This window comes from Arachis ipaensis, chromosome B3 (assembly GCF_059453495.1).
Source record: "Arachis ipaensis isolate K30076 ecotype BB chromosome B3, ASM5945349v1, whole genome shotgun sequence".
NCBI classification, from domain to species: domain Eukaryota; kingdom Viridiplantae; phylum Streptophyta; class Magnoliopsida; order Fabales; family Fabaceae; genus Arachis; species Arachis ipaensis.
Window position 1 is genome coordinate 91104587 of NC_142438.1, and position 60948 is coordinate 91165534.

The 60948-nt window shown below is 33.2% G+C and overlaps 3 protein-coding genes and 2 long non-coding RNA genes across 8 annotated transcripts; 4 read left to right on the plus strand and 1 right to left on the minus strand.

Annotated features, from left to right (window-relative positions):
* Window positions 1-26462: 26462 nt before the first annotated feature.
* Window positions 26463-27932, minus strand: LOC148571549 (uncharacterized). Its single transcript, XR_015907145.1, has 2 exons — window positions 27526-27932; window positions 26463-27110 (listed from the first exon to the last, which is right to left on the minus strand). It is a non-coding gene; the product is annotated as an uncharacterized LOC148571549 (long non-coding RNA).
* Window positions 27933-28320: 388 nt separating this feature from the next.
* On the plus strand, window positions 28321-29025 carry LOC148571550 (uncharacterized). Its single transcript, XM_088507280.1, has one exon. The coding sequence runs from the start codon at window positions 28321-28323 to the stop codon at window positions 29023-29025; it is 705 nt and encodes a 234-aa protein (XP_088363406.1).
* A 1375-nt stretch (window positions 29026-30400) lies between these two features.
* Window positions 30401-31258, plus strand: LOC107633330 (uncharacterized). The gene has a single exon (XM_016336971.1). The coding sequence runs from the start codon at window positions 30401-30403 to the stop codon at window positions 31256-31258; it is 858 nt and encodes a 285-aa protein (XP_016192457.1).
* Window positions 31259-32353: 1095 nt separating this feature from the next.
* LOC148571551 (uncharacterized) lies at window positions 32354-54155 on the plus strand. Of its 4 annotated transcripts, XR_015907070.1 has the most exons (6): window positions 32354-32927; window positions 52727-52921; window positions 53218-53440; window positions 53545-53637; window positions 53729-53830; window positions 53922-54155. It is a non-coding gene; the product is annotated as an uncharacterized LOC148571551 (long non-coding RNA). The 4 variants fall into 4 exon arrangements; XR_015907069.1 differs by having other exon boundaries at window positions 53218-53637; XR_015907068.1 differs by having other exon boundaries at window positions 53218-53830.
* Window positions 54156-55793: 1638 nt separating this feature from the next.
* Window positions 55794-59768, plus strand: LOC107630635 (acetyl-CoA acetyltransferase 1-like). The gene is made up of 11 exons (XM_088507281.1): window positions 55794-55847; window positions 55965-56120; window positions 57830-57853; window positions 58071-58156; window positions 58345-58444; window positions 58525-58635; window positions 58711-58752; window positions 58905-58991; window positions 59086-59171; window positions 59301-59378; window positions 59579-59768. The coding sequence occupies exons 1-10, from the start codon at window positions 55794-55796 to the stop codon at window positions 59335-59337; spliced, it is 783 nt and encodes a 260-aa protein (XP_088363407.1). The 3' UTR covers window positions 59338-59378; window positions 59579-59768.
* Window positions 59769-60948: the final 1180 nt, after the last annotated feature.

Here is a 60948-nt window from a genome sequence, read left to right on the forward strand (position 1 = left end):
TATATATCAAGTGAAATTTTTATGAGAAATAAAGGGAGGGTTTCATTTTTTTGGGTAAAGAGAACAACCAAGATCTTTTATTTTTTTGTTTTAGAATGAAAAATGTAATTTTATAAAAAGATCAAGTTAAATTTATAATTATATAAGCTTTCGGGTATTTTTGGTAATAAGTAAAGTTCAAGGGTAAAATGGGTATTTTTATAAAAATCTTTCGCAAAAGATACATTTTCCAACTCAGAAAAATTCATTGAATTCGAATTTCACTTTGTTTTTTAAAAGAATATTTTTATATTTTGAACCTATTCCGGGCAGTTAAAGTTATTATTTTATTAAAGCAGTTTTACGTGAAAAACTCCGGTTCTTACATCCTCCCCTCCTAATTAGGAATTTTGTCCCCAAAATTCGAATTGCGTGATATACTCTTCACGAAGCGATTTACTACCAACATTGTCAACCCATCGTCACTGCCTACCGAACCTCCTCAATGCCAGCAGAAAACACAAGTAATGCAGACAAGTAAAGCACAAGTAAAGTACATATACAACAATTAGAACAGTTAGCAAGTAAACATGTGTTTTATTTAGGCATATCTGAAATTAAGCAAAGCAAACAAACAAGTAGAAGATGCATATAATGAATGCCTATTCTAATGGCTCGTTGAAGAGAGAATTTTTGCGTGGTCTAGAAATTCGCAGATAAATCCTCGTTACAGGTATAGCTTCTAAACCAACAAAAGTCCTTTCTTACAAACGTTTTGGTTGTCACAAGTAACAAACCCCTTTAAAATTGATAACCGAGTATTTAAACTTCGGGTCGTCTTCTCAAGGAACTGCAGGGAAGTATGTTCTTATTATTGGTTATGAGTTTTGTAAATTGGGGGTTTTAAAAGTAAGGAATAAGTAAATTAAATGACAAGTAAAATAAATAAATAACTATAAAATAAACTCTTGGCAAGGTATGAGAAATTGGAAGTCCTATCCTAGTTATCCTTATCAATGGTAATGAGAATTGAGTTTAATCCCACTTAGTTAAGCTTTACTAAACAAAGGAAAGTCAAGTGGACTAATCAGTTTGATCCTCAGATCCTAGTCAATTCCTAAGGAAGGACTAGAGTTATTGGAATTCGATTTGATTAGCAAAAATAACAATTATCAATCACGATGAGTTTGATAACTCAAGAGTTACCAATTACTTAACCAAAGCCAAAAGGAGAAAAATAAACTTACTCGAATAAAAATGTCTTCAGATTGGAAGCAATAGTAACATAAATAAAAGAAAGCAATCATAAACTGAAATACCTCAAATAACATTAATTAAGAGAATCATATGTAACATGGAAGAGTTCATAAATTAAATTAAGAAAATAATAAAAAGGAATATTGAACCTGATAAAGAGTTGGAATACTAACTTGAAATAATAAGAAATCCTAATCCTAAAACCTAAGAGAGAGGAGAGAACCTCTCTCTCTAAAAACTACATCTAAACTATGAAAAGTGAATAATTCAATACATTCCTCATGAATGGATGAATTCCCCCACTTTAAACGTCTAATCTGTGCTTTCTGGACTTGGATCTGGGCCAAAAAGGCTTCAGAAATCGCTGGGAGCATTTTCTGTTTTCTGGTGCGTGGCGTCTGTCACGCGTTCGCGTGGGTCACACGGTCGCGTCATCTGGAGTTTCCTTGTCACGCCTTTGCTTCGGTCATGCATTCGCGTCATCTGTGTTCTGCTTAAGGTGCGCGTCTGCGTCAGTCATGCGTTCGCGTCGCTGCCTTTTCGTGTGGGCAGGCGGCCGCATCGTCCATGCGTTCGTGTCGCTGCCATTTTCTTCAAAAACTTCATTTTGTGCTTTCCTTCCATTTTTGTATGTTTCCTTTCCATCCTTTAACTCATTCCTGCCTTAAAGGATCTGAAACTTCTCAACACACAAATCACGGCATCGAATGATAATAAAGGGTAATTAAAATAAATAATTTCAAAGCATAGGAAACATGTATTTTACATATATCACATAATAAGGAAGGGAAAGTAAAACCATGCAATTTACATGAATAAGTGGGTGAAAGATTGAATAAATCTTTTGAATTGGGCACAATATATGTCATAAAATATGGGTTTATCAACATCCCCACACTTAAACAATAGTATGTCCTCATGCTAAGTCCAACATAAAAAGTAAGGTAAGGTTAAAGTGGTGGAATTTCATGCAATGCAATCTATCCTAAATGTAACTACCTAAATGGATCATGCAATTCTAATTGTCATTTACTTGTATATAAAACTTACATGTAGTTAAATTAATTCACATTCTCAAGGAATCATATATGCATAGCCAACCTTAGATAATGTTAAAGCGCTTTTACAATTGAGATGGGTAAAATATTTTACAAACTTACAAGACAATTAACAATTTAAGCAGAGATATATGGTGATGAGCTATTGAACCCTCACTGGATTATGTGTTTACTCTCTGGTCACTCAGTGTTTATTGGGTTAATCACTCTATTCTTCTTTTTATCCTTACTTTCTATAACTTTGTTCTTCATCTAACCAATCAACAATTATAGAATATAGGCATACAAAAATCATGAGGTCTTTTCCAAGGTTGTAATGGGGCCAAGGTGAAGGTAATGGTATATGTATAAGGCTAAGTGAGCTAATAAGTGAATCCTTGATTAGTCTAAGATCTCACCTAATATACACATTTTGCAATTCAAAGTTTCTTAACCTTTTTGCCCAACTTTTCTCACTTTGTGTTGCAAGCTCATGCATTAACTTTAATTTTATCCCATGTGCATTTATTTTGCAATTGGGAAATTTTTTTTATCCCCTAAAAAAATAAAAACTTTTTTCTTTTATTTTGCACATGGTAATTCAATTGATTTCACATGAGCATGCTTCCCAAAATTTTTATTTTATTCTTTTTAACTTTCTACCTTGTTTCTATCATCCATGTTCCCATAAAATTCCCCACACTTAAATTATACACAATACCTTATCTTAAGCTAACCAAGGATTCAACTTGAGATTTATTTATTTTTCTGCTTAAGGCTAGTAATGTGGTTTACAGAAAAAGAGGGGATTAAAAAGCTCAAGGAGGCTAACAAGGGTGATGTAAAAGGTAGGCTAATTTGGGATAAGTGAGCAAATAATTCAAGTAATAGCCCCAATCACTTTCTTGGTATGTATCTATATTCTACAATCGGACATATAGATTAAAACAAAGTAAAGAACATCAGAATAAAAAGAAGGGCGAAACACACATGAATAAAAATTATGGTTTAAATATAACCATACAATTAAGCTCAAAACTCACATGCTGTGTGTTCTCTAGCTCAAAACTTATATATCAGTTACACATGTTATGTAAGTAAAAATCAAGAGTTCCCATTATTCTCAATGTAAAATTTTTTTGGGTGGCTTTAAAGTTTTAGTGTTCCTCCTTGATGAAATGTTGTTAACTAACTAACATGTAATGCTATATATACAAGGTGTGTGGATTGTTTTGGTTATGTTAAAGTCTCTAGTTTACTTCCTTTTTATTTTCAATTTAAACCAAACTATCATATGCTAAAAGGGTAAACTATACTAATTAATCCACATATTCTATAACTACTAAGTTAGAATTGCAACTAAACTAAATGGCTAAAATATGAACTAAAGTGCAAAATGTAGAAAATAGAGTAAAAACACATGAAAAGAACAATGTATAAGTACTGAAAAAATAAAAATAAAAATAAAGATAAAAATACAGAAAAATAAGCAAAATAAGAAAAAAGAGTCTGTAGTGGTTCACCAAAAAATACGCCAGTGATGGCAACCTTCCCACACTTAAAATAAAGCATCGTCCTTGATGCTCACTCAAGTCGGGTGTGAAGGAGTGTCATCACTGGAGGGATGGGCTGCTGGAGTCCCGATGGTGGTCTGAGGATCTGCAGACTGGATGAGGGTAGGAGGATCTGTCTGCTGTAGAGGAGGCTCTGACTGGATAGGAATCTCTGTATCGGGGGCCTGAAGCTGCTGTGGCTCCTCCTGCTGTGGCGCAGCCTGTTGTGGTCCTGCCTGCTCCGCCTGGGCCTGTGTCTCCTCCTCATGAGCGCTCGCCTCTGCCTTAGATGTATCAGAAGGGGTGTCAGGCTCGGAGGGGATGTCGCCGCCGGATCGGATCATCAACTTGAGGTGCTCATAGCGTCGCTTGTTGCGACGCTCCATACGGTCCAATCGGGCGAAGAGGCGATGCACCAAATGGTAAATAGGCTCAGGAGCAGGTGGGGGTGCAGTGGGTGGGGCAGGTGCAGCAGTGGAAGAAGAGAGGCCAACTGAAGGTGTGGCTGTCTCATCAGAAGCAGTAAGGAATGAAGGTCTGTGGCCTAAAACCAGAAAGTTCCTGCTGTGAGGAATGATCTTCTTGCAGTCCGCAGCAGGTGGCTTCTCATCAGCATCCTCCCAAGGCACGTCAGCTCGACGGCCTAGCTGGGTGACCAGATAAGGGAAGGGGAGGGTGCCTCTGACATGTACCCTGGCCATATAGTGCCGGATGAATCGTGGCAGGTACAGGTCCTTACCCTCCATCACACACCAGAGGAGGGTGATCATAGCAGCAGGCAGCTCCGTCTCATGAGTGCTTGGCATAATAAAGTTACTCAGGATCTGGTGCCAGAGCCGAGCCTCATCATTCAAGTATATCCGCTTGATTCCTTTAGGCATGGTGGTGTTCTTACCCATGACCCATGGGACAGTAGAGTCAAGGGCTATCCTCTCCTTGACAGCATCCCAGTCAAATCTCAAAAAACACATGTCCTCTTCAGCCTTTTGGTAACCGTCAGGCTGATCTGACTTAGGCTGAAGGCGCAGAATATCCTCAATGGCCTCTTCATTGACCAGTATCTGTTTCCCTCTGAGGTGCACTGCATCCAGGGAAGTCTTAAAATAATTGTAGTAGAATTCTCTTACCCAGGAAGCATTGACCTCAGTTAAATTCCTTTCCAAGAAGAACCAGCCTCTTTGTTTGATCTGATCGGAGGTGTACTGCTGTAGTTCTTCTGGAATTTTCAGAGTCCTCTCCAGGTATAGATTTCTGGAGGTAGCAAACACCGGATACTTGAGCTCACAGTATCGGTTTGCAAACTTAATTGGATCATTGGCAGGGAGGAGCTGGTCAGCCTTCTCCTGCGGGGTGAAGTGCTTCTCCCGCCAGGATTCATCATGCATAAGCTCCAGGAGAGACATAGAGGATTCACCTCTTTTCCGTTTGCCAGTTGTTGCCTTTCCTTTTCCTTTTCTTTGAGGGTCAGACATCCTGAAAAAAAAATAGAAATCCAGGATATAATAAAAACAGGAAAACAAGTAGGAAAATAACAAGATAAGCATAAAGTGGCAAATGAGCAGTAGAATAATGAAATGAGGTGAATAATTGTGCATTTTGGATTATATAGGAGTTAGAAATCCGAGAAGAAAAAATTTACAATCCAAAATGTAATAGAAATAGAATTCATGTTAATTAGGAAAAACTATAATCATGCCTTGGTTAGAAGGTTAAAGAGAATAGTGAAAAACCAAGAAGAGATGTTTGGAAAATTAGGTTGGTTAGGATTGAAAAAGAGGTTAGAAAGTTGAAAGCAAGGAGTTAGTAAAAAGAAAGTCAGAGTAAGTGGCATGATGATCAATTCTAAGTAACAAGAATTCACAATTATAAGCAACAGTCAACTCATATTCAAACAAGGAAATAAGGTTGATGATGATTCATATAGATATGGAAATAGCAAAAATTAGAATTGAATCATCAAAAATGCAATTTATTAACCAGGAAATCGAAAAGAATAAGAAAGCTTGTCCTTGGATTCATGAATTGGTTTGGTAAAAGCTGAGTAAAGTAGAATCCAAATTGCCAAAACCAAAACATGAAGGAAAATCAGAACAGTTTACAGAAATTTGGGCAGCATTCCGGCTAAAATTAGATGTTCCCGGGTAATAAACAGCAAGCAGAACAGTTCATATGAATTAAAATACAGCTGCAAATACAAATACGGAATATGAACACGAAAAAATAGTGTAAAAAGCAGCATGCAACAGTAAAGAACAGCATATGAACAGCAACAACATAAGAATTGCGAAATTGATAAAACAAGAAGCACGAACAGCGCAATTATCAGGCCTAAATCCACTAACCACATCCTAGCTACCTAACAACCTAGAATCCACTACAACATACATCTCTAACTAGCCTAGTGTTGAACGTAAACGGAAAAATGTGCAATTAACTACGAATTGAAAGAAGAGTGGCGGTTTGCGGAACCTGGTAGGCGTATGAATGAAAGTAGGGCAGAGAGATGGCTGGGGGATGGTGGTGGCGCGGCGGTGCGGCGGTTGGCGCGGCGGTGGGCAGCTGTCCGGTGGTAGGGGTTTCAGGTAGGGGTAATGGGAGGGGTAGGGGTTAAGGGGGAAGGATGGGAGGGGTGAGGATGGTGGTGGGAGGCGCGGCTGTGATGTGGGTGGCGGTGGCTGGCCGCAGTGGTGGAAGGCAGAAGAGAAGAGAGAGAGAGAGAAGAAGGAGAGGGAAGGAAGAAGGAGTGGGGGTGGTCGGCGCGGTGGGTCTGGGTGGGCGGCGTTGGGCGGCGGTCCGGTGTGGGTGGTGGTGAAGGGTGCAGAGGGAGGAGGGAGGGAGAGCAGAGGGGGTTGGGGGAGAAGAATGGGGACGCGGGGGGGGGTAGGGTTTCGTGTCATTGGGGTTAGTGAATTTGAATCCACGCGATCGCGTGGCTAGGGTGGATGGGGGGTTGACGCGATCGCGTGAGTGACGCGATCGCATGGAATAGGAAAAAGGATGAATGACGCGGTCGCGTGAGGCATGCGACCGCGTCACTGGAAATTGTGCAAAACGCACGATTCCAGCGTCGTTTCAGCGCAACTCTTTGTCTCCTTTGGGGTGTTGTGCAATTCACGCGACGCGAACGCGTCGCTCACGCTTTCGCGTGGGATGGGTGTTTTGCTAGGGACGCGTTCGCGTGATGGACACGAACGCATGAGCCGTTTTGTGCTAAACGCACGACAGCCGCACGATTCCAGCCCAAATTTCTGGGCGTTGAATTTTTAGGCTGATATCCAGATCACGCGGCCGCGTGAATGACGCGGACACGTGGGAGGTGGTTTTCGCAACCGACGCGATCGCTTTAGCGATGCGGTCGCATCGCACGCCTTTCTTCTCCTTCTTTTTTTTTATTTATGCAGGTATGCAATTATTCAGTATGCAATGCTAAATGCAAATTTTATGAATAGCATCCAGGTTCAGTAAAAATAAAACAATATAAAAATAAACAAAATGAAATAAAATGGAAACAGGAACGATCATACCATGGTGGGTTGTCTCCCACCTAGCCCTTTTAGTTAAAGTCCTTAAGTTGGACATTGGATGAGCTTCCTGTTATGGTGCCTTATGCTTAAATTCATCCAGAAATCTCCACCAATGTTTGGAATGCCAACAGCCTCCGGGGTCCCAAACTAGGCATGTAAAGCTTCTGAGCAGCTTCAAACAGATTTTTAGGCTCCCGGGGTTACGAATATCAGAATATTTTCCAGGATCCCATACCTTGCTTTTAAATCCGCCTTCGTTTTGATCTATATTTTTTCGTCCGGGCGGTTCAGAAATTAGATTCTCACCAAGATGACCAAACATTTTCCGAGATCCATTCGATTGAACATGATACCAATCCGTGCACTTCGAGTTGAAGCGTGGAACCTTATTGAACCTTGTGCACCAGCTCTGAGTACGAGCCATTCCCCTCTTACTCTTAAAGCCGCAGAGAGCTCTAAGCTGGCCATCTGTTTCAAGCAAACCATATTTAAGTGAAAAAATAGAGTTAAAGGTTAAGGATTGTACCCACTTGAAGCTTGTATTGGGTGGTAATGGCCTTGGGATAGGTGTTTCCAGTGGTTCTGTAAGTTCTACTCCCTTGTAGTCTTCTGCGAATTCCTCCATTTCCTTGCAAAATTCTTCAAATGCATCTGTGTCTTGATCAAAGTCTTCAATGTCTTCCTCTTCACTTAAGTCATAAGCTGGAGGTTGAGAGAAATCTACCTCCGCATCATCTTCGTATTCACTTGGGGAAGATTCTTTGATCTCAGAGAATTCACTTGCGGATGCAAGTTCATTACTAGGAGAACCTGACTTGAGGCTACTATCATCAAGGAAACTTGCATCTTGGGTCATTCTGTCTAGTTCTTCATAAAATACCTGCCTTGGGGTTTGTGCACTATCCTCCTTAGCATCAATTATAATGTCCTTGACGGTATTTTTCACAACTCTGGATTCCCATGAAGGTTTAGCATCTCCTAAATCTTCAATCAGTACTTCTTCTTCTTGGATAATCTGAGCTTCCTCCAATTGTTCCAGAACAAAGTTGTGCTCATTACTGCCCTCTGGGGTTTCTAGTGTCTCCTTCATGCTACGTTCGTCATTAGATTGTTCACATAAAGCTATTGGAGTTCCTTGAGGGTTTGAACGTCTGGAAGCTAATTGATGTATTGCTTGCTCTAGCTGATGAAGGGTTGTATGAAGTTGATTTACTGTTTCCTTGAGACGAGACTGTGATTCTCGAGGTGATGGATTTGGGCATGGTACATAGGGAAGTGGTGGTGTTTGGTAGTAATCGGATTGGAACTGGGGTAGATAAGGATCATATGGTGGTGGATGGTGAAAAGGAGATTGTGAGTGTGGTGGTTCAAAGTTATGTTGAGAGGATGGTCTATAGGCACAGGGTGGGGCTTGTTGGTAGTTACAAGGTTGTCCATCATATCTATTAGCTTGGTATGCATTGTAGAATGGTCTTTGTCCATGATATCTTGGAGGGTGTTGTTGCCTAAAGGGTTGATCAAATCCCCTTGGCTTCATCCATCTTTGAGTTCTCTGACCTTGATGCATGTTCCTGTTATAACTTCCATTCCCTTCAACGATATTAGAACCAAACTCAAAGCGAGAGGGGTGAGAATTCATAGTAGCTAATAAAAATAAAAAGGGAAAAACAAAAACAATTAAACAAATAAAAGAAAAATATTTACAATAACCAATAATAAGGCACACGATTGCAGTTCTCCGGCAACGGTGCCATTTTGAAGAGAGAACTTTTGCGTGGTCTAGAAATTCGCAGATAAATCCTCGTTGCAGGTATAGCTTCTAAACCAACAAAAGTCCTTTCTTACAAACGTTTTGGTTGTCACAAGTAACAAACCCCTTTAAAATTGATAACCGAGTATTTAAACCTCGGGTCGTTTTCTCAAGGAACTGCAGGGAAGTATGTTCTTATTATTGGTTATGAGTTTTGTAAATTGGGGGTTTTAAAAGTAAGGAATAAGTAAATTAAATGACAAGTAAAATAAATAAATAACTATAAAATAAACTCTTGGTAAGGTATGAGAAATTGGAAGTCCTATCCTAGTTATCCTTATCAATGGTGATGAGAATTGAGTTTAATCCCACTTAGTTAACCTTTACTAAACAAAGGAAAGTCAAGTGGACTAATCAGTTTGATCCTCAGATCCTAGTCAATTCCTAAGGAAGGACTAGAGTTATTGGAATTCGATTTGATTAGCAAAAATAACAATTATCAATCACGATGAGTTTGATAACTCAAGAGTTACCAATTACTTAACCAAAGCCAAAAGGGGAAAAATAAACTTACTCGAATAAAAATGTCTTCAGATTGGAAGCAATAGTAATATAAATAAAAGAAAGCAATCATAAACTGGAATACCTCAAATAACATTAATTAAGAGAATCATATGTAACATGGAAGAGTTCATAAATTAAATTAAGAAAATAATAAAAAGGAATATTGAACCTGATAAAGAGTTGGAATACTAACTTGAGATAATAAGAAATCCTAATCCTAAAACCTAAGAGAGAGGAGAGAACCTCTCTCTCTAAAAACTACATCTAAACTATGAAAAGTGAATAATTCAATACATTCCTCATGAATGGATGCATTCCCCCACTTTATAACCTCTAATCTGTGCTTTCTGGACTTGGATCTGGGCCAAAAAGGCTTCAAAAATTGCTGGGAGCATTTTCTGTAATTTATGGTGCGTAGCGTCTGTCACGCGTCCGCGTGGGTCACGCGGTCGCGTCATCTGGAGTTTTCCTTGTCACGCGTTCGCTTCGGTCATGCGTCTGCATCATCTGTGTTCTGCTTAAGGCGCGCGTCTGCGTCAGTCACGCGTTCGCGTTGCTGCCTTTTCGCGCTGGGCAGGTGGCCGCATCATCCATGCGTTCGCGTCGCTGCCATTTTCTTCAAAAACTCCATTTTGTGCTTTCCTTCCATTTTCGTATGTTTCCTTTCCATCCTTTAACTTATTCCTGCCTTAAAGGATCTGAAACTTCTCAACACACAAATCATGGCATCGAATGATAATATAGGGTAATTAAAATAAATAATTTCAAAGCATAGGAAACATGTATTTTACATATATCACATAATAAGGAAGGGAAAGTAAAACCATACAATTTACATGAATAAGTGGGTGAAGGATTGAATAAATCTCTTGAATTGAGAACAATATATGTCATAAAATATGGGTTTATCATTCGTGATATCACTTGTCGGTCTATAATTGCCAACCCGACACATCTCCCTACCATGCCCGGAGATATAGACTCTACACATTCATGCAGTAGAGAAATCTGCAAGGAGTTTGCTATGCTAGAGATATAGGCTCTGCACACTCATGCAGCAGAAAGGTTATGTGAGCGGGAGACTGCCTCAGTCCTCACATCTCAACGTAAGCGGGAGACTGCCTTGGCCCCTACACCGGCACCGCTATCTCGATAAGCGGGAGACTGCCACAACCCTTGTCTGAGGCGCATAGCAACTTACCAATCATAACAATTCAGAAATACAACACAACTCATAGCATAAATCTATTTATACTCATTTCAATTCATCATCCATCATCAATATTTCAATTCATCATCAATCCGGCTCCCCATTAGTTCACAAGACAACTCTACCCAACTGGCATACCACGTCTAAGTCACCTTTTCTCTCATTCGACTAATCCATCCTCAGTACTCCAGAAACCTAAGTATTCGTCTTCTAACTTTATACAAAAAATATCTAGTTAAACTCACTTATAGTATTCTCTATGTTTCAAAGCCTAAAACCAAGTTAAGAAACCCTAGATAAGCTTCACGGAAGTTCACAAGCTTGCTGGGAAGGTAAAACAGTTAAAAACAAGGTTTTCTTAAAAAAAACAGGGCATTGTGCGTACGCATAGAGGTGTGCGTACACACAGAAGGTAGAAGTTTTCATTTGAGTGCACGCATAGATATGTGCAAATGCCCCCAATAGAAGGCACTTCCCAGCGTGTGTGAGCGCACCAGAGTGTGCAAACGCTATCAATAGAAGGCATCACCCTGTGTGTGTACGTGCGCACCAGTGTGTGCGTACGCACGTTTTCAAAATTTTACATGGTATGCATGCGCACAAGGCTGTGCGTGACAAGTCAAAATGTAGCCACTATTTAGAGCACGCGCACAGCAGTGTGCGTGCGCACACATACCAGAACTCATAATTTCTGCAACATCACAGAAATAAGATTTTTGACACCGACTTCCAACGATCATATCTTTTTCTACAAAGTTCCAATTTCTACGATATCTTTACCATTTTAAAGATCTTTGAATTATCTTTAATTTGATACAAAATTTAATCAATTTCAAAAACTGTAGCTCAAGATATGATCCGCCAAAGTTGGCCTAAAACCCATTTTTACCAAAAACACTAAAAACTCAACTTCACCAAAACTCTCAATTTAAAACCAAATCAAAGCCTACTCAAACATCATAAAACACCACCACACACAACAACTTACCATTTCATATCACTTCCATCAATTCACACCTAATTCACTCAACCCTTACACCATAAATCACCATAAATCCATGATTTCTAATTCAAAATCATTAATCAACACTCAATCATTATTCACAATTCTCACCAATCCATTTCTAACATCACAAATACTATCTTTACAACATTGCATATTTATACTCATCGATATCCATCATCACACATAATAATCATCAACACTCATCATCATCATAATCATATATTGCACATTCCAACATTCCATATACTCCTCTTCATTATACAACATAATCTCATATATAATTAAGCATAAACCAACATCACTCAATCCTATCTTATGGTCCACTAGTTTAAGTATTTAGACACATTATATATTACATAAAAAAACTGTAACCATATCTTGGCCGATTCCCAAAATGCACCAAACACCAAAACAAAGCCACCAAGCTCGATCCAAAGTCTCAATCCAACTTCAACAAACACCAAAACTCAATCTAACATCATATAACATACCAACATTAAATCTAGGATTCACAAAAATAACTAAACACAAGGGTTTAGTGAGACCTTACCTTATCCAAAGAGATTAGGGGCAAAATCCAATAATATTTCAATGCTAGATCACCCCTAAATAAACAAAATCACAAAACTTACTCAAAAACCAAACCCAAAAATGTAGAATTATTGGGGCTGGATACTGGAGTTTGAGTTTTAATTTCTTACCAATAAATCTTAGCTAAAAATGAAGAGCTCGACGAGAGTTTTGCGTGGCCGCAAACGGCTCGTCAATCAGAGCACTGTAGCTCAAGTTATGGCTCCTGAAGGTAACAATGAATAGTGACAATTGGTTTCAGTTTCACCCATCTCTCTCATCTATCCGAGCTCTCTCTCTCTCTTCCCATCAAAATTAATAGAGTATATATATGTTGGACCTTGGGTCGGGTCCAATCCGTTAGCGTTTTTAACCCGTTTGTCCCACTTTGGGCCAAAACCTTTAAGATTAGTGCCCGATTTTAAATTCTAAATTATTTTTTTCTGTCCTTTCAAAATAGTAAATCAATTTTCAAAATCTTATTTTCTAAAATACGCGGTACCGGACAGACTAGAGCCGGTACTGCCGGCTTAAGCACCGGCACACATTTTTACAAAAATCTTTCGCAAAATATACATTTTTCAACCCAAAAAAATTCATTGAATTCAAATTTCACCTTATTTTTTAAAAGAACATTTTTATATTTTTAAACCTATTTTGGGCAGTTAAAATTATTATTTTATTAAAGCAGTTTTACGTCAAAAACTCCGGTTCTTACAATTGCAACAAATTTGTTAGCATATATCAACTTAAAATATATATTATTCAAATATAGTTTAACACAAGTTTTTAAGGGTATGCCTAAATAACAAACCTGTATAGTAGATTTGTTCACTGTTTTCAAGTATTGATTAGAACAACATCGTCCTGATATAGCCTCCAACCAACACCTAACCGTCACTTTACGAAATCATACATCTCTAGCAACAGAAATTGCATGTTCCAATGAAGAGAATGGAGAGGCCATAGCTATTTCTTTAGCGAGTATTGTGCTTGCACAGTATGATAAAAATTCCGCTGTTTTTATTTGTCCTATTACACCATAATTTTATGTTCACTAATATTTATTAGTGATAACAATATTAGTGAACTTGATAATGATTATTAGGTATCATGATTATCATCAGCGCGACATTAAGAACAACAACAACAATAACGACATTAATACTTTATTGTAAACTAACTTTCGCTACAGAAAATGTTGAAAGAAATGGGAAACTGCTTTTATTCATTAAAACCAACAATTCAGTAGGGTTGCACATGGATCGGATAATATCCACAAAACTATCTGCATCCAATCCGAATTGTGTGGATATTATCCAATCTGCACCATGGTAGGATCGGATTACGGATTTGGTAGTGATATCTGCAGATCCGATCCGCAGATCCGCACGTCTCATATAAATAGCATAGTTTAAGAAAGTAAACCCTAATGTGATAAGAATTTTAATGTGTTGTTTTATAAATTTTATGATATTTTATTTTTAATTTTTTATGTTGTACTTCAACTTAGAATAATTAAACGTATATCTTGTGTTATTATTTTTTTTTTGTTATTCAAGAGAACTTTTTTTGATAATATTTTAGGAGTTAATAGGATTAAACAGGTGAAAAAATAGATTTTTTGGATATTTTTTGTAAAAACAGCCAAGCAGGTCCTTAAAACACTTTTTTTGAATTATGCAGATATACCCAATATCCGATCCGACTTGAAAAAATACGGATATCATAATCGATCCGATTCGATGAGTGCAGTGCGGATCGGATAAAATTATAAGCTATATCCAATCCGATCCGATCTGTGTGTAGCCCTAGAATTCAGTAAAGACTTAATTGAAATACAAAAATTCAGATCGTAATGTAACCAACAAACTACATACATCATTAAGATTATTAAACTTATTAATCACACAAAGATCCTCTTTTAATGACGTACACTTTTTTCATATTTCAATTATGCAACATCATCGAAATTCTCAAAAGCATTGTTTGTGGGGTCTTCTGTATCATCATCCCTTTTCAACTGTAAATCTCTAATTCCACCTGTCGTTGACATGTTCAACTTTAGCTGTGGAGAAAAACCAACTTCAACTTCTTCATTCTCTTCCCCTATGTCATACAAGTCTCGTGGTTTCACATGAACCACTATACTCCATTCTTTATCTAGTTCATCATCCACAAAGTATACAAGATGAGCTTTTGATGCCAATATGTACAGTTCATTGTCTTCTCGATCACTGGTGTGGATCAGACAAGAGCAATTAAGGCCCAAATGGTCTTGTTTGATGCTTCTACTGGTAGTTGTATCAGCCCAAATACATTTGAACAATAACACTATGAAATAGCAGCTATAATTCAATTCAATTATGTCCATAATTTTTTCATAATATGGAACACTACTAATAGCCACTCTATTGTCACGCATGCTTGCATAACTTCTTGTATTAGAAGAGACATAAACTCCACTATTTTGAGTTTTCAGCCCATTTTTTTTAGTGATAATTCTAAACTTGTACCCATTGACGTTGTATACCCTAAAATATCTTGTCTAAACACATGGGACTGCATGCAAACATCTTCATTTCTTTCAAATGCTGTGTACTTTCTATTGGAACCTGACATCATATAACATTCATTCTTAATATAAAAATTGAATTCCATAACTTAACTGTCTATTATTGTTGACACCTTATGTATGTATATATTGTATTTTTGTTGAGTTTTTCAATGTGAAAATTGAAGCCTTAAAATATCTAATAAAAATATAGAAAATTCTGTGTGAAAAATCAAAACAATTCGGTTGAAAAAATGGTTTAAGAAACATGAAAAAAGAAGAAAAGCACGAAAAAATATAAAAATTATAGATCCAATTTAACTATTAAGAATTCCTTGAGAGAAGGACAAAAAGAAGGAGAACCAAATGAATGTGTAATACTTGTGAAAGTATTTCTAATGACAATGTGTAATCGTATTTCTACTATTTAACATCGAATTTTATTAAATTGATCTGACGTATTTATATATATAACCTTTGCAAGAACAAAATTTTGTAACTGATTAGTTCAAAATAAAATTTAAATTAAAAATATATTATCCAATATTATAGATAACAGTTCATTCTCATGAATTTAAAATTTTGTTTAGATTAATATTTTAAAGAAGAGATAAATAATGTTATTAAATTAATTTATTAAAATAGAGTAATTATAGCGTACAGATTTGTCTATACAGATTAATGAATTATGTGACAAATGGCACTATAATGTTTGAAAAGAAATAGGCTTCGGAAAGATTGTGACATTTGTCGGACTTGCAAGGAGAGCCACGGCTTAGAGGAGAATAACCAGCTGCTTGCAAAGGAGGTGACCTATTGTTTTAATATTTGGTCATGAACCGTTCTTTTTTGTTATAGAATTTCTTCTTTTTTTTGGGTCGTGGGTATTTAATTAGATAGGCTTTTTTCTTTATTTTTTTTATTTGGTTAGATTGAACTTTATTTTGAAAAAAAATATTATATTAAATGTATATTTAATTTTTTGTTATTTTTTATGAAATTCTAAGAATGCATGTAAATATTTAAAATGAAATGACAAAAAATTATTTTATTTTAAATTAAGAATGTTAAGCTTAAGAAATTAAAGAGGTTTTAACGAATTCTCTTTTAAATATATATATATTTCATATTAGATATTCAATACAAAATAAGTATTTTTATAAAAAATAAACCAATAACAATTAATTTTATGTTGAATAAATAATTTTTATTGAAGTAAAATATCTTAAAATATTGACTAATTGACTAGTTCTTCATGTATATTTTATTTTGATTTAATAATGATAATAATAATATAAATAATAATAACAATAAAAAACAGATAGTAATAGTGTTAAGAAACAAAAAATAATAAGATAGTAAAATTATATTTTTGGAAGAGCATAAATGAAAGAGTAATAAATTATTTTAGAGAAAATAATACAATTAAATTCTTATGTTGTCTCATTCAAAGGAACAAATGTAATCGAATAACTGTATGAAAATATTTTATATTGTTAGTACATCGAAATTAAACTATAATTTGTATCTTAAAATATAAGATAAAAATACATATTAAACCAAATTTAATAAAAAAAAAATTTTTGAAACATTATTATAAAATAATGAACTTATTTAGTTGAAGTTTATATAAATGAGTTTTTTTCACAAATTTATTATTATTATTATTATTATTATTATTATTATTATTATGCTTTCTCTAATTATAATTTGAGGTATAAATTATCATCGTCGTCTTCCTCCGTATCGGAAGAAGTGTAATTATAGATCTTTCCTATACTCTTTGAATTAGACTCCTCCTTTCCACCGCTAATTAAAACTAAAGTCCATCTTTAATAATACAGCAACTCAGTCACCTGTCACAGTACAAAGAAAGCAAATCAATATGATACACCACTAAATGAACCCAACTGCAGGCACGATTCCAAAATTCAGATCACAGCATCAACGATGACACACCAGATTACAGTATATCACACCACAAGCGACCACACCTACTCAACAATTATATCATATACTATCCCTTTTTCTTATCATTCTTTATACATGTATAACTATTATTATCTCACAATTAGTTCGTCATTATTATGTTGCCTTATTTTATTCTATTTCCTTGTTTTTTTTTTATCTATTCACCTTAACCGCAATTAATTATCACCATACTATTATTATTCTTTTAGACTTTTTAATTTTTATTTTTATTATTCTTTTTTCTTACTATTCTCTATATACATATCTATCATTGTGTCACGACCACTGTTATATTGATTTGTTCTTTCTTCCTTTCTCCTTTTCTTATTCTTTTTCCACCTTCTCTTTTTCGATCCCAACTAATTACCACCATGTATTAGTTTATAATTATTACACTCAAAAATGAATACTACTTTAAAAATAAATTAAAAATATCATAACTCTTATGTGAATCATCTACGCTCCTATAAATATAATGAAAGAGTAAATTTAATTTCTTTTACTATGAATATTTTTTTACATTTATCTTTATAGTAATACAAATGGGGAGCTCTTATACTGACGTGGTGCTCATACATTGAGTTTGGCACTTTATTTGCTTAGGTGTTGTCATTAGAAATTTTTAGAATTTTATTTATAAATTATAAATTATTATTTACTTAGGTGGTTATTTTTTAAATTTTAAATTATATTTTTTTAGGTTGTTAAGTATTTAGTTTTTAATATTGTTGAACTAATTATTTGCTTAGGTGTCATCACTATAGAAATTTTTAAAAATTATAAATTTTATTTGCTTAAGTTGCTATTTTTAAAATTTTGAAGATATTTGCTTAGGTTGTTACTTTTTAATTTTAATTTATTTTTATATTACTCTTTTGAATTTTTAAAATTTTATTTATAAATTATAAATTATTATTTGCTTAGATTGTTACTTTTTAAATTTAAGTTATTTGCTTAGGTTGTTATTTTTTAAATTTTAAGTTGTTTTGCTTAGGTGGTTATTATTTCAATCATTATCACATGTAGGGCTTTATTTGTCAAAATCAGTGTTCACCCATGGACAAATTTACGTTGTTTTGTCAAGAGTTAAGAGTTGGTCTCGTAGTGGTCTCAAGGTTCTAATTCTGGACGAAGACGACAAATTAAAATATAAGTTTGTGCATCGCACGGGTTTAACACTAGTAGTAATACAAATAAAAAGTTCTTTTGGTGACATAGCGATCATATGTTGAGTTTGGGGATTATTTTTTTAGGTGTCGTTGTTAGAAATTTTTGAAACTTTATTTACAAATTAATAAACAATAAATTATTTGGTTAGGTTGTTAGATATTAACAATGATTTAGTTTTTGAATTTATTAACAAAGTTGTTAAAAATTTAATTTTTATTTTTAATATTATTAAATTAATTTAAAATGCTGATATGACGCTCATATATTGAGTTTGGAAATTATTTACTTAGGTGTCATTATTATAATTTTTTAAACTTTATTTATAAATTAATAAATTATTTGGTTAGATTAATAAATATTAACAAGAATTTAGTTTTTGAATTTACTCGCAAGGTAGTTTGATATTTGATTTTTAATATTATTAAACTAATTAAAAAAAATATTTATAAATTTTAATAAATTAGTACCATTAGTGAACCTTAAAGTATTGATTAATAAAAAAATTTTTAATACGTTTAATTTAATAAATCATTGTGTGCATTTCTTTTATAACAATATAAACTAAAATCTTTTATGTTTTAGCAAAAGCATAAAATTAATTGAACTAATTTAAAAAAAATTATTTAATTGAACTGGAATGCCCTTCTATAAAGATGGATTTCATTTTTTTTTTTTTTTTTTATTATCAAAATCAAAATCACTTCAAGTTCATTTTTGTTTTTTTGGATATCCAATTTGGTGATTCATTGCTGCTAAAGTCCATTTTACAAGTTTAGTAGCTACCATTTCTATTCATCAGGCTTGGCTTAGCTACAGCCATTATCCAAGCCCTGCCAAAACCTATATCTACTAATGCCATGTGATATGTTATTGAAGCAGATAGAATATCTTCAAATATGTACCAAATAGCATCTGTACCATAGTACAACCCATTAAAATATTAAGATAATTTGAACAGAAACAAACGAACGCATGTATTGAATTATATAAATTTTAATTGAGTAATTATCCAAATCAATCCCCAAGAATTTTAAAATCGGACATTTTAGTCTCTAAGAAAATTTAATACACATATCAATCTCTAAGATTTTACTCCAGCAGATAAATCAGTTTTTAGTTCATTTTTCGGCAAAGTAATTATCCAAATCAATCCGATCCCCAAAGATTTTAAAAATGGACATTTTAGTCTCCAAATAAATTAATGTACAAATCAATCCCAACGTTTCTCTCTGTTAGACATAACATTTCTCCGTCCAAAAATAAAATAAAATTATTATTATTATTATTATTATTATTATTATTAATTGTACAATAATACCGTACTATATTTTTTTGCATTTTTTGAACAAATAATAATAAATTTATTCATTAGATTCTTATATATATTTACTCAATAATAATAATAATAATAACAATAACAATAATAATAATAAAATTATTAGAAATTATTCTACAAGAAATTTAAAGTTAAAACTATTTGATATTTTTGTATTTAATATAATTAAAAGATCAGATATGCTGTGTAAAAAAAATATGTTTGTATTAAAAAATATGTATTAAAAGAAAATATTTTAATTTGGATTTATATTAAATACTTATTTTTTTAATACAAACATATTTTTTAAAATAGTACATCTTTTGATTATATTAAATACAAAAATATCAAATGATTTTAACCTTGAATTTCTTGTAAAATAATCTCTAATAATTTTATTGATTATTATTATTATTATTATTATTATTATTATTATTATTATTATTATTATTATTATTATTATTATTATTATTATTATTGAGTGAATATATATATATATATATATATATATATAAAAGAATCTAATGAATAAATTTATCATTATTTTTATCTAAAAAATATAAAAATTATGGCATAATAATAATAATAATAATAATAATAATCAATAAAATTATTAGAGATTATTTTATAAAAAATTTAAAGTTAAAACTATTTGATATTTTTGTATTTAATATAATTAAAAGATGTACTATTTTAAAAAATATATTTGTATTAAAAAAATATGTATTTAATATAAAATTAAATTAAAATATTTTCTTTTAATACATATTTTTTTAATACAAATGTATATTTTTTTTACATAGGATATCTTTTGATTATATTAAATATAAAAATATCAAATGGTTTTAACCTTGAATTTCTTGTAAAATAATCTCTAATAATTTTATTATTATTATTATTATTATTATTATTATTATTATTATTATTATTATTATTATTATTATTATTATTGAATGACTATATCTATATATAAGAATTTAATGAATAAATTTATCATTATTTTTGTCCAAAAAATATAAAAAATACAGTACAATATTATTATGGAATTAACAATAATAATTATTTTATTTTATTTTATTTTTGGACAGAGGACTATTATGTCTAACAGAGAGAAACATTGGGGATTGATTTATACATTAGTTTTTCTTGGGAACTAAAATATCCATTTTTTAAAATCTTTGGGGACTGATCTGAGCAATTACTCTACCGAAAAATGAATTGAGGACTGATTTGTCTGCCAAACTAAAGCCTTTTTTCTTGGGATTAGAATGTCCAATTCTAAAATCCTTGGACTGATTTGGTAATTACTCATTTAAATTTATATCTACTTAATATACTAAAACTGGGTTTTCTCCCAACTAATAAAGGTGACGTGTCGATCCCTCGTGAGTCCGTTTTTCCTCCAAAATGTTATAAATTTTCCATCTATTCTAAATTATTTTATAAAAAATATCTTTATTATAATGATATTATAATTAATATTTAATGAATAATATATAATTATACCAATTTAGGAACATATCTTCATTATTATTATTATATCAAATCAATATTTAATGCACTATTAAACTATTTTTCAATTATCAATTAAAAATACTTTTAATAATAATAATAATAATAATAATAATAATAATGGCACCGGTTGTGGTAATCATGATAAGAATATTTGATTCTAATCATAAAATGATCAAATCTTATAATATTAATAATGCACATTGATTTTAAATATTTTTAGTTATTTTAATTATATTAATTATAAAAATATTGATATAATTTTAATTCTTATTCATTATTCAATAATAATAATAATAATAATAATAATAATAATAATAATAAAAAATTGTAATAATAAAATTGAAATTATCACGTGGGTAAAGTAACATCTTAAAATTATAATAATTTATCACTGGTAATCGTAAAAATTATAATAGAGTTACGTAAAACTATTTTTAGCATTAACATATAATAATTCTACAAGTTATTTTTTATTACTTTAACCCGTTATAATTCTATCTTCTTATGGTATTTATTTCAAACATTTTTAGTTATTATATCGTCCATGATAATATATCTTTACCCCCTTTCTATTTCAATCTGTGTATATTAGGTATAATATTCTTATTTATTGTCCAAGATTTCTCTAATCACGATAGAAGATAATGATTCTAATTATGATATGATAAAATTATATAATTTTAACAAAATTAATATATGATGCAAAATTACTGTATATAATAAAAAATTACCTTAATAATAAATAATTTACATATTTATTTTTGTTTTACTAAAGTCTATATATAGTGTTTTTCTGTAGTACATGAATCTAAATTTGAGAGTCAATTCATAATTTTATATTTTTTTAACTACTTCATAGAGTAAGAATGTATTTTTCGTTTTTTATTGAAGTTGATCCTTTTAAGGTACAATTTATAATTTTTTTTATAATATTTTTCATATACTCATTCTATTATATTATTCTTTTGATAATTTATTAATTGTTGTTGCTCTAAGTTATTCTTATCGCCTAATGTTCCAGTTCAATTGTCTTTTGTCACAATCGTTTACAATGCATCACATCCATGAAATACCTCATCGAGTTGTCTTCACTGATTCGGGTTCCAACTACATGGATGTAAGCGTTCAAAGAAGGGGGAATAATCTCCGAAGGATGGTTGGATCTACTCACCTATTATGACCAACCTAATAGAATGTGGTTAAATTTAGCTTTCTTGGGAGGAGCTCGATTTTTGATTGAGAAATTGTTTCCACGGAACTTTATGGGGCAAGTTCAATATTGTTTAAATAATTTGGTTTTAATATTAGTATTTGATTAAATTAGTATTAGAAAATTTTAAATTATTGTCTCAAATTATATATTATGAGTATTTTTCGTGAATGTGCTATTTTTAAATATTTTAATAAAATGAAGTACTGTAAGATATATTTAAGTTTATTTTATCCTTTATTTCTTTAGTTGTATTTTCATTAAATTCGAAAAAAATCTCTACCGAAACATATAGTAAATCGTTGACCTAAACACAATTTCTTTGTCCAAAAAAAAAAACAGATTTTATCTAGAAAAAATAATGAAACATACATCTTTTGATGATATACAAAGTGTAATAGAAATAAAATAAATATTATGTCATAATAATATCTTTAATTGCATTGTAATTAGCTCATAAATAATGTATGATTATATTATTTTGGAAAAATATCTTATTATAGTTATATCAAATTAATATTTAATATATTATTAAACTAATTATCAATTAATGATATTTTTATTTAATGTATTATTAAACTAATTATCAATTAATGTATTATCATTTAACTGAATTAATCTAAATATTTAATGAAGATAAAGGATAAATTTGTGTTTTGAATATATATTCTTTATGTATTAATATACGTGTGCATGTCACTTTCATATTTATTTTTTAGATCACTCAATTTTTATTAAGCGTAATAAAAACCAAAAAAACTAATAAATAATTACTTGAGTTTTTCGTTATTCCTATATATAGGCTTTATTTTTTTTATAATACAGTTTATGTCCATTTATTTTTATTTTTTATATAAAAATTATATTATATATATTTATATATTACTTTTTTTAACTCATTCTTATAAATATTGACATATAATTAATATAAATAACATATATATCGAATAAATATCTTTATTGAATTAATTATAACAACTGATACAAGATAATAATATAAGAATAACCTAATTATAGCAACAATTTTTATTAAAATAATTGACTAATAATTTGAATATAATTAATATAGTTAAATTGATATAATCAATGTGATTGAGAGTATATGACAATTATAGCAATTATATCAATTTCAAGCATAATTAACGTGACTTCATAATAATAATTCATGTGACTAATAACCTATTATGCAATAATAATAATAATAATAATAATAATAATAATAATAATAATAATAATAATTTCGACTTCATATAATTGATATAATTGATATAATTCTAATAAATATATAATAATAATAATATTATATGGACATAAAATTAATTAGTTAACTAATTAAATTTAGATTATGGAGTTTTATTTCTAAATCAAATTTTTAATCATTAGTGATTTTATATTTTACATTTATAGTAAATTTTGACTATAAAAAGAAAAAAAAATAGTTTTGATTGTTTCCTATTTTATTTATTTACAGTCATAATTAAAATTGATATAATTATAGTAAGTCTCTATAATTAATATTTGGTTTTAATATTAGTATTTGATTAAATTATTATTAAAAAATTTTAAATTATTGTCTCAAATTATATATTATGGATATTTTTCGTGAACGTGCTATTTTTAAATATTTTAATAAAATAAAGTACTGTAAGATATATTTAAGTTTATTTTTATCTTATATTTCTTTAGTTGTTTTTTCGTTAAATTCGAAAAAAAATTCTACCTAAACATATAGTAAATCGTTGACCTAAACACAATTTTTTTGTTGAAAAAACAGATTTTATCTAAAAAAAATAATGAAACATGTATCTTTTGATGATATATACAAAGTGTAATAGAAATAAAGTAAATATTATGTCATAATAATATCTTTAATTGCATTATAATTAGTTCATAAATAATGTATGATTATATTATTTTGAGAAAATATTCTCATTATAGTTATATCAAATTAATATTTAATATATTATTAAACTAATTATCAGTTAATGATATTTTTTATTTAGTATATTATTAAACTAATTATCAATTAATGTATTATCATTTAACTGAATTAATCTAAATATTTAATGAAGATAAAGGATAAATTTGTGATTTGAATATATATTCTTTCTGTATTAATATACGTGTGTATGTCACCTCCATATTTATTATTTTGAATTTAATGAAAATACAACTAAAGAAATAAAGGATAAAAATAAACTTAAATATATCTTACAGTACTTCATTTTATTAAAATATTTAAAAATAGCACATTCAGGAAAAATACTCATAATATATAATTTGAGACAATAATTTAAAATTTTCTAATACTAATTTAATCAAATACTAATATTAAAACCAAATTACTTAAACAATATTGATTATTATTATTATTATTGTTATTATTATTTGTCTTTAATTTCATGCTTTTAATTCATTTTTTTTAATTAGATGTTATTGAACTCTTAACAAAAAAAGGAGAACTTATATCATGGTCAAAAGCAGGAAAAAGTGGCCATTACATTTAGGTAATTGTTCGACTCACGCGTGTAAATCTTTTATTTCCTAACTTTATCTAAGACGCTAATTATAGTAATATATTATGAGGAGTTAAATTCTCATGCGATCTTCTCGATGGTTAACAAATGAATTGAAGTTCTCATATATTGTTTATATATTAACAGGTCAAACATCAGTGCATAATTGATGGAAACTGAAATTGTTTCGTCCTTGAAAGTCATGATGGATGAAAATAATGTCTTAGTAAAGGCATTTCGTTCAGCACGGGATATATACCAAGTTGATGGCTTTGCTGATGTTAAGTTACGGTTAATAACCAGAAGAAATACTGATACAAGGACATATAATTTGCCAACAGCATCTGAAGTTGCTGCACTGATAGTTGGAGATATTGATGAGAGCGGAGTTAATGGGGATATAATAATTGAGACAAAATCAAGAATCTTACAGAGGATAGAAGTAGTACATCCAATGTACCTTGCTCTTCAATATCCTTTGTTGTTTCCATACGGTGAGGATGGTTACAGATTACATATAGCTACTGTTTCTCGACCAAATGTCAGAAAAACTAAGAAAAGACTAACAATAAGCATGAGAGACTTCTTCACATACAGACTTTAAAGAAGGACTAATGAGTCTCAGATCCTTTTGTGGTCAAGAAGATTACTGCAACAATTTATAGTAGATACCTACACTATGGTTGAGTTAGAACGGCTTTTATATTTACGATTGAAACAACCAAACTTGAGGGTAGGCAAGTTTAAGCAATTGCATGAGTGTATGGTTCGTGGTGAAACTAATGCCATTAACACTCGACAAAGAATTATTCTCCCAAAGAGCTTTACCGGTGGTCCAAGGTACATGTTCAACAATTGCAAGGATGCTTTTGTAATATGTAAATATGATGGATATCCAAGTTACTCACTATGACATGTAATCCATAATGGAATGAGATAAAAAGAGAGGTAACATCCCAAGGACTCCATGCAGAGGATAGACCAGACATCTTATGTAGAATATTCAAGTTGAAGGTTGATAAATTAATTAAGGAATTGAAGAAAGGAACATTCTTTAGAAAGATTATTGGATGTAAGTATAACTAATCTTCCTACGAATTTTTATTTACTCTATCTATATTATCTATAGTACACTCATTGTATAGTACACTATCGTTATTAAGAAACAATTATATATATAGCACATACATGGTATGATCATTCGATAGTGTACTATCTTGAGTGTATTACAGTGCATCTATATTGTTTGTATGAACTCAAGCTCATTGTATGGTACACTTATATAGTTTTATATGATTTTATTTTAGTATAATTTTTTCCTATTTACTTTATCATGCTTATTCGCACTACACGCTTGGGTTTATATAGTTTAGTTTAGAATCAATTATTTTTTAAATCACACCATCTGATTTGTTTGCAATGCACTTGATCTTATATGCTTTAGATTTTCGAATAAATATTTATTTACTTTGTCCAAGTTATTAGTAATATCATATCTTTAAATTTGCAGACTGTCTAACCATAGAGTTTCAGAAGAGAGGTCTACCACACACCCATCTTCTTTTGTTCATGCATCCGGAATCAAAACCACGAACTGTTGATGACATAGACCAAGGTTGCGAGAACCGGACCGGTCAATAAACCGGTGAGGTCACTGGTTCAATGGTTCACTGGTTCGACCGAGGTTGAACCGGGGTTCAACCGGTTTAATTAAATATTAAATAAAATTATTAAACTTAATAAAATTCAATAATTTATAACTTAATAAAATTTAATATTTTACATAATAAATTATCCATTACTTAAGATTAGAGGTTCACAAACAACTTCAAACATCAAAGTTTATAACTAAACAAAAAATAAAACGTACATAATGACAAACCCATAGTGTTCTACATTCAAAAGATACAATTACTAGCAAATTTTCAACTAATCAAAGGTGCAACTCATCAAAAATCATAATTATCATTAACAGGATCAAAGACAAGGAAAACCACCTGATGAGACAATATGATTAACCTCTTAATACATTAACAGGATCAAATAACATAAGGATATGATTAGGCTTACCAATCTAGAGTACTTGGATTATGAATCATCGGCGAGTGTAGATTTATTACCGTACGTAGATTTATTTGAGTTATAAGCACAATTATGACACAATTTATGTTTGATAAAGCTCCCTTCTGCCATTGATTAATATTTAGACAGTAATGGTTAACAAAGCACCAGGTGCATGTGCATTAGCTGAGATAAGTTTTACTCTTTACAATTAGAAAGTTAGACATTCGTACCTGTTTTAGTGCCAATGCAATTCAGCACTCTGAGGTAACTAAATAGTTTTCCTCAACATCTGCAGTATGGCTTCTGAGTCTCTTATTTCCTGGCTTTCTTGTGATTCATCAAGCCCTTGAAAGAAATCAGCATTAGTGTAAGTTCTAATTCCAGGACCATGTCCTCCACTATTAACCAAACCACTGATCTAATTTCAAGTACAAACTCTTTCAAACCCACCTAGCAGGCTAGCACCTACTACATAAGCAAATCACCAAGGTGGTGATCAACCAAATACCATGAATAAACAGAGTACACCACTTTGTGCATACAGAAATAAACCATGAACAGAATCAAAACATGAACAGAGTAAACAGAATTCACAGGAACATGAACAGAATCAGAATCAGAATCAGAACATGATCAACCAAATACCATGAATAAACAGAATACACCAACGAACATGAACAGAGAGCAACATGTTTTCTGTGATAGAGAAGAACAGGAACAAGAACAGAACCATGAACGGAGGTGGAAGGAAGAGTATTACCGGCGAGCTGGGCGAGGTGGAGAGTTGGGCGATGACGGTGGAGGTGGGGAGCTGGGCGACGGTGATGGAGGAGAGCTCGGCGACGACAGTGGAGGTGGAGAGCTGGGCGACGACGGTGGAGGTGGGAAGCTGGGCGACGGCGATGGAGGAGAGGTGCGACGGTGGAGGTGGCGAGCTGGGGGACTACGATGGAGGACCGGAGCTCTGCGACGGCGATGGAAGAGAGGTGCGACGGCGATGAGTGGCTGTGGCCTGTCGGAGGGTGAGAGGGTGAGAGAAACTGAGTGGCTGAAGAGGGTGAGACGGTGATGAAGAGGCTGAAGAGGGTGAGAGGCTGTGGCTGTGGGTGGCTATGGACACTGTGGGGAAAGGGAACTGGGGAAGAAAGGGGAAAGAAAGGGGGGGTATCAGATTAGGGTTAGTCGCGAGCGTTTTTCTTTTTTTTTTTTTTTAAAAAAATGCCAAAACGACGTCGTTTGGCTTATGAATTCGCAAACCATTGAACCGCAAAAAAACCGGACGGTTCTTCCGGTTCGCCGGTTAACCGCCGGTTCGACCGGTTTTTGGCCGGTTTTTTGCCAGGCGGTTATTAGTGTTACCCGGACCGGTTAGGTGACCGGTTCCTGGTTTTTCCGGTTGAACCGGCCGGTCCGGTCCGGTTTTCAGAACCATGACATAGACAAGGTTATTAAGATAGAGATTCCAAATAGGGGGAAAAATCCAAAATTGTATGCTGCTGTTGAGAAATATATGATTCATGGTCCATGCGGTCATTTAAATAGTAAGAGCCAATGCATGATCAATGGTAAATGCTCAAAGTTTTTTCCCAAAGCATTCAGAGATAGGACAATTATTGACGAAGCAGGCTTTCTAAGATATCAAAGAAGAGATGATGGGCGAACTGTATCAAAGAAAAATGTTGAGGTTGACAACTCCTTCATAGTTCCATACAATGCCGGTCTTCTTTTAAAATTTGGATGTCACATCAATGTTGAGTATACTTGCCAAACTTCAGCAATCAAATATCTGTTCAAGTATCTTCACAAGGGTAATGACAGGGTGACAGCTGTATTTTATCAAAACAATAGATCTCAGGTAGATGAAATACGTAATTATTATGATTGTAGATATATATCAGCATGTAAAGCTGCATGGAGATTGTTTGGTTATCCTATTCAAATGAAGGAACCAGCAGTAATAAGATTGCCATTCCATCTTCCTGATGATATGCCAATTGTTTACAAAGATACCGATACAATTCAGTCGGTTGTTGAGACTTCTTTTTTCAAGAAATCTATGTTGATTGGATGGTTCAAAGCAAATGAAGTCCATAATAATGCAAGAAATCTGACTTATTTTGAGTTTTCAACAAAATTTGTTTGGAATGGAGAGCATCATATGTGGACTCAGAGAAAGCAAGGATATGCCATAGGAAGGATATCTCATATACCACCAATGAATAAGGAAGATTACTATCTAAGGCTACTTTTGAACATTTAAAAGGGATGCACGAGTTTCAGCGATCTAAGAACAGTTGATGGTGTCGTTTATGACTCCTTCAAAGATGCATGCTATGCTCTAGGATTATTGCAGGATGACAGAGAATTCATTAATGCAATCTCTGAAGCAGGAACATGGCACTCTGCAACTTTTTTAAGGAGACTTTTTGTTGTTTTATTAACATTAAATAACATGAGTAGACCAGATTTTGTTTGACAAAAGACTTGAAACTTTCTCTCTGATAACGTACTATATGAACAAAGAAAATTACTGCAAATGGAAGGTAAATATAGTCTATTATAATTTTTTCCATGTTAGAATTCAAATTAGCATATAATTATAACAAAAATATTGGATAAGAAAGTTTAAGAGTGATTTTCTTTAACAAAATGCCTTTTTTGGGAGTAACATTATCATACATATGGCAAATTGTTTATTGGTGTTCACTTTAACTTCTTCTATTTCTCTTTACTCCCTCCTCTTAATACAAATTTTGATTCATTGTTGTAAATCATATCTATTTCATCTAAGAAATCGTAACTAAATCCACATACTTCCAATACTTGCATTTGTATCGGTTGTTTGTGCCTTTTTTTTTGTATGTTATAATGATTTTGATATCCATGTTAATCACAATAATATTTTTTAAAGGGACATGTTACTAATGAAGCATTTTTTAAACCAAAAACAAGGAGTGTTATTTATCATTCAACAATGCATTTCAAACATTTTTTGCCAGAGACTAATTTAATAATTTTTCAAATAATTGTGTTATTTTAAATTGAAAAAATACAGATTTGATCATGTCAGAAGTTCAAATAAAAGATATTGCACTTGCAAAAATTGAAGATTTGCTCCAATCAAATGACAAGTCATTGAAAGAATATTGTGGAATGCCATATCCTTCAGAAAATTTGGTGTCCAGCTTAGAAGACAGAATTATAATGGAAGAGTTGAATTTTGACGTTAATGCTCTTGCGAATGAACTAGGTGGGTATTTAGAAAGGCTAACTGATGAGTAGAAATTTGCATACGATCAAATAATTAGTGCTGTTAGCGGTAATATGGGTGGACTTTTCTTCTTATACGGTCAAGGTGGTTGTGGAAAAATATTCTTATGGTTAACTATATCATGCTCGATTAGGTCTAAAAGAGGTATAGTTTTAAATGTTGCTTCGAGTGGGATTGCTGCACTTCTGTTGCCTAATGGAAGAACTGCACATTCAAGGTTTAAAATTCATTTGACAATAAATGAAGATTCTTTATGTAGCATTAAACAGGGAAGTCCTCTTGCAAGGTTAATATCCAAGTCCAAATTAATCATATGGGATGAAGCTCCAATGATAAGTAAGTATTGTTACGAAACTTTAGACAAATGCCTCAGAGACATCTTAAGGGCCTCAGAGACATCTTAAGTTGCTCAGATTCGTATAATGCTCATTTGCCATTTGGAGGTAAAGTTGTTGTTCTTGGAGGAGATTTTAGACAAATTTTACCTGTGATTCCCAGAGGCTCAAGGCAAGATATAATTCAGTCTTCTATTAATTCTTCATATTTATGGCATAACTGTAAGGTTTTGAAACTTACAAAAAATATGAGATTGTCACTAAGTGAAAACAACAACATACAAGAACTCAGAGATTTTGCAGAATGGCTACTCAAAATTGGTGATGGTTTGGCTGGTGATACAATAGATAATGAATCAATCGTTCATATACCATTTGACATTTTGGTTAAGAACTCTGAGATAGCTTTGGATGACCTCATTGATTTCGTGTATCCAGATATGTTATCCAATTTATCCGTTAAAAATTATTTCAAGGATAGAGCAATTCTTGCACCAACTCTGGATTGTGTCACTGATGTCAACAACAAGATAACTGCAGGGTTACCTGGACAAGAAAGAGTCTACTTAACTTCAGACTCTGTGTGTGTTGAGGAGGGAAATATGGAATTTGAGTTAGATGCTTTCTCGCCGGAGATTCTAAATGGAATAAATTGTTTAGGTCTACCACCACACAAGTTGGTTCTGAAGGTTGGCGCTCCTGTTATGTTGCTGCGGAATATAGACCAGACTAATGGTTTGTGCAATGGAACGAGGATGCAAGTTAGAAAAATGGAAAATCATGTGATAGAATGCAAGATTTTAACTGGTAACAAAGTTGGGAGTATTGTTCTTATCCCAAGACTGAATATAATTCCAAATAATGAAACATTACCGGTCAGGTTTTAAAGAAGACAATTCCCAATTATCATGTCATTTGCAATGACAATAAATAAGTCCGAGAGACAAACTCTATCCAAAGTTGGAATTTACCTTCTAAGGCCAGTTTTCACCCATAGTCAATTGTATGTTGCGTTATCAAGGGTAACGAGTAAAGATGGTATGTGAGTGCTGTTGCAAGATCATGGGCACTTGGAAGATAACTGCACGATGAATGTGGTATATAGAGAAGTTTTTGAGAGCCTATAATGAAAAGGTAATAACAAAATGTCTTACTAAATTTATTTATTTATTAAAATTTATTACTCTCAATTAAAAAAATTTAGAAATTCTAGGCGCTAATTGATGAATTCTTATTGTACATTAATAGTTTGAGAATATTAAAATTATCATAAAAATTCGTATTATTTTATTCTCCTAATAAATAATTTTATAATTACGTTAATCATATAATTTTATATACTAACATTGATACAGTGTTGTTTTAAGTATATATTTTGCAAGTATCAAGGAATAGCATGAAATTGTTATTCAGTAGGTTTAAATTATTTGTTGTTTATTACAGAACTTTCTGCATTAGTATTCTCTATTAATTTATTCTTCATTTTGAGTTGATTTTGATATGTTCTTACTTCACAGTAAACCAACATATAAAATTTTGTTGGTGGATTTTACTAGATTATTTATGGTCATATTGAGTATATATGTCTGATTTATTAAAAAAAGTAGATTAAATAACTATTTTATAGTTAATACAATTAACACTATATTAAACCAATGAGTAATAACTCAAATGGCATAAACTTTTCATACTCATCTAAGAGGTTGCGGGTTCGAATTTTCATATTTTTGGTAAAAAAAAAATTAACACTATATTAAGAAAAGAAAAACAATACATACAAGTTATTTTTTTATTAGTTAAATTATTATAATTGAAATTAATTTTAACACAACAGTTTAAAATTATAATTTCAATTTTATCACGTGTATTGCACGGATAATTACACTTGTACAGGATAATAGGTGCTTTCAAACGGTAAAAATGAACTCAGATGGTCAAATTTGATCTCCTCCCAAATCTTAGCAGTTTCTGTTTTCATCAAATCCCCCAAAACGAGCGCACCTCCCAAATTCAAACCTATCCTAAATCTAAACAGTGTAGGTCAAGATTCAACGCTTCCTTTTTTTAGGATGAGCGCCTCTTTTCCCTTGCCAAATCTCAATCTTTTCTCAGTCTTCTCCCTTTCAAACCCTAAGAAAAGCCAAATGTCAATCTTCTAAGGTGAGCATCTCACTCTAGTCGAACTGTAAGCCAACCCAAACCTCCTTCTGCTCCTCTCCATCAACCTCACGTCAGTAAGGATACCTCTTCCCCTGTCTTGACGCGTCGTTTGAATTGTCGTACGCCATCAGTGATGCCATTTTAGTTCCATCGCCGTGTCTCAGCCTCTACGAGTTGTAACTCTGGTTCCATCGTCGTGCTCTACCTCTCTCGTGAATTCCGTTCCTCCTCTGTTTTCTCCTTTCTCTATTTTCTTCTCTGTTTCCATGCATACAATCATTTTCCCGACACAATATATCTGATTGAAACTCCAGGGACATCCTTGATGACTTGCATACAGATCTTGGAGCATACTTCTCCGACGTAGGATCTCCACTCGCAACCTTGTAAAATTTGGTATGCACTAATCCTGGACTTAATTATGCTGCAGAAGAGATTTTTTTCCCTTCTATATGCATTGATTATTTTGATTTTGTCATATTGTTATATAGGCGATTTAGCAGTGTGAATTCAGAACACTTTCCAATCAAAACCACTCAACGAAACCAAGTATGAGAGAGTTAAAATAAGCTAAGGAAGGTTTTGAAATGAATAAAAATCTGATCACAAGTAGAAAAATTGTGAACATGATAATGGGTCATGTGAAAATGAAAATTCTAACACCACCCAATAATTGCATCAATAAAGAGAAAACAGCAACATGAAAACTCATTAAAGTAAATAACAATAGAAGAACAAAACATAATAAACACAGAAGTCGAAGGCATAAATATATTAGATAAAAAATCTTTTTAAAGATTTGCATGTATAAGTTAGATAGTGGTTTAGAATTCACGAAAATTTTACTCAACGGAACCAAAGCTAAAAGCTAAAAATAGAATGTGATATCAATTTGTACTAAACTAATGATATTTATTTGTACTCTTTCAAATACTAATATGATATCACAGATTTTTGAGAAATCATCAATTGATGTCACACATATCTTTAAAATTGAGGTTTGGTCATTTTCCAAATAAATAAAATAGCTAGATGCAATGGTCGGTACAAACTTGAGTCAAGGGAGACTTCAAACAGTACATGGAGGAAGAAATAATGCTACATAATAATAATAAATTAAGTATAGAGAATTAATTCTTAATTAATTAATATTAGCTAATTTTTTATTGTAAAATTATTTTTAAATTTTTATTCTTTGAAGGATGTAGAATTTAATGTTAAGATTTAAGATTTAAAATCTAAAAGTAAAACTTAAAATTTAGAATAAAAAATAACTAATATTAACTAAAAAAATTAGCTCCATAATTGAACTCATAATAATATAATAATTGTTCTTCTTTTGTCTAACATATTGAAGTGGAGTGTTCTCGTCATTCTACAAAATTGAATCCTAGTAAGCTAGATGCTAAATGGATGACAACATATGGCCCCAATGCTGAAAGGTGTTTTAATAGTATAATTTAAGAATAAATTACTATTTGTACCGATAAAAGATACAGATGCTGACAAATGTATCCATATAAGAATAAAACGATAATTATAATCATGGAAGATAGTTTTTGTGTGCCAAGAGTACCAAGACGTTGGTTACACAATTGGTCCGTTAGAGTATTCTTGGCACACAGAAGCTATCTTCTGTGAGTACAATTATCGTTTTATTCTTATATGAATACATTTGTCAGCGTTTATATCTTTCATATATATAAATGGTAATTTATTCTATAATTTAATTAGGATAAGGTTGAAAGCGAAATTCATAGCTATATGTCAGGCAATAATAACTATACAAACAGTTTTTTTCAAGAACTTTTATCATAAATAATAAGTAACAGATTTTACTATATATCTTGTCGATTTTTAGCAAATCGATGGTGGTTCGATATCTAGTGATCTGGGAGCGAAACCTACTCCTTTGTGCACTCCACATCACATGATTCAATTCAGTTCACAGGGTCCCTGCAATTAATTCCTGCTACTCATCTACCTCTTCCTCACATAACACAAGTGATTGATCTGATAGCAAATCCTTTGCAGCACTCTCCAGAAGAAACCCATAGACTTGAATCAATTTCACCAAATAATCAAACCGTATCTTCCATAGAAAACATAGTAGTCGCAGACTCTGATTCTGCTTCTAAAGCTGCTGACACCACCAATTCAACTTCCTCTCGATCTAAGGTTTCGAAAACCCCTCCAGAGCTACAACCTAAACCTTCCCTTCTAGCTAATCCTCAGACCCCTCCAGATCCAAGACCCAAAACATCAAATGCTCCTACCACTCCAACCAGTGCTACCTTGGACGACTTGATCTCTGTTTTGAATACCTGGACCTGAACCAGAAATCTCAAGACCTGCTTCATCAAGGCCTTCAATCAAATTAGATCCTGATACTCGGGAACAACTTTGATCACTCATCAAGCTCTTAGATCATCCTCTTACTACCTGGGTTAATGATCCAATCCTTAACAAACTCCTGGCTGATCTTTTAAATTCTTCTTTTGAACTCCCAACTAACATACCATATTCTGCTTCAATTAAAGAATTCAAACAACTTCTCAACGAAAGCGTTGCATCTCAGTTCCAACTTCAAGAAACTGAAAATAAAAAAGCTACGGTCAGATCCAATATAGAAGATTGCTTCGCAATTGCTCAACCAATCCAAACCTCTCGTGAAGAATTTGATTGGAGAATCTCCCATGCTATTTCTGTTCAGGCTTTCCATGATCAAGAAGAAGCAAGGCTCGAAGCATAATTAATTCAAATCCAAGAACAACTTGCCACTATACGCCGAAATCGAGCTACTTTAGCCAAACCTCTGGCCGCAGCCCAACAAGAACATCATCTCCTTATTCAGGAACTTGTCTCAATCGATACCAAGCAGGGAGAATATGAAAAACAACTTGAGAAGATTCAAGCCGACAAGTTCAAACAAATAGAAGAGCTTTCAATTCTGGAAAACAATAGAGCAAAACTGTGCTCCGATTTGGCAAGTCTAGTAGCACCCTGACTTCCCTTTTTAATTCTATTTTGTATTATCCCTTGTCTTTTTTGAACTTTATATATATTGAACTTTTATGTTTGCCAACAATAGAAAAGTTTCAAGTATTTTTCATTAATCGAGTTAATCACTTTCCTTGACTCGATATCTTTGATATGATAGATATTTCTAGAATATGCCCCTATTACCTGAAAAGGGCCTTCCCAACTATGGGACCATTTACCCAAAAACCTCGATTTCTTCTCCATCGATAAAATGACTTTTAAAACTAACTCGCCTATTTTGAAAAACTTTTCCTTAATTCAACGATTATAACTTCGCGCAACACTTTCTTTCTGTTGAATTACATTATCAAGTGCCAGGATTTGCTCTGAGTCCAATTCATTTAATTCATCGAACATTGCATTCCAATAATCATCGACTGGCAAATCATTCTGTCTTGCTACTCTTAAAGTATTCAAATTAATTTCTGTTGAACCTCTTGGCGAATTTTGATAAGCCCATAATATTTGACTTAAAGTTTCATGCCACATTCAAGGCATATTCCCGATATGCTTTTTAATCAAGTTTATCAATATCTTATTTGCTGCTTCTACTTGTCCATTAGATTGTGTATAATAAGGAGTTGAAGTGATCATATTAATGCTTCTCGAAGATGCAAAATTTTTAATTCGTTGGCCAATAAATATAGTTCATTGGTCAGTACTTAACGTCTGAGGAATTCCAAATCGATGGATAATATGTTCCTCAACGAAGTCTATTATTTCATTTTGACCAACCTCTACTGACGGAACTGCTTCAACCCATTTCGTGAAGTAGTCAATAGCCACTAAAATAAAGTTGTGTTGTTTTGATGAAGGGGGATGGATTAATCCAATCAAATCCAGAGCCCAACCTCTAAATGGCCATGGCTTTATTATCGAATGTGATTCAGATGCTGGAACTTGTTGAATCGAACCATGTTTTTGGCACTCCAGACATGCCTTCGCATAATTAATACAATCTTTTATCATGGACGGCCAATATACATGATTTCGATATAATACCCATCTCATCTTTTTCCCCGCCTGATGGGCACCACATATTCCATTATGGACTTCACCCAAGGCAATATTCTGATCATCTCGATTTAAGCTTCTTAACAAACTCCCATCAATCCCTTTTTTATACAGTTCATCAGCCAACAAGACAAAATTCATGGCTCGTAATTTTATCTTTCTATTAACTGCAACATTGGGATCTTTTAAATAAAGAGCAATAGGCTTTCTCCAATCAGAATCTTCCCATTCATCCATACACAAAACCTCTCTTTCATTTGCTGGTACTAATATTTGATAGATACCAGATAATTTTCTAAGAGTCTCTGGACCAACCCGATACCTCGAAGCAATTTGTGCTAACTCATTAGCAATTTCTTTATGAATTCTAGGAATATGCACCAGGGAAATATTTCGAAAAGATGTTAATAATTCCCAAGCAGTTACAAAATATTTCTGTAACGTCTCATTATTACACTTAAATTCTTTCGATAACTACTTTAAGACTAACTGTGAATCCCCTAATATTTGAACCTCTAAAGCCCCTTTGATGATTAAAATTTCAAGACCCAAAATTAGAGCCTCATATTTGGCCACACTATTTGAACAAGGATACTTTAGTTCAAACAAGAATTCTGATGGAATACCCTCTGGTGAGATAATGAGAATCCCAACTCCTGCACCATCTTTATGCTTGGATCCATCAAAATACAATTTCGAATAACCGTTTTCTACTTCGATTACGTTTGTCCCCTGGTCATTCAGATCTTTCGAATTATCTACAAGAAAATCTGCAATGACCTGTCCTTTCACAGCCTTGGCGGGAACATATTGTAAATTAAATTCCGTCAATGCCAGCATCCACTTCCCCAAACGTCCCCGCAACAAAGAGAAACTTAACATATACTTAATTATGTCAGTCTGTGCTATAACTTTTACTGACTTAGCCACCATATAACACTTTAATTTCATACAGGCATGATATAAAGACAAACACAATTTCTCAATTGGGGAATATCTTGCTTCGATATCAGTTAATACTCGACTAAGATAATAAACTGCCCACTCTGTGGTCCATTCGAATTTCGAACCATTTTTTAATTTCACTAAAGGCGCAAACACCCTAGTTCAATCTGAAAGATTCAAGATGAATTTTCGAAGATAATTTACTTTACCCAAAAACGATTGCACTTCTTTCTTCGATTTGGGTGCAGACAATGCTAATATTGCATCTTCTTTATTTTTATTAATGGCTATTCCTTTTTTATGAACAACAAATCCCAAGAAATTTTCAGTCGATACTCCAAAAGCACATTTCAACGGATTCATTTTTAAACCTTTCTTCCTCATAGTAAGGAATGCCTTTCTCAAGTGGTCAATATGTTGACTTACGGAAATCGATTTAACCATTACATCATCGATATATACCTCCATAAACTTCCTAATAAACTCATGAAAAATGGCATTCATTGCCCGTTGATATGTTACTCCAGCATTCTTCAAACCGAAAGGCATAACCACCCATTCATATGTACCTAATGCTCCAGGACAACGAAAAGCAGTTTTTGCCACGTCATCTTCAGCAATAAAAATATGGTTATATTCAGAATATCCATCCATGAAACTAAGAATTTCATTCCCTGTGGCAGAATCGATTAACATATCTGCAATAGGCATAAAATATTCATCTTTTGGAGTAGCATTATTCAAATCTCGAAAATCGATGCATACTCATAACTTCTCATTCTTCTTCATAACAGGGACAATATTTGATACCCACTCCACATAACGTGCAGTTCGAATAAATTTCGCTTTGATTAAGCACTCTATTTCTTCTTTAATTTTAATATTGATTTCAGGAGCAAAACGCCTTGGAGTTTGTTTTACAAGTCGAGCATTGGGTTTCAATGCTAATCAATGTTCTACCAACGAACGATCGAGACCAGACATCTCATGATAATCCCAAGCAAAACAATCTTTAAATTCATATAAAAGATTAAATAGCTCAGTTCGAAAAGGATCAACAAGATCTTTACAAATATATGTATTTCGAACATCATCAATAGTCCCTAGATTAATTTCTTTTAAGGGATCTTGAGATTCAAACCCTTTATAATAATCATCCTCTTTGGTTGAATATTTTTCAAATCCCAAAGGTTCTAAATCATAGATGCAATCAAAAGTGAAATCAATTAAATAATCAGAAATAGAGGAAATTTGATCTTTGATTAAGCCATCATTTCTTTTATTTTCTATACAATGGGCCTCTGTTATTAAATCGGCAGTCCGACTCGCATCATTGGTTTCATTACAAGAAGTAGGGAAATCATAACTAAATTCGACTGGAAGCATCAAATCGAACATACCACCATTAACAAATTTACTAACCCTATCTGATTCAACTTCATCAGAAGAATCATCTTTATTTTCTAAAAACTGAAAATTATTTAAATAATTATGTAATGTTACTAGGTAATCGTAAACCTCCTCAACCTGGCTCATGGTGCAGTCTTCAGAGTCTTCAAGAAAGACAGTCCCAACCAGTCGGTTCGAAGCCCACGTCTGGATAACGCAACTTTACCGAAAGGCCTTCTGAAGTCAAATAACACCCTTCACAATTATAAGAATTTAGAGATCGATCAACATTTAAAGGCTTCAATTTTCGATTATAAATCCTAAAATCAACATGCGTCTGCTCGACATACAGACTTGAATCTGCTTTAACAATTTCAGGTTTACCCTCTTTAGTACACAGAAGCATGCTCTGATGCATAGTAGAAGGTACAGCTCCTACACCATGGATCCAATGTCTCCCTAACAAGGCATTGTAGCTTCTTAATCATAATCCTCATTTGGATTACTTTCACATTCTCCAAGGTATTCAGTTGGAATGATCGAGATCGTTCCTACCATATCATCATCTCCTTCATCAAAATACTCCTCATCAACATCAACGTCCTTATGTTTGTCGACCCCAGAGGATTGAGCCACTGCCTTACCTTTTTCCATCTTCGCAGGTGATGGAATTTCCTTAGGGTAAGTCTCTCCATCAGAAGGAAAGACAATTCGAGAATGCACAGAAGACGTTGCCCCCTTGCTTACCTCTTTTCCTGTCTCCATTTGAAGTTTCTTATTCCGATTGAAACTTCTTCCTCCACCTCTACCTCTTGGATAACCTCTGGCTCGACTCCGATAGAAGGCATACTGATTTCGGGAAGGTGCTCGATGCCCCCATTGAGGGTTACGTCGATACAGATGATCATGCCTTTGGAATTCCTGACAATTCCTAATCCATTGAACACCTATAGCCTGGGATCGGCTTAAAGGTGCAGTCACATCATGCTGAGGGATCTTTGAACTAGAACCCTCCACACGTCGAATTGGCTGTCTTTGTTGTGCTTGTTCCTCCCTATGAGCCAATTCTTTATTCATCCTTTCCTTTTCAAAGATCGCCGCTGCTTCAGCATCGAAAACAGCGTTGCACCGAGGACATAGAGATACATCCCGGTCTTTGATCTTTTGCTGAACTAAGAAATCCAGCAGGCCATCTCCTGTCCTAGGATATACAGATCTTACCTGTGACTTAAAGTTATCTAGAGCCACATCAAAATCATAGGACATGCCAACCATGTTCACCCCTAGGCAAGGTTCGACACAACTAGCATTGACTTCGAAGGGATCTACATTAACCTTCATTTCCTTCTTGCCATCATCAAACTTCAATCGTCCTTCCATGATTGCCTCTTGAATCAAGTCCCTGAAACAGACACAACTGTTAGTCGAATGACTTGTTACTTGATGAAACTTATAATAAGGCTTTCCTTTTAAATCTTTCACAGAAAGCAAAGTTCTACCCTCAGGTAAAACTAATTGTTTATCTTTAAGTAACACATTGAAAATCTGATCAGATTTTGAAATATCAAAACTATATTTCTTTTCACTTTTTAGTTTTGAATCATTCGACTTTTCATTGTTAGAAAGTTTCTTCAACAAAGAACAAACATATGGAGGACCTTTTTTAAGTTCAGCCAAATCAACTTCAGTCTCGAAATCGAGTTCCTCCTCTGAGGACTCCATGGTTACATAAGCAACATTTTCCTTTCGAGTAAAAGACCTACTCTTTGACCTCTGCTCATTTCTATATTTTTCTTTTTCTTTTTTCATGAGTTCAGTCTGTCTAACCTTTTCAGCCAAATGTGCCAAATCGGGAATATGCACATTAAGCAATTTCCTGCGCATATAGAATCCTAATCCCATAGTTGCTATTTTCACTATCTCATTCTCAGGTAATGACACATAGAATCTACTCCTAGTATTTTTGAAACGTATTAAATAATCATCAATGGTCTCACTATCTTCACGTTTCAAAGCCACTAAATCGGTAACTGCTACGTTCATTTCACCTCAATAGAACTGAGCGTGAAAGGCAGTTTCTAACTGATTCCATGTTATAATCAAATTTTGTCTAAGATTCGAGAACCAATTAAATGCATTCTTCGTCAATGATGAAGGAAAAAGTTTTATTTTCAAATTTTCATTATTAGCTAAATTTCTGATCTCAACCAAATAACGAGCAACATGTTCAGTAGTTGATTCTCCAACTTCACCAACAAATTTTGTGGCTATCTTTGGATTTTTTTACCCCTCTTGGCACTTCTGCCATTTGGACCACTTGGGAAAAAGCAGAGACAAAATGCGGCTGGTTCATAAATCCAACGTTCAATCCAACCCGATTTAAAACTTCTACAATTCTAGTGACTTGATAGCGTTCGCCACCATGCAATCTGGCTAAAAAGTCATCAACATTTTGACCCCGGGGAACCACGCGAGGATTTTCTTGATTTGGGATATTGTTTTCATTTTGAAAAATATTTTCCATCCCTTTGTTATTTCCCCTGACATTATGCCTTTCACCTTCATCATAATTAACAATTCGAGCAATTCTATCGACTTGTCTAGCAAGATGCTCGAATTTTGACTCATGATCAGTCATCATGGGATTCAGAATTGTAGTCATTTGCTGAGTCAACAAATTGACTAAGTCATGATGACTTTCCTCCACTTGTTGTCGATATACTGCCATCGAATTCGCAACATTCGAAGTGGAACCCACAGTATAATCACGAGAATACTCGGAATGCTGTTGTGAGTTTTGAACATTATTAACTCCATTTCCATTCCCAAAGCGGACAGGTGGCGCGAAACCACCCACCAGCGGGGTATAACCAGGAGGGAGACCATAAGGAGGCTAACCAACGGTTAATGGAGGCTGATATGGTGGCACTGGGCCACGTGGACGAATATTGCGTCCAACATTCTCAGTTTGAATAGTCGTAACGACTATACTTTCAGTCCCAATTACACCTTCCGAACGTGAATACACGTTGGCTTGTTGTATGGACACTGGTATGCTATCATTGGTGGATGAACCACCATTCACATTCGATAATTCATCAGCCATGTGAATGATCCTCCCACTTCGTAATTGAATACACTAAAAAATACTGGAAAAATATTTATTTGATACACTTTGATTTAAAACTGTCCCACTGGGCGTGCTAATTTGTTTTGTTAATTTTTAGCAAATCGATGGTGGTTTGATATCTAGTGATCTGGGAGCGAAACCTACTCCTCTGTGTGAGTACCCGTTTTCTAAAAGCGCATCAAAGCGTCTTCGATTAGACACGTGTTGTAAATAAAGTAAAGAAAATTTGTAAATCTGTAAAGGGAATACAAATAATTAAAGTTTCGAAGAATGAATGTGCAAAAAACAGTAGAGTTTGCATTAAAATTAAAGGAGAACAATAAAAATGCAATTGATTGAATCAACGGACTTCGACATAGAATTTTAAAGTGTAGAAAGATAACTTGGACAAAGAAAATATAAAACACTTGAGATAATAGAATTACTTGAAATATCAAATTTACAGAAAAGTAAAGTAAATTGAAAGAAAAGAAATGAAGATGGAAGGAACCCTACAGAAAAGTTAACTCGATTGCAGACTCAGGAATTCGCTGGGATGTGAGTGTGCTTGAGTATTTTTTCTGAGTAAAAGTTCCAACCCTTATTCACTAATATTTCCTAGTATTTATAGGCTAATCTTACATAACTGACAATTAATTCACAATTAATTACAATTAAATATGACATTTCAAATTTGAATTGCAGTCTCTCTTGGTAAGCGTTCCCGCCGCATGATTGTAGATATTCCCCATGATCTCCTCGTTCAATAAAAGCCATTAACTTCCCACTTTCACAAATATTCGATTAGCTCTTTCGAAGGCCTTACTCAATTCTTCGAATCGAGTCTTCTACTTGATTTGGCTCAGTTGATCAACAAAACAATCGAAATCCAAATCAGCGCTGATTACCTCCAATTTCATACTTATGCGTGCGTCTTTTCGAGAAACCACACTTGACTTATTTCGATTCAACTCACTTTTATTGAAAATATTTTTCGATCAAAAAATTGCCCCCTTGGATTAATGTGGTTGCCTTCGATATCATTATCGAACAATAAAGCACTTAATCCAAAAGACGCTAGTTTTCAAACCAGTAATAATTGTCATTTAAACTCTCCATTACTATTGATCCACTCGACACGTCTCCCAAGACTTGCGCTTTCTCTCTCCATTACTTCATCTTCCTCACGAAGTTACCTCTATTCGCATTCCTTCCACAGTAACGGCTACGGCAATACTTTAAATTCATCATTCTCTCCTTTGTTCGAACTTCTCGAACTTCATCATCCTCTAAATTTTCTCTGTACCAAAAATTTCCTCACAGAAACCCTCAACCTTCATTCTTACTTCCTCTCCTGGAAAAAAGGCTGGTTCTTCTTCTTAGGCTGCCACCTAAGGCAAGGGTAAAGGCCCCATAATAGCACCACCATCTCCACCAGCTCTTCGCATCCTTAACCAAGTAAATGATGAAATCATTGACGATCCCCATTTGCAGGTCAATGACACCAGTATCCTATTCTCCTTCACAATCGGTACAGATACGCATTGCTTCCTCGGACCGATTGAAACTCTTGAGAGAGCAAACAAAAAACTCTCTTTCTTCCCTAATGCTGAAGGGGAAAATCTACTAATGAACCAAATTTTAAATTTTAAACTTTTTGATCATAAAAATTTTGATATTATATCACAAAATCACTTTTCACAAAAAATTTAAGCTTGAAATGATCTTAAAAGTTATAGAGAAAATAGAATGCTAAATCTGTAGTTTTTTGGAAAAAAAGATAGTAAACGAAAAAAGAAATACAGAATTGAAACTGTAAAGTAAATGTCATTCACATCTAAAGAAAGGGCAATATTTATAGGTATTGAATAAACAAGAGAAGCTCAAGAAAGATCAAGAATAAATTTTGAACACCTCTAACTACCTATAACAGAAATTGTACACGTATAACACAACTAACTAGAGTGATAGTTATTTTTCCTTTATATCCCCCCTCAAACGCAAGAGAGGTTTGGGAACCAATATGAGTTTGCATCTCAGTCTTAGAAAAGAAGCTATATTCAATGGTTTTGTTAGAATTTCAGGATCTATTCTTAATATATGTACAACATTGAGCTGTTTTTTATTAATTTTGTTTCGACTACATGTCCATTTGAGATTTTTTTGTCTTTTCATATAATATTGAATTTGCTTTCAATATTATAGTATTCATATTATCGCACAAGATTATAGGTGCTATAGGGAGATTAATCTTTAGTTCTTGGACAAAATTTTGCCGTTACACAAGCTTAGCTTCATACATAGCCAAACTTCTGAATTCTGCTTCTGTAGACAATCTAAAGATTGTGATTTGTTTGCTACAGCACCAAAATATTAGATCAATGCTAAAGAATGTACAAAAACCAGTTACAAGGTTTCGATCTTCAAAATTAGCAGCCTAGTCGACATCAAAAAACCCATACAATCTGTAATCATCAGACTTATTGAAGACTCAACCAAAATTCTTAGTTCCTTGCAAGTATTTAAGAATATGTTTCATAACTTTCCAATGAGATAATAAAAGATACTACAAAAATTGACTGATTTTGCACACACCAAAATTATATACATGTTAGACCCAAAACAATTTACACTTACTTAGACTGAGCATTACTCAAACACATCACAATTATAACATCTACAAACACGTTATAGAAATGAATATATTAATAGACATCTGAGTTTTTTATTCATTTTTTATTAAATAATAATAATATTAATAATAATTTAATGTAAAAACTACTTAAGATGATAAATATATTATACGAAAAAACTTTAGCTTCAAATCTTAGAAAAAACAAACATATGCATATGGGACAAGAAAGATAAAATCGAATATCAAATCCCCTCCGAAAAAATTAGGATTAAACTTCACACAGTATATATACTCACAATCGTTACAGAGTTAGTTTAACGAAATTCAATAACTGTTAATTATGTTTTAGTTTCTTCTCAATTCGCATCTTTGTGTATGTAGGAAGTGATCTAATATAAGGTATATATATTATTAACCAAATTTGTACTCAACGGAACCAAAGCTAAAAGCTAAAAAAAGAATGTGGTTGGCAATGTGCACTCCTTAATAACCATTAGATCTAATTATTAAGCTATTGTATATGTTTTTTTTTCCTTGTATTGCTTTGTAGTTCTTATTTTGTATTTGTTTTAATGCTTTTTTTTATTTATTTTTGTTTTGCTAATATTTGTCTAGCACAACATTATACAGGAACCCCAAATCATGTCGGAACTAATACCGAAACTAAGGATACTATGATGAGTGATCGTCCTTAACATTTTTTTACATAAGATTATGTAAAAATTATGTAGCCTTTAATTATATCATTGAGCCTTTTTGTAACTTTTTCACGAAAAATTATTAGTTTATGAATTTAATAATTCAAAATTAAATCTTTTTGTGCAATATCATTCTAAATGATTTCATCTTGCCTTAAAGTTGGAACAATGCCTAAAGGAGCTCAGGTATCATGTGAGCAACCACGTGATAGAGCTCCTCCATTTTCGTCAGCTAATAGTGCTCCAGCATCCCGTATTAATGACCATTTCGTGAACCGTGCACTGATAGACGGCTAGCATTGACAAGTCGAAGTGATGACCCTCAAACTCCCACATAATGCATAAAGACTCGGCATCGCTATAAAGTGGCCGATATATCTTTAGATGATGAAGATTATGACCTGGAGGCGAATGAAGTTGAGTCGTTTGATGACCACATTAATGACTTATTGAATACCCACGAACCCGAAGATTAGAACAATGACAGCAAACGCAAAGATACATATTATTGGAGTAACGACCTAATTTTTGGCGAAATAGAGTTTTTTGGAAGTTCTATGAAGGAAGCACCTCTAAGCACCTCTACTGCATCACCAAGCACCTCAATCTACATAATCATTATGTCATCACTAAGCAAGCACCTCTACTGAGTTAAGTTCGACGATACAGTCGCGAAGAACCTAGATTTTGAGCCGCTTCAGTTAGGAATTTCAGATTCTAGTTTTCGTAGTTAGTCTCAGTTTGATGAGCCAAACTCTATTCATGAGAGAAGAGAAATAATAACATAATAATATTATTATATTAATATTAGAGCTACTTAAGTAATATTATAATATTATTTGATATGCTTTAGTTAAAAACAGGAGATAAGTTTAACCGGGCTTGCAATCTATTGGTGCAGGTTAACACCAGCACTCTCTGATGACTTTAGCAATGGTAATGCCTCCTCATATATTTTCTATTCTCATGTTAATCATGTTACTAGTGTCATCTATACTAGCAGCTCAGATATTAATCTCTATAAGTGTTGTTATTTGTATTCTAATACATCTAGTTTTAGTAATTATACACCTGAGATATTTTTCAACCACTTCCCTAACTAGCCAATCATCATCAAAAACATTTTTCCTCACCCCCAAGACAATCCAAGCTGCTCATTTCCACCTTGAATGGTCAAAAATAAGAGAGAAAGAAAAGAGAGAAAACTTTGAACACATAGAACTTCAAATCTTGATTTCTTCCAAACCAATTAAAGGGATCCTCTCTTCTTCCTTTTCAAATATATGTCACTTTGCATGGATCAAAATCAGGTTAGGTGGCTGTTCATCTCTCCTCTTTGGTTCGGTTATGAACACTATGCTTAAACATGTGTTTTCTTAATGTTCTTCCATAGATCTCTTGTTTAACTTGACTTGTGGGCCAAGGAACTTCAATTTCCAACACATTTGAGATGAGGAATCCCTTCCTAACCTGATGCTAAGGTTTGTCCTGTTGGTGATCTTGAGGTTTAGAGTTGTTCTTGATTGTTTTTAACATGAAAAAGTGCTCTAGGAACACTTCAAGGAGCAACCGAATTTGGGGCAGCAAACTAAGGTAGGATTTGGTGAAATTAATCTTGATTAATTGTGTTTGAGTTGTTCGATTGTTATATGATTTGGTTATGCTTGAAATTGATTGTTTATATGAGTGATTCTTGGTGAAATTTTGGTAAAAATTTGATAAAATTTGATGATATTCAAGCTATGAATGTTGTTCTTGGGTGAAGCTGGAAAACCAAACCCTAACCCTTATATTGGGGATGAAAATTTATTGAAATCAAGTGGAAATCATGGGAATTTAATGGCTGGTAATTTAATTTGAATTTTAGAAAAAAATTGGTTACCGAAAAAATTGAAATACGGGTTAGAATTAAAGAAAGAGTCTAAAGAATTACGAAGAACACTTTAAGTTTTATCAAGAACACTCAAGAACGACCCTTTTATCTATTTTGGGGTCAAAGTATAAAATTATTATGTTTTGGGGGCAGGAGTATAAATATTAAAAGTTTAGGGGTTAAAGTATAAATATAAAAAATTAAAGGGATCAAAATATAATTTTTATAAAATTTTTGGGATCAAAATGAAATGTTTCAAAAATTTGGATTAAAATATTATTAAATAAGATAATAAAATATTAAATAATATTATTTTATTAATAATATTATTTTATTAAAAATAATAGTGAAAAGGCAATTTTCTTAAAAGTCTTAGGAAGATAACTTTAATCTCAGAATCTCATAATTACATTCATAAAATACCTAGGGAGTGGTAAGAATATCTTAGTGAGAAAAAGATAAAAGAAAGATAAAAGGTTGAAGAAAAGATTAAAAAAATGATGAAAAAGTAAGTAAAGTTTTAAAGACAAAGATAAATTGCGTTCAGGGCTAGGTATTATATGAATTGTTGAGTTTTAGAAAGGATAGCAAAAAATGTTAAAATGCGGAAAAATCAACGAATTGATAGTTATTGATTACGGGAATAACCCACGAACTGTTGTGTGTGTTGATCTCGGGGATAGCCCATAAACTGAGGATCGCTGTTTTGTTGTGTGTTGATCTCGGGGACGCCTACGAACTGAGGATTGTTGTTTTTCCTTGTGCATATATTATGGAAGCGAGCTTTGTGTGGACTGTCGGTAGTCATGAAAGAGTGGTATTCTTAATAACTGACACGTATGAACGAAGGACACAATGGGAAACAATATCTAGGACTAGTTCCTAGGTAATGTCGGGCTGCAGGGTGTAAACCGATACGTGAGCTCATGGCCTGCATAGGACAGACATGTATCATACTTGGTTGCACATTCTTTTTGTTATGATTGTTGTATGAATATATACTTTTTCTGTTTGTATTCTATTATTTGTGTTCACGGTGTGCTATTATCTTGTATTTCTCTATTTGTATTCTGTTTCTCTATTTTTTCTATTTATCTATTCTCTATGTTTTCTTCTGCTTATTGGAAAATATATTACTGACTAATAAGCACGACGGAAGCGATTAACTTAACTAATTAGTTCGACTTTACTAAGAACTCCCCACTTCTTATCCCTTCTCTCCCACCTTCAGATGGAAGCATGAGTATTCTTTCGTGACTTGCGAGTGATCGTTTTGCAAAGAGGATTCCGCTCTAGGTAATGTTCTGAGTCTATGGTGAACTCCATTCTCTGTTTATATGTAAATACTGAGAGACTAGCTGACATCTGTACCTGTTTTGAATACGAACTTTAACCTAACTCCTTTGTACGAGGCTCCTGTTATGAGGATACTTGATGAAATACCAGTGAGATGTCTTATGACAACGTATGATCGTGTAGAGGAGTAGTAGTAGATGATGTTCCGCCTTTTGATGACGTTCAACCTGACCCGGATTTTGAAGACCTAGCATGTATTCTCCTCCGCTTTCGTAGTTTAGATGGATTAGGTGAGTATAGAGTCTAGGCTAGCCTGGGCGCTGGCTTAGGGAATTTTTGAACAGGTCAGGGCCTATATATATATAATTATTATCTATCTATTTCTAGGGGTGTTCTAAGTGAGATATATACTCTAATAAAGGATGGATAACTAAATGTTGATAACTGTATGAGATGTATATACGTGTGGTTGTCTTTAACTATTTTACTTGTTATTATTTGTATATAAATTATGATTATTTCGTTTATTAATCCAAACATTTTCAAAGAAAAGTACCTTGCAAAAAACTACACTTTAAACAACGACTCAGGCTCATATAACAAATAATAGATAATAATTAGGAAGACAAGTTGATAGCACTCAATTTCCGATATAATATAGACATATTGAAAAGTGGGTTGTTACAATTTGGTATCAGAGTAGTTCATTTCTAGTAGAGCCTGGGGAGTGGACTGAATCATGCTTCACTGCATGCTCTGTATGTGTGTCTCATGCTGTTAGGGTATCTTTGAGATACAATTGGTATGAATGTCTATGAGTGCTCATTTTGGGAATGTTCGTGATTAACTTGAGATATTAAGATTGATCACCTTAATGTTGATTGTTTGGTGCGGATAAGACCTCAATGACTGCGAATAGGCATAGTTTAATTGAGCTCTGAACGACGAATCGATGTGAGGCATAGCTTTCTTCAAAGTTGTTATGATCTCCATGGCTATGTCTATGTGAGATTTGGATGTTGTAAGGAACGGACCGGTATCTTTGTTAGGATGGCTTGAAAGAAATAGATCGCTTGAAGATGAATTCTTGCACGTGGCTGAAATTTTGAGGGCAAAATTTTCTTTAAGGAGGATAGAATGTAACGACCTAGTTTTTGACAAAACGGAGTTTTTTGGAAGTTCTGTGAAGGAAGCACCTCCAAGCACCTCTACTGCATCATCAATAACCCCAATCTACATCATCATTATGTCATTGCTAAGCAATAACCTCTACTGAGTTAAGCTCGACGACATAGTCGCGAAGAACCTAGTTTTTGAGCCGCTTAGGTTAGGAATTTCATATTCTAGTTTCTATAGTTAGTCTCAATTTGACGAGCCGAACTCGATTCGTGATAGAAGAGAAATAGTAATATAAAATTATTATTATATTAATATTAGAGCTACTTAAGTAATATTATAATTTTATTTGATCTGCTTTAGTAAAAAACAGGAGATAAGTTTAACCGGACTCACAGTCTACTAGTGTAGGTTAACACCAGCACTCTTTGATGACTTTAGCAATGCTAATGCCTCCTCATATATTTTTTATTCTCATGTTAATCATGTTACTAGTGTCATCTATATTAGCAGCTCATATATTAATCTCTATAAGTGTTGTTATTTGTGTTCTAATATATCTAGTTTCAGTAATTATATACCTGAGATATTTTTCAACCACCTCCCTAACTAGCAAATTATCATCAAGCACATTTTCCCCCACCCCTAAGACACTCCAAGCTGCTCATTTCTACCTTGAACGGCCGAAAATAAGAGAGAAAGAAAAGAGAGAAAATTTTGAACACATAGAACTTCAAATCTTGATTTCTTCCAAACCAAAATTTCAAACCAATTAAAGGGATCCTCTCTCCTTCCTCTTCAAATCCATGTCACTTTTCATGGATCAAAATTAGGTTAGGTGGCTGCTCATCTCTCCTCTTTGGTTCGGTTATAAACACCATGCTTAAACATGTGTTTTCTTGATGTTCTTCCTTAGATCTCTTATTTAACTTGACTTGTGGGCCAAGGAACTTTAATTTCCAGCAAGTTTGAGATGAGAAATCCCTTCCTAAACTGCTGCTAAGGTTCGGCCCGTTGGTGATCTTGAGGTTTAAAGTTGTTCTTGATTGATATTAGGAGGAAAATGTGCTTTAAGAACACTTCAAAGAGCAACCGAATTTGGAAAAACAAATTAAGGTAGGTCTGGTGAAATTAATCTTGATTAATTGTGTTTGAGTTGTGTGATTGTTGTATGGTTTGGTTATGCTTGAAATTGATTGTTTATGAGAGATTCTTGGTGAAATTTTGGTGAAAATTTGATAAAATTTGATATTCAAGCTATGAATGTTGTTCTTGGGTGCAGCTGGAAAATCAAACCCTAACCCTTAAATTAGGGATGAAATTGTGATGAAATCAAGTGAAAATCATGGATATTTAGTGGCTGCAAATTTAATTTGAATTAAAAAAAAAACGGTTACCAAAAAGATTGAAAAACGGGTCAGAATTAAAGAAAGAGTCTGAAGAATTTACGAAGAACACTTTGAGTTTTATCAAGAACACTCAAGAACAGCTCTTTGATCCATTTGGAGTTAAAGTGTAAATATTATGTTTTGGGAGAAGTATAAATATTAAAAGTTTAGGGAGTTAAAGTATAAAAATCAAAAGTTAAGGGGTCAAAATATAATTTTTATAAAATTTTTGGGATCAAAATGAAATTTTTGAAATTTGGATTAAAATATTATTAAAAAATAAATAATAATAAAATAATAGTGAAAAGGCAATTTTTTCTAAAAGTTTTAGGAAGACAACTTTAAGCTCAAAATCTCATAATTACCTTCATAAAATACCTAGGGTGTGGTAAGAACATGTTAGTGATGAAAAGATAAAAGAAAGATAAAAAGTTGAAGAAAAGATAAAAGAAAGAAGAAAAAGTAAGTAAAGCTTTAAATGCAACGATAAATGTCGATTAGGAAAGTGATCTAGGAGCAACATAGTTAGTGCTTGATTGCGTTTAGGGCTAGGTATTATATGAATTGTTGAGATTTAGAAAGGATAATGAAAAATGTTAAAATGTGGGAAAACCCACGAATTAATAATCATTAATTACAAGAATAACCCACAAACTGTTGTGTGTGTTGATCTCGGGATAGTCCACAAACTGAGGATCGCTGTTTTATTGTGTGTTGATCTTGGGGATAGCCCACAAATTGAGGATCGCTATTTTGTTGTGTGTTGATCTCTAAGATGCACACAAACTGAGGACTGTTATTTCCCTTTGTGTGTATATTATCGTAGCGAGCTTTGTGTCGACTGCCGGTAGTCACGAAAGAGTGGTATTCTTAACCACCGACATGTATGCACGAAGGACACAATAAAAAACTATATCTAAGATTTGTTCCTAGGTAATGTCGGGCTGTAGGGTGTAAACCGACACGTGAGCTCATGACCTGCATAGGACAGACATGCATCATACTTGGTTGCACATTTTTTTGTTATGATTGTTGTATGGATATATACTTTCTTTGTTTGTATTTTATTCTCTGTATTTACTATGTGCTATTATCTTGTATTTCTATATTTGTATTCTATTTTTCCGTTTTCTCTATTTATCTATTCTCTATGTTTTCTTCTGTTTACTAGAAAATATATTACTGACTAATAAGCACGACGGAAGTGATTAACTTGACTAATTAGCCCGACTCTACTAAGAACTTTCCTGTTCTTATCCATTCTCTCCCCCCTTCAAATGGAGGCAGGAGTACTCTTCCGTGACTTGCGAGTGATCGTTCCGCAAAGAGGATTCTGTTCTAGGTAGTGTTCTGAGTCTAGGATAAACTCCGTTCTCTGTTTATATGTAAATACTGAGAGACTGGTTTTAAATACGAACTTTAACCTAAATCCTTTCTACGAGGCTCCTGTAATGAGGCTACTTGATGAAATACCAGTGAGACGTCCTATGACAACGTATGATCATGCAGAAGAGTAGTAGATATTGTTCTGCCTTTTGATAACGTTTAATTGGGTCGTTACAATTGGAAAGTTACTATCATTGGTAAATTTTCTTCCTCCTATTTTTGTTAATATTAATTTTTAAAGTCCTTTACTTCTATTTCTCTTTTGTGCAACGATTATCTTGCAATTTTTTTAAACAATTCTTAGAGGATGGCTTGACAAAAGGGATGAAGATGAGCGTCAATGAGGCTATAGCACTTCCTCTAAATAGAAAGATCATACTCCTATTTAACAAAGAGTTGCAACCAATTGGGTATTGACTATTCCTAGTTTCTCATCTGTGAAGAGAGTTGGAAGACAGTGAACAAAGCTATCAAGGAACACGCATACAACATAGTTAAGGTAGATCTTTTAATTTCGACATATTAAGGCAATTTAGTTATCATTTTTTTTGTGTGAAAACTTCGACATGGATAAATTATATTGCTGGTTAAATTTTCATATTTTGTGTTTCATATGTTTAAATCAGCATTTCTATCTTATATGTAATAACGACTAAATGCCATCTAGATTCTTATATTCTTATACTTTTTCATTTTAAACTAGCCTTTTTTTTGTTATTGATATTCTTCACATTACCATAGTCTTATGCTTATTGATTGGTTTTGGTTACTAACAATGGCAAATAATTGTAGCAGGTCTTTCACTACGAGAACGACACCGGAGGAAAAATAAAGTAGGGAATTATGCAAAGGATATGAAAAAACTAGAAGGATACAAGACACAACTTGTATCATAAGTTTTACGATGAAACAAAGACTCTTTAAAAAAATGTTAAGCATCTCCCATCAGGAATAGATGAAAATCACTGGAAATGATTTCTTGTATATCGCTTGAAGGAAGAAACAAAGGCAACAAATGGTATTTTATATTTATTTCCCCTAAAATATATATGTCTACGTAAAAGATAAATTTATAATATTTAGTCCAGTCTCATTTGTATTTGTTTTGTTATTTGTTCATAGAAAAAGTGTAAATAAAATTCTTTAAATCAATCAATGCAAATTCACACACATACTGGTGGCTCCAAAACATTGACAAGATGAAAAGACGAAGAGGTAACAAATAATTATTGTGTTTCAGAGTTTGCTTCATTTTCCTAAATATAGTGTTGTTATTTATATAATTGTGTCGACATCAATATTATAGGAGAAACTACAAAGAAAGCCCATTCATAGAGGAGAGTTATGGACCATAATTCATAAAAAAAAAAGTGACTCGTATATCCATGACGATGTGCCTGTTGTTGGTGTAAGGAATGTTTTAAAATTTTTTACTTCTCTTATTATATTTATTGTGCTAATTTTAAATCATTATAACCCTAATTCTAGTATATCTGTAGGAAGCAACTGCGAATATTGAAAGCCAAGATGAATCCTCCAAGCAGCTTTCACAAAATAATTCGCTTGGACAAGTTCTTGGAAAGGATCACCCAGGACGAGTTCATACCTTAGGTGTTGGACCATGTCCCACTCAACTTTCTGGTAATACTACTACAAAACAATCGGATTCTGATGTGCAAATTGAAGAGTATTAGAGGATGATTATGTAACACCCTTACTATTAGACTGTCATATTTCCGACTGCACCACTCTGATAGCAAGAAGTATTACGACGACTTCATATATTTAATAATAAAATAAGAGACTTTTACTCAAGACCGTATCGTTTTTTTTTTTTTGAAAAACCGAAAGCTCTTTTTCACTAATACAAACATACATATACATATATACAAAACTTCTTACACAAGTAGCCTATAAATATAATATACATACGAAACATACAACTCCTGTCCCTCTTACAAGATTATAATAATAAAGGTGAGGAAAATCTATAACATATATATACAAACAGAAGTAGCGTATCTAAGAACTTAACAAAAAACTCCGCAAGCTTCCTCGTCGGTCCTGAAAAAAGAATTCTGTAGGGGGTGAGAACATCGTCCTTGCTAGTTCTCAATAGAGGGTTTAAGAATTGTTATAAGAAGATATTTAAAAAAAAGTATTTTCAATCGCAGTGATCGTCAGTTCATTATCCAAATCTAAAACTCATTTTTCTTAAAAAAAATTTCAAGAAAAATAACATTCCACACATTTCACCGCTTACTAAGAAAACATTTAACCAAAACTTACCATTGATCCAACCAATCATGGCTTCTGGCCCAAATTAAATCAAATCTCGGCCTCCGGCCCAACAAAATCCATCACTGCTATCATCAATCTACCACCAAATACTCAAAATAGAAATCAATCATAAGCACAAACAAATACAAGGCAAACACATTTAAAGAACAGTTACAGCAATTATCACAGTTACCAGTTAAACAAAATTCACACTACAACAAAATTTATTTTTAGCGACAAACTTTTAGCAGCAATAATACAATGGCTACTATTTCCTTTATTTAACTTATATTTTTGTAGCCATTATACATTTGCCATTATTAATATATGTTATAATGGTAATTATTATTATTGTCACTAAATTATTACTTCTTTTACTTTAATATTTATTTTTTCAAATTAATAACGGCCATTGTTATTATTGCTAGTAAGCATATTCCTATTTTCTTAAACTAAATTGATTGAAAAAGAAAAAGAAAAAAAATTGTTCTTGTGTTGGGGGTTTGGTTCTTCAGAAGACTCACTTCCCTCCGTCACTACCTTAATGGAACTCACTTCCCTCCATCATCGACCATCACCGCCATAGGCCTTGCCACCGCTGACAGCCCCCGTCCATCATCCTACACTTCGAATCGCATCTCTATTCCTCCACCTCAGATCTGCGTTGTAAATTCCTGATTCTTTTGATCCAAATCGGAAAACCAAAAAATAGTGTCAGTGTTGTGCCATGGAAGCTTGAGCTCGTAGTTTTGGTGTGAGTCCTGCGACTGCGATACTCTTCATTCTCCTTCTTTCTCTGCTTACAATGAAGGACTCCGAATCTCATTTGCCTTCTGTCGTTCACCTCACATCAGTATGTTTCTTATCTCTCTCATTCATTCCAATCCTTTTTTCCCCAATTCTCTAGAATTAGGGATTTTATGTAATTGCGAATTTATTATTTTGAAGTTTGGACCGTTCAATTCTTGGTTGAGGAAAGATGAATATCTGTCATAATTATGTATTTTGGTCCTTACTCGTGAAAATTTTTCGCAGAGGGCAAGAAATTCTGCACCACCACTGATACGTTAACTCAGCGGGAGCCTGATTCAATGCTGGCTGCTATGTTCAATGGTCGCCATACTCTCTTCCTAGATTCTGATAAGGCAATGTCAAATTTTGTCTTTCTTTGTTTCTTTGTTTATACTTGTATATGGTTTCCTCAATTATGCACGTTTGGCTTTGTTTATTGATTTGGTTAAAATTGCAATGACTGGTTGCAGGAATATGTCTTTGTTGACAGGGATGGTAAACACTTCCATCACATTCTTAATTGGTTGAGAGATGGTGTGGTTCCCATTCTGGAGGACTCTGAATATAATGGAAGGAAGGAAGGAAGGAAGCTGAAGGTCAATTGGGATTCACCACTCTTGACACCCGTAAGTATTAGATCTTTTCCAATTTCTATTTCAGTTACGATTAATGGTTTCACTCACTCCCTTAGGCATAGATCGTGTTGCCGATCCCTTCAGATCTATTTCTGCATATTCTATCTAATTTCTTGTAATTAGAATGGCAATCAAATGGCATAGAGCGTTTATTATTTACTTTTTTTTATTTTATGAAATAGTGAAGCGAACAAGGGAGGAATCCAAAAAGCAAGTGCGTTGCATTGCATGCTGAGTAAGAGTTTGTGGAGAGTGAGTGTGGGATTAAAAAAGGGAATTCAAAATTCAGCAACTGGGGTCAGGCGGTGACTTGCCCCAATTTGGTGGTGAGTACAACCCTTATCGCGCGCCGCGCAGGGTCAATTCCAGCCACGGCATGATGATTGATGACGACAAGGAGGCTGGTTCTTTAGGGCCTTACCACGACAGGCCAAGAACTATCCCCAACATGCGCACCAAACCTTACACCCCACTGGTAAATGAACTCCACTACCACTGCTTCCTTCATCATCTAATTTCAACCATTTTCTCACTCCCATCTTTCTGCAGATATTTCGTATTCTCCTGGGAATAAATATCCGTGTTCTATTCATTCTTTTGCTCCTCGGATTTGGGACTATCTTTTACATGGGAGCCAGTACATCTCCCATCATTGTCTTTGTCATCTCTATTTGTATTCTCAACTTCCTTGTGTCTATATATCTTACAAAGTGGGTGCTTTGCAAAGGATGAGGGCCCCCCCTGAAATGGTTCAGGTAACTCTATTTCCTATGCTTAACTTTTTATGTCCTGCTCCCACAAACATTCTAGATTTATATTCCCTTTTATTGAATTCTGGTCTTCATTTTGGTTACTGGGTTTTTGCAATATGAAATATTGATATAGAATGTGATGCGAATCACGTAGAACATCTATATCTTTTTTATCAAATAAAGAGAAGTTGATTGTTATGGATTCTGTAAGAGAGGATGAGGTCGATTGCTGTAGGTTGCATCCCTGGCTAAAACAAAAGTGGCATTTCATCCATAGTCTTTTGACAGAACAATTTAGCATTAATATAACTTTCATGTGGTTTTTATAATAGTAGAAAATTTAGAATTCTCATTCAATTTTCTCAAGTTTAGTTGATTCGGGTTACTGAGCGTTAAGTAGCCACCTATATACGACAAGATGATGAAAACTTGTCCAGAGAGTTGATTGGAAGAAGAAGACAAATAAGCAACAAAGACACTAATGCAATACCCTAAAATTAAGTTTTCAGTTACTATTATAATTTTCTCATAATGCATTAGGATACTTGTCAAACAATTACAATACATCATATTAAAATAATAAATTAAATACTCTAACCTAAAGGCCTAGTAGAAAATTCTTTAATTATCCACAAGTGTACTTTCAGTTACTACCGATTATATTATTATTATATCTTTTTTTATGGATATATTATATTACTACTTATATCTGTATTAGCTCATGCACCTTTATTATTCGCATAATGACAATGATCATTAGTGTTAGAGCACTCTTTATCATTTCTTATGTACTATGTGGAACCCCCTACCATTTATTATTTATTTGAATTAATATAGTACTAGTAACTTATAAGGGGTTATTATTCTTGTGTTTAAAGGATGTTAATGGTGTAATTATTGATTCAACGTTCTTGTTATTTGTGTTTTCAGTGTTATCTCAGCATTTAGCCTTTTGGTACCGCCAAGGTTAAGGTTTTTTTGAACACCCTAAAATTAAGCTCTGTTTATATGGTATCATACAATGGTTAATATTGGTGTGATTACTTCTGTTATTTAGTTCGAAAGTTCTTCTGACTTTTTACAGTTCACAGTTTACTTGATTTATGGTCTTTCTGACTTGCTTGGCATTGGATTATGGTGGAAACTTGTGCATTTTGATTGATATCTATATTATTGTTCTTGTGGCTAGTTTGATGCTGCAAAGTTAAAGAAGCTTAGAGCAAACTTCAAGCCGAATGGTGGTACTGTGACTGCTGGCAATGCTTCTAGCATAAGGTCCGTCTCTAAAATCTAGAGTGCATTCTTTATTCTTATGTGAATTCATGGGAATGGTTCCATGAAACATTGCAAGAAATTCGATTAGTTTTAATCATACCACTCTAGAAAACTGTGATATAGTAATCACAAGGTTGTGAAGTGCATGCCCTTTTATTGATAATGACCTGGTTTATGGATTTGACTAGTGATGGAGCTGCTGCGATAGTGCTAGTGAGTGAAGAGAAAGCACGTGAGCTCGGATTGCATGTAATAGCAAAGATAAGAGGATTCGCGGATGTGGCTCAGGTCTTGTGACTGATTATTCTAAACTGTTTTGATCTTGATAAATATGATCATGTAGAGCTGAATCAAAATGATTCTTACAGGAACCTGAATTATTTACAACTGCTCCTGCCCTTGCAATACCAAAAGCTATATCAAATGCTGGTCTAGAGGCTTCTCAAATTGATTATTATGAAATAAATGAAGCTTTTTCTGTAAGGAATACAGCACCCTTTACTCATTCATTCTTATTTCCTTTATCTTTTGTTCTTCTAATTTCTTCTATACAGGTTGTGCCTCTTGCAAATCAGAAGCTTCTTCGTCTTAGTCCTGTGAGTGTTCATGTGACTAAACTAGTTCTTTGAACATTAATCTGACATTTTCTTTTGGCTAGCATGGCTGCTTCTCCAATTTGATTCCTTCATTCTGCCCTATTACATGACTAAATATTGTATATAATTCATGCATTTCTTATTAAATGCAGGACAAACTTAATGTACATGGTGGAGCTGTATCATTAGACCATCCACTGGGTTGTAGCGGGGCTCGAATCCTAGTTACATTAATAGGGGTAAATTGCAATCTTGGTTACTCTAAGCATCTTATTCCTTCACCCTTACATACTTTCGCATGTATATGAACCAACTTGGGTTTGACTGTTTTAGGTATTGAGACAGAAGAATGGGAGATATGGCGTTGCTGGCATCTGCAATGGCGGAGGCGGAGCATCTGCACTTGTCCTTGAGCTCATGTAAGCACTTTTTTACCTTGCCAAATAACATTACTCTATCCCTTGGAATATATTATTTCAACTCATTGAAAATCTTAGTTGAATCAAGTATTTATCTTGCTATTCTTTTTTTCTATGTATATCTGTTAGGACTCGTATGCCATTCAAAGCTTTGAGAGAGGAATAGCTGCTCAAAATGCTGGTCATTTTTCTTGGGAGATAGTTCTGGTGTGATTTCTAACCGCACTGAACTGTTGATAGGTTTAACTGATATCACTGACTAGTGTTTCAGCATGTCTTAATGTTCTAAAATCTCACTAATTTTGTTTTGTTATCAGATACCTGGTTTAGCATGTCTTAACGTTCTGACTAGTGATCCCTTGATGATTTTACATACTTGTGTTAATGATATATGGTTATTATTGTAGCAGAGGCAGCTATTCTGTTGAACCAGGATCTTGTCTTTGGCACAACACCAATAAAAGACTTGGTCAGGCAAATGGAGTACACACTTTGGCATTTTGGTCTAAACATGTTGGGACAAAGTCCACTTTATTTTCTAAATATATAATGTAGATTTACTTTTAAATTCTTTTTTTTTTTGTAATATTTGTGTTGTTTAAATTTGTATTATGCTTTATTACTTTTCAAGAGAAATTTGTGTATAAATATTTTGAATTTAATGAAATATTTTATTTTGTATTAATTAATTTTAGTATATTTATATTACGTACAATAATAATAATTGTTGGTAAAAATAATTTGAAATTTTAAAAAAATGATAGGTTGTCATTTCTAAAAGAGTGAACATAACTAAAGTTTTAATATTTTAGTGGCAATAGTAATGGAAACTAAAAATGAATAACATTACAATTTTAGAATTATTTTTAGTGGCCATATAAATAGCCGGTAAAATGGGTTTTGGCGGCAATAGTAATGGCCACTAAAAATTGAATAACATTGCAATCTTAGAATACTTTTTGTGGCCATATAAATTGCCAAAAAAATAGCTGCAAAAAGTTATATACTTTTTGCGGCCATTAAAAAGGTCTTTACCGGCAAATGTTATAATTGCCGCTAAAATCTTTTAGCGGCAAAGCATAAGACGGCTAATGTCTAATTGCCGGTAAATGTATTAGCGGCTATTTTTATTGCCGCTAAAAGTAAAATAAATGGCCGCTAAAAGTGATTATTTTTGTAGTGTCATCAAATAGGCAAACCAAAACACTTAAACACCCAAACAAGGCAAACAAATGCAACATGCTGCATGCCTATCCTACAGGCCGTGAGCTCACGTGTCGGTTACTTTGCCAGAACCTGACATATCCGGTAGCTAATTCGGATATCGTCCTCTTGAAAATCGGTAGGCAGTACACCACCACGATCCCCACCATTGCGAGCGGTACATCACCACGATCCTCACAAGATTTTCAATTGGAAATCACACACCCGTGGGCAGTAAATAACCATGATCCCCACCATTTAAGAGCAGTACACCACTACGATCTTTGGCAGATCAAAACTTACATTCAACACCACAATTTTCTTAAAAAATCTTGACCCGGAACAAGTGGAACTAAGCTATAATCCTTGCGTATTGCCCAAGTGTTTCAAATATCAAAATCTCTTTTTTAAGAACAATTCAGATCCATTTCTCTTTTATAAAACTCCTTTTCACCAGAACAAAAGTCTCAAATCAACTTCCTAATAAATCATCTTTTCATAATAAATCAAAATTAAATACTATGATTCTTAAACTAAAGTTTCTTTTAAATAACGCTTCAAACAAAATTTCAGA

Excerpts from the sequence above, each read along its gene's own strand:
- LOC107630635 (XM_088507281.1), top strand. The coding sequence starts at position 55,794 with ATGCTGGCTGCTATGTTCAATGGTCGCCATACTCTCTTCCTAGATTCT. Across the intron at positions 58,157-58,344 it reads GGCAATGCTTCTAGCATAAG|TGATGGAGCTGCTGCGATAG; the intron begins GTCCGTCTCTAA and ends GGATTTGACTAG. Across the intron at positions 58,636-58,710 it reads AAATAAATGAAGCTTTTTCT|GTTGTGCCTCTTGCAAATCA; the intron begins GTAAGGAATACA and ends TCTTCTATACAG.
- LOC148571550 (XM_088507280.1), top strand. The coding sequence starts at position 28,321 with ATGATCAATGGTAAATGCTCAAAGTTTTTTCCCAAAGCATTCAGAGAT.
- LOC107633330 (XM_016336971.1), top strand. The coding sequence starts at position 30,401 with ATGCCTCAGAGACATCTTAAGGGCCTCAGAGACATCTTAAGTTGCTCA.